Source organism: Apteryx rowi, unplaced genomic scaffold (assembly GCF_003343035.1).
Source record: "Apteryx rowi isolate R43461 unplaced genomic scaffold, aptRow1 scaffold_110, whole genome shotgun sequence".
Classification (NCBI taxonomy): Eukaryota; Metazoa; Chordata; class Aves; order Apterygiformes; family Apterygidae; genus Apteryx; species Apteryx rowi.
This window is the reverse complement of record NW_020447309.1, coordinates 177,428-249,516: the sequence shown is the minus strand read 5'-3', so window position 1 is coordinate 249,516 and position 72,089 is coordinate 177,428. Positions and strand designations below refer to the sequence as shown.

At 37.1% G+C, this 72,089-nt stretch overlaps 1 protein-coding gene across 2 annotated transcripts; it reads left to right on the top strand.

Annotated features, from left to right (window-relative positions):
- Positions 1 to 12,403: 12,403 nt before the first annotated feature.
- Positions 12,404 to 62,078, top strand: OSBPL6 (oxysterol binding protein like 6). Of its 2 annotated transcripts, XM_026075430.1 has the most exons (24): positions 12,404 to 12,508; positions 25,678 to 25,773; positions 28,648 to 28,770; positions 31,496 to 31,549; positions 33,278 to 33,391; positions 33,526 to 33,690; positions 34,217 to 34,349; positions 34,582 to 34,685; positions 35,601 to 35,693; positions 40,620 to 40,694; positions 44,968 to 45,133; positions 46,135 to 46,265; positions 48,537 to 48,644; positions 50,944 to 51,078; positions 53,612 to 53,699; positions 54,041 to 54,294; positions 55,511 to 55,648; positions 56,035 to 56,098; positions 56,737 to 56,815; positions 58,107 to 58,251; positions 59,214 to 59,358; positions 60,362 to 60,488; positions 61,057 to 61,179; positions 61,923 to 62,078. In XM_026075430.1, exons 1-24 carry the CDS (start codon positions 12,407 to 12,409, stop codon positions 62,029 to 62,031), a joined length of 2,871 nt encoding a protein of 956 aa, XP_025931215.1. In that variant the 5' UTR covers positions 12,404 to 12,406; the 3' UTR covers positions 62,032 to 62,078. The 2 variants fall into 2 exon arrangements, with proteins under 2 accessions (XP_025931215.1, XP_025931205.1); XM_026075420.1 differs by lacking the exon at positions 40,620 to 40,694 and having other exon boundaries at positions 12,407 to 12,508.
- Positions 62,079 to 72,089: the final 10,011 nt, after the last annotated feature.

Below are 72,089 nucleotides of genomic sequence, written 5' to 3'. Positions count from 1 at the left end.
TTTTTGGTACTTCATTGGCATGAACAGTAATCTGTCTTTCTTTTCTGTTTTTCTAATGAAACCATCACTCAGTGAGGTGCAAAGAATTTCAGGTAATAATGAGATAAGAATTGACTTTATGATAGCTCCTGCACTTCCATGGACTCTTAGGTTTTAAACTAGTGTCAGTAAGAGAGATTTCTTTAAAGCAGTAAGTGAAATGAATGTTAGCAGTAAGCAGAATACATATTTCTTTAGACTTTAAGAATATTTAATATCATTCCATACAAAAAATCAATGCTTAGTGACATATGAGGATAAAATTGGAATATTCAAAATGGAGAGATTAAAGCATGAGAGATCATGCATTAAAGATCAGGATAATCCATTATTTTATTTCTTTTAGTTTATCTATTCATTGTTTTGTTTTGKTTTTTTTCCTTAGGATTGTGGGAAGGGAGAGGGAAAGTCTGCATGATGCTGCAGCCTGACCTCTTACCACAGAATAGGCCATTGCACTTTGCTGAATGAATTCCCCTTCCACGTTAGTAGCTATGGCTGAGCTGTGGAACTTTTTTTTTTTTTAATCCAATCTTGATCTAAAAATGTCTTCTCATACCCCTGTAAACATCCATTGTGATCCTCAGTGTTTTATCAGTGTTTAACTATCTTCGCCATTATAAATGTTTGCCTTATTTCTAACTCGCTTATATTTAGCTGCGCTTTTCTGACCCATTAGATTTTGTTATACCTTTGAAAAGAAATCTGATACTAAATTCCTTTTCCTCCGTGTGACGTGTTATAGATTGTCATCCAATGACCTCTTAATCTTCTCTTTGACAAACTAAATAGATTGACCTCTAGAAATCTTTTATTAGTAGTGATGTTTTTCAATCCTGTCATCATGCTCATGGTTCTCTTTTTGAACCCATTTGTGAATGTCTTTTTGAAATGTAGGCAGCAGAATGGGACACAGTGATTTAGTAGCAGACACAGAGGTAATACAGCCTCCCTGTTCCTTCTTGATATTTCTCCGATTATATATAAATCATTCAGTAGATTATCCTTTGCAGCTGTGATCCACTGTGGCACTTAATGTTTGTCAAACTAATTGCTTCCAGGAATAAAATTCCCATCCTATAACTGTATCCTGCTTTTTGTTCCTAGCTATGACCTTCCATTCAGCACCCCCAAAGATTGTTTCCAGGGAATGTCTGACTAGTGCTGCAGTTTTGTGCCTCCCCTCTCCTTTCTTTGTGATCTGGGCAAACACCATAAACAGCCATCTTACATTTGCTTCCAGTACATATATTGAACAGTGATTGAATTTATTTTGAGACAGCAATGAACTTTGTGACATCCTCCCTACAAGCATTTGATGATATGCAAAATTCAAGATCAATAAAATAGGCAGTTTTTAATTTGCTCTGAGACACATAAATCAAAATTTTACTTGGTAGTTTTGAAGCTTATAGCAAAAATGTAATGTACATGAAACAGTGGAAATACAAAATGCTGAGAGACAAGAGATAGGTTAATAAAAGAAGGACAGTAAAATGCAGCCAGATATGGATTTCAAGGGCCACATGCACCTTTTAGACTCCTGTGCTCTTGAGGCTTAGTATATTTTTCTGAATATATTTTGCAGCCCTTTTATAAGGGAAATCAGGTTCTCTGTTTTAGATCACTGCCCAATTGAGATTCTTATTAAAAAACAATTTAAGAGTCTTTAGGATTTTATCTTCCTCTTCTTTTGTCCAAATTGCCCAATGGTAAAAAATTCCGTTACTAAAATAAGGTAAAGAGAGGAGTTTTTTTTAAAGAGCAGATCAAAAATCGTTTCATTCTTTGCCATGAAAAATTTCAGGATATGTGAAACTTGCTCACTTTTTTTCTTCTTTAAGACATTTTCTGAAGTTTTGATTAAAATTTTCAATCTCTTTATGGTTTATTTTCAAAAAATGAAAAATTTCTTTCTTTGAAAAATTTTGATGGAAACAAATTCCCCAACAATGTTTCTGGCTTAAAAAGGGACGGAGGGATGGAACAGTTTTTTTATTTTATTTATTTTTTATTATTTTTAAAGGTGCTTTAGACTTACGTTAGCTCATAAAGGCTAGTAATGTCCACAAGATAATTTTTCCTGTTTATATTTAACTGGGAAATAATGCATATTTGTATTTATGTATGTATAAGCATGTATACATGCTTAACTTCTTGCTTGCATCAAAATGCTGGAAATGCATATAACACAGGTCTATATGCTGCCTCTACAGCACATGAAAAATTTCCTCACCATGCAAATCAATAAAATTCTAAAATGGTGACAGCTGGTTCCTGGGGAAGGAGGAACAACAAAGAAATCCTAATAAAAATCCCAGGGTCACTTCAGCTGTTGGTGCAGTCCTCAGAGACTGAAAATGAGCTGAGGGCTCATTTTGAAGTTATCAGTTAAGCTGGAGGTTTGGGCCTGCTGGAACGCTGCTAATTACCACGTACGCTTCAGGGATTCTGGAAGGGCACAAAGCGATGCTTAATCGGGAAGGCGAGCGGAAAATAGGAATGGCAGATGTTGTGCTGACCTCGTCTCGTCTGAATGTGATTATCTGTTGTTTGACCTCGTCCATCCATTTGATAAAGCCTGTCGTAGTTGTGTATTTGTTGTGCATGAGCCAGGTATGCTCATGCAAGTAACTTACTTTTTATATTATTGAGACATACCTCCACTAGCCACCCGATAAAGAAATTATATATCATTGTTGAAGATATTGTACCAAATGTGAACCACCAAGTTACGTTGGAGGATGACATTAAAACAAGAAGGTCTCAGTGATGTTTGCTGATACTGCGATCTTCTGTGGAGCATGGGCTATATGAAGTAGAGAGTATGTGAACAAGCAGACCTTCTTGAAAAGAAAAGAAAAAAAAAAAGCCAACTGCATTTCATAAGCTAAGTCACTGTTTTAGGAAATCCCATGTTAATTCATTTTAATTTCTATGATAATTCTTTCAATAAATGCACGTGGCACATTTGACAGACATCAAAATACTTTTCCTTTTGGACTTTGGTCTTAGAGGTATGAGGTGTTTGTTGAGATTTGAAAATCCTTCCGGTTGTGGGAGATTGTCAAATGTAGGGCTGTAAAATGTGACTGCTATGAAATTAGTAATTTTTTCTGTTACTTTTGTGGCATTGTTGAATATCAGTCAAGAAGAGGGGGTAGCCCAACTAAGGAAAAAGAATAGTGATATAGGTTTAAACCTTGCTCTTACTGGCATAAACATTGTGTCTTACCCAATTAATATTCTGGTCGTGGAAGAATTTACAAAAAAATTGCACTAGTAAAATGGGTACGTGTTGCTTTTGTCTGTCATTGTATGAAATAAGAAATAAAATAGCAAGGCATTTTTTGTGTTGCTTGAGTTTAGTGGTTAAATTGCTACAACATGTGGCTAATTTTACCTTTAGGTAAACTAACAAACAAGGTAGTCGGTTAGGTGGCGATGAGTGCCTGCGTCTGTCCCTGCAGCAAGCCGTTGGAGTGCTGTCATGCCTGGGCGCCGGAGGGGAGCGGGAGGGAGGCCGCGTGCCGCCCGGGTCCCCCGCCGCGCGAGGCTGCCCGGCCGGGGGGCTGCCGGTCCCCGGGGCTCTCAGGCACGTCCCGGCACATGGGCTGGAAGGCCTGCATCAGCACCTGTCTTCAGGGGTAACTCTGGACTTCACTCATTCCCTGTCTAAAGTCAGTTTTTAGATATTTTTTGACTGTAGGATAAAGAGTGATTCATGGAAGTGTTTAGGCACTGTGTGTATTGGTGTCCGCAGTACCAGAATGTGTATTTGTACGTTAGCATCGTTATGAGTGCCTACAATTGGATGTGAACATTTCCAATATTCAAACCTTGAATATGCAGCTTTTAAAATACTTTCAAGAGGCAATGGTAATGCAGGTACATGAATTTTAATATCTTGTATCTTAAAAGCCATTTAGTGCTAGAAAGATTTCCCAGCTTTCCTGTAGCACCTCATTTATTCCTGCTTGTAAGTATTGGGCTCAAAAGTCATCAGTGGTCCCCTTAGATCTATCGTGTTGTTTTAGTACCTATGTGGGATTTAAAATGCACTGGTCAGAGGTCTAGACATGCTATTTTTGATGACTGTTTTGAATTTTAGCCTGGAACGTTATTACTGGAGCCATTGTGCTATTAAATCTTTGCCAGCAAGTTTGGGAAATTGATTTTCATGATAGGAGTTACAAAATTTGAGGATTGAAAAAGAAAAGGTTGTGAAAATTTTTCCATAATGTAAACATGCCAAACATGATAATTCTCCTGAATCCTGAATTGGACTTCTTTTATTTCTTACAGGACCTGTGAACAAAACAAATTCTTAAAATAAATTGATTAGAACCTTTCTCTAAAAAGTTGATTATCTGCTAAAATGATAAATCTATTTGAAAAGAGGAGTTTTTTTAAAGTAGTTTTTATAATGCTAATGAGTCATTTTTAGCAAGACTTAGAAATGCAGGAAACCTTGAATTCTCCATGTGTGGATAAAATTCAAAAAAAGCTGCTACTTATTTTATCAGAAACAGGAGTATCTCTAGAGTAATGATAATGTGGTTGCAGTCATTTCCTGGGGAGCAGATGGGTGGATGGAGCTGCAGGATTCAACAAAGGTTCTTGCTTTAGTGTTGGGCTAAAAATGGTTTGAGAATACAAGGAAAGAAGTTTAGCATTTTGGTTTAACAAATTAGGCAGTTAGTTATCAAATCCAGCTGTTAAATTGTTGAATTGTTGAATTGTTTGACTGCTAGATTATTTACATGTTCTCTGTTTGCTCATCTTTTAACTTTTTTGGGGTTTAACTGTCAACTAGACTTCATGTTGTTTTTTAATGCTTTGTGTCACTGTACACCTAGAGCATGTTACACAGATTGTCCCACCCAGCTGAAACTAAAATGCTGATGTTTCTGATTCTGAAATAGTGGCTATAAAGTGATTGTTTATCTGTTTTATTAAAAAAAAAAGAAGAAGACAAATTGTTCATTTGCCATAAGGAGGTTGTTAAATCATCAGTGCATCACTGCAGCGTTGAGATTTGTTGTTTCTATTGTATTCTTGTGTTTACAACATTTGTGTAACAAAAGCATGGTTATGATTTTTGTGCCTGGAAGGAGGTCAGCATTAGACAGGGGAACGTGTAGTTATATACTCCGCAAAACCAGGACAGAGGTTGGACTCCACTGAATGCTTGACTGTAGCGTGACTGTACGGTATAACAGCAAAGGACCACGTAAAACCTTTTTCTTCCCAAATGAAAGACAACCTTACATTAGATCAGTGTGAAGATGCTTTGGTTGAAATAATGCCAATCACAGTGGTAGTCACATATATTTAGTTTGTTTATGTCTAGAGACTCGATTCTGCGCCCTAACTTGTCTTCCCAAATTATTCCGATATTGCATAAAATATTAAACAGACTATAAAGTATTCTGGGAATTTTTGCAGAAAAGAATCAATCAGAGAAAACAAAAAGCTAGTGAGAACATTTATCACAGAAGTCTGTTATTTGAATCTAGGTTTCAATTGGACTTATCCATTGAAAACTTCCACTTATCAGTTATAGGAGATACAGGTTTATTTATAAGTCTGAATTTATGTGAGTCATGTATTTGTACATTTTCCTCACTTCTACTAATAGCTTTTTTTTACAAATCAGTCACTTTCACAAGCTGCTTAACCCCAAACTACAGTAGATTGGCCAGACTCTGTGGAACATCTTTCATTTTTGGGAGAGGGCAGAGATTCCCTAGCCAGTGTCAATGAAGTGTTTGTACAGTGGTGGCACCTAGAGTGAGATATCTCTAATATCCATATCTCTGGTTCTCTAATACATATTTCCATGGGCTGCTTCACTACTGTGTCCTCCATTTATTCTGTGCAGGTTATATAGCTTGTTTTTCCCAAGTTTCTTCCCTTGGTGTATTGTCTCATTTCACTCCTTGTCTGACCTCTGACCTTTAAACCCTACGAACCTTATTTCTTTCCAATAAAAACAACCGTTCTCCATTCAAAAAATTTTTTTTAAATTTCAGCCTGTAACATCAGAATATACTCAACATAATTTTAAAATGAAATTTCAAATCATAGCATTTTGTGCAACTCTAGAAACAACTTTTTTTTTTTTTGCTGAACTAACCATAGAGTAGAAAATTTGTGTATGGAGAGAAATTGTTTATGGAGAGTCAGTGCCGCCTTCAGTATTTTTATACTTTGAATAGTCTGGTCTACAGAATTCCCAGGAAATTCTTGTAAGAGATACTGAATCATGTGTATTATTTTAACATGGCAAAAGTGGAAGAAAAAACAGTAAATAGCTCTCAGTACTCCCCTGTCTTCCAAACTACAGCAGAACCTTCTCACTTGCCCAAATTAAGAATAAATGGGAAACGTAGTTCTTAGTAAAATATGTTAAAATCTGAGATTGAATTAGAGGAAGAGTGGGGAATCCCCAGTTTCCACTTGGTTTCTCATCCTTGAGAGAACTGTAATGGATGAGAACAAGTGCAAAAACATTACTGAAAAGGAAAAGCTGTATTAAAAGGCTAGCTTTAGCTTAAAAAATAAACAGTTAAACACAGTGAGCTGTGATCTTCACTGTATGGTAGAATATTTCTCATTTATTAAAATGTTCAAGGTGCAGTGTTTAAAAGAGTAATTTCTTAACTACTCAATAAAGAAACTTTAATATATTTCTTAAATTGTTTCTTATTGTAATTTGGATACAGTGTACAGCAATTCTTGTATTCATTTATCTATGAATAAAATTAGATAGATATACATGTTTTATCTTATGTGGTGGATGTTACAGTCATGGCATATGATACTTTTCCTCACACATGAGAATTAAAACATCTCACCGCATGTTCTGCTTACAAGATTTGCTCTCTCCATGACTTTGAGCAGAGCATTTTACCTTTCTGTATCTGTTGCTTGACATGGAAAAAGAGTAAATAATTGAGAAGAGAATGTGCTGTAGAACTAGTACAAAATTTTTATCATTCCTGTTATAAATGATTATTTAAATTCAAAATAGTTTAGATGCCAATGGAAAATGGTGAAGACAACTCCCAGCTGGGTGACTGCTCCTTGAGATGACCAGAATCTCTCCACAGGGTCTGTTTTTCTGCTTTCCAGGAACTGTATCTCTACTTGTACTCCAGAAGCAATTAATTTATTTGCAGCTTACCTGCTCAGGGAACTCATGGCAAAGCAACTTTGAAATGAGCCAAAGTGTGCTCACCTATGATGTACTGAATCAATTGATGCTCCTAAATTGATAGGTGGTTTTGTGCATTCATGAGGGATTTAGCTGGTGTGGTGCAAAATGCAGCCTGTAGGTCAATGATATCTGTATAAGCAGCATTTAATAACTAATGGCCAGTTCTATTACCCTTATTTATGCTAAGTATTGCCATTCTTTTTGAGTTGCCCAACTGAAATCAATAAGAATACTCTGAAGTTGAACTCTTGCTTGTTGTGAAGTAAAGGGATGATAAAATTGGCTTCCCATAACCAGTGAGACATTCTGGTCCTTGCCAGGAAATTATATGCACAGTTATTAGAAATTAAAAAAAGAGAGAAGAAAAAAGATGAGATGTTCTTACATCTCATATTTTGAATGTTCATATTTTCAGGTTTCCTCGTATTTTATAGAAATATTCTACCATGGTATATGGCATGCTTCTGTTTCCCCTGAAGCCAACAGCAAAACTGCCAGTGACTCTTATGGAAAAGGCTCATGAAAAATGTCTCAAAAGCGTTGGTTTCATTTTGGTAAATTTAATAGGTTAGCCAAAAAATTAGATTTATAATTGGTTGCTTCAATCTTAGTTACAGATAGCCTGAAGGCTCTTTAAATCAAATTACTACATTTATTCTTTATAACATGCTCTAAAAAAGATGTATTATGCAGATTTTAAGCCAAAATTGGAAGATAAAAGCCATATAGAGGAATAGAATCCAAATTCAACATGCAAGAACAATAACAAAAAGCTCAATGCTAGCTTTTACTGGTTTGCAGTAATAATTTCATTTTGCGTACAATGCTTACCTTTTCTCAAATGTCCTGCTTGCCTTTTTTGACTGAACTGTTGCTATATCAGAAATTTCTATGTATGAGTAATACTGACTGTGTGTTAAAATTATTGTTGCTGTTAACTAGGTAAGAAGCAATGTTTTAGTATGAAGGGGGTTGGTATAGTTTTATACTTTTTGACTTTTTCTGAGTGACTGCTAAGGATAAATCACTTGCGGTTTGAGCAAGTTGTTAGTTAGATACAGGCTTTTAGTGCTTGAGGTATAACGCAGAACCACTTGAGTTTGGCTCAGGTGTGAGCCACTGTTTTGTTTTAAATACCTTTCAAAAGAAAAAGCACGTACTTCACAGAATCTCAAACCTAGAGACTTTCTGTCAAAACTGGAGACAGAACTACTTTTCTTGTGTACAGCTTGCTGGCATTTGTGTTTGTTGCATTTCTAACAGCACTTACCAATCCCGAGAGCTTTAAAAACACACCTGATGCGTCAGATCGCCGTCCTCCTGTGCCGATACTAAACATACATTTTTCCACATGAGTCAACTGAAAAAAGATCAGATATTTTAAAAAATATTTGATTTTTATTTGCCCAAAGGCTGCTCTGCTAAAATTTTTCAGTGACCTATAGCTGAAAATGGCTGCAAACTTGTCCATTTAGCTCTTAAATGACTGGAGTGATCTGTACAGCATTGTGAACTGGGATTATCATTTTTGCATTGTGATTTCTAAATTTTGTAATTTGATTCTCTTTTTGTATGAAAATTGCGTAGATCTTGAGATACCAATGTTGGTGCACATCTTTGGCTAAAATTTGCCTAATAGCTTTGTAGGGTGTGAAAATAATGTTAAAGTACCTAGTAGTCCCTGGAATGCCAGCAGGAAAATCCTCTCTTTGAGTGCAATTTCATTATGTTTTCCCTCTGAAGTTGTGAAACAAATGTGCTGTGCAATTTGTTTCTATTAAAAATGGTACTACTGGTTAATGCCCCCCCCAAAACACTGTTTGTTTGTTCCTTAAAGCAGAATGTATGCTTTCTCCAGCAGATTTGTGCTGTAAAAGATGAAGTTCAGCACTTTGAGCTATTTTCTTATCAGAGATAAATTTGACCTGATATTGGATGTCTTTACAATCTTGAGTATTTTTCTTACTTGCTACAAGTGGTGTAAAAATATTAGATTCACGGTGGTGCTGTTGTGTGCGTCTTTAAACAAATGCAAACCTTGTATGTAAACAAACCTTGTCTTTAAACAAATGCAAACAGGAGTGACTAACCAAAAAATAGAGTAGCTCTGGAAGGTGTAGAAATCCTGTTTTTGAGGCTGCAGGTGGCGGAGCAGAGTGGAGAAGGTGGCTCACACGGAGGGAGAGCAATTCACAGCACAGGGGGTGAGCACATTGCTGAGTCCAGGGGGCTTGGCTAGAAGGCCACACTGAACGTCTCTGAGACAGCTCTTGGCTGGATCTCCGTGCCCACATCCTGAGCAGGGATACTGCTATCAGAATAACAAATAATTTCATGTTATTATTCAGGCCCCAGAACCAAGTGATGTGGGCTGGCTTGTAGCCATTCTGCACAGACTGGCTGCAGCCATGCTACCTGAGCCTGCCCTGGGCTCCTGGCAGGCAGAGGCCCCTTACCACTGGGGCCCTAAGACATAATCGCTATTTTGTGTGGTGAGGTTATTTTGATGGTTTGTATTTTGTTTTTTTGAARACTTCTCACTCACTTCTGCGATAGTGAGAGGCCTGTGCTGCAGGGAGGGGTCCCTGGGGGAGCAGTCCCTGCAGCCGCCTTGGGCACATCCTGCTCACAGCGAGCCCACTGAGCAACCGCCGCAGAAATGGGGAATGAACTCTCAGGTCAGCGTGGAGGCTCAGGGGTCTAGTGTGCAAGCGTTTCTCCCGGGTCTCTCTTATTCATCAGTGTTGGACATCGCTGCTGTGTCTCCGTAGCTGAAAGGAAGGACTTCTAGATCATGTGCTCAGAGCAATAAAATTAAATAAAAGATAGAAATGTTTTCTGATACTAGTAATACTTTGGCATCTAATAAGCCAACTAAGTTGTTAGTCTCAGTAGCTTCCTGCAACCCTTTACTAGTTGTTGCTGACTGGAGCAACTGCAGCACGACTGATCTTGCAAGGTTTTTTAGCAGGAACATTTCCCAATCAAAAGAACAAGGAAGTTGCCGAGATGCTTAGCATGTATGGACAGCTTTTGCTTCTGTTGTGGAACCCATGTCCTCCCAGTCATGCCACTGGATCCTGCAGCTATTATATGAGCTCTGTAATTCCCCTGGGGACTCCTTGACAGAGAAGGAAGTTCATCCACAAGATAYGGATGAGACTGATACTTGCAAAAGTGCTGATAACTAATAAAGTGAAGTTACTTCATTTTTCTTAGTACAGTAAACAGAAAAGGTGTATATATATATATATTCATTTAAAACTGACTTGCTCATTAAAGCTGTTTCTGGCGAAGGCATGCAAAGGACCTGGGATGCCACCCACATTCTGCTCTGGAATAAAGTGGCTTTGTCAGTGCTGCCAAAAGCCAGATAACCCCATGGTGTGTCTTACTTATGAGTCATCACAGATCTCCGCTTCAGCAGAAGGTTGTTTGTTAGGGTGCAGGATTCAGAAGCTGGTGGCTGCAAGGCACCATGTAATTAATTATTTAGTCGCCTCTGAGTGTCTGGGTTCAGGATGATGGTTTTGCATGGACATCTGTTGTGATTGGGGAGGCTAGAGCTCTATCCTCAGTATTTCCTAATTTCTTGAGCCAGCAGTCATGCCTGAATGTTAGTTAATATATTTTTGTCGCGATCACATGATGCAGGACAGTACCTTTCTCTACAGCCATCTACATCTACAGTCAGCTGGCTGTGCTGTGCTGACCCTTGGTGTCCTGTCATCACAGTGTACATGAAAGGGCACAGTATTTCAGAGTAGGAGAAGATTGGTGGAGAAAACAGATGCTAGCTTCAAGCAGAGAAGATCACTCAGGGTATGGTTTCATCCAAGGTTAATGGAAGAACAGACACAATATCAGTGGAAGCAAGTTCAAAGCAATCAATTATGCACAGAGCTGTAACTCCAGTCCTGAACAGTCATGATGTACTAGTGATGTTCTTGCAGCATTTTGGCAGTGTTTGTAATTGACAAATATCCTCTGTACTGCTATGATTATCTAATTTTCTGTTCTTGGATGAAGCCAAAAGGTTTGGGTGGAGAGGAGTAAGTGAGAGAAAACTTCTCACACACAGCAGAGCACTACTCATGCAGAGGAAATACATGTAGCAGTTGTGGAGGCAACAGGAGAGAGTGGCCTGTGTAGCCTAGGGTGAATTGGGCCCTGGGTAGCTCCTGCCTTCATCCGTACAGCTTTTGTTCTCCCAACTCAGCAAATATATTGAGATCTTAGTCCAGATAAAAAGATTAATACTCCAGTCTTGTGGCCAAAAGCGCTTTCTGTTCATAACACTCTATATTTTCTTTCAGTTGTCTGTAAGAGCAAGATGTGAGACCTGTAGTTCGGCACAATCTGGAAAGGTACTGAGTCTTGAAACTGGGTTATTCAGTGATGCCAGTTCCTGCTTTTAAGAACCAACTTGCACACCCACTCTCAGAGTCCTTACTCTAATAGCAGGATTTTTAAGAGGTGCTGAGTATAATGGGATGTTCAGTGGTGATTGTGTTATACTGAAAGTCCTAAGGAGTTACTTGATAGTGTTAGAATATTAGCAGAATTAAGTTTAGTTGGGTCATAAGGGGAATGCTCACTGTTGTGTGGTCATAAAGCAGAGCTAAAAACTCAGGCTTTATCTGGTGCTGCCTGGAATCCTGGAGGCGGAGGTGGGCACAGCTAGTGCCTGCGGACAAGGCTGCATCTGCTGCGGAGGTTGTGCAAGATGGGATAACAACCCTTTGTAACGGGTTTGTAAACTCTGCTTGGGAATTCCCTAAGCCTTTTCTTAGAAGGTTTTGGAATATCTTAATATCAGTTCTACCTTCTGTGAGAATATGGAGCAATATACTTATATTGGTATTGGGTAATGTTAGGAAAGGAGGTAAAAAACTGGGAGATCTATTGGATTAAATATTGACTGTTAACTGAGTTCTTTGCTACAGAACAGTATTTTAGAATGAAGGTATATTCATTCTTTGTCTTTTTCTCTCATTTTTTCTTTAATAAAGTGCACTTCAGCTGTTTGAACTCTTCTTCGCTTCTCCATAAGCTGTGAAACAGAAGATGTGGAAAAGTATGCCCTTCCCTTTTTCTACATGAATGATAAGAGCACAAGATTATTACTACAAGTTTTCTGCAAAGATGAGTTCTGAGGAGAAGAGTATATCTCCTGCTCACAAAACATCCACTCCATCACATAGAAGTGCCTCCTCTTCATCATCATCTCAGAGGGATAGGAAGCAGGTAAGGAAAAGATCTAGATATTTGTAGCATCAGATGAGATGATTAATTTATTCTTATAGCATGGCAATTAGTTCTCAGTAGTTCTAAATGCCTTTGCTGAGAGCACTGAATGTTATTGCTATCACTAAGATCTGTTGTTTTTTTCACTTAAGTGAAAAAAAAACTCAGATTCAGGAGCAATTGGGTACTAAGCGTAGTGCTGTAGCAGGAAGGATATGATGTGTGCAAGAGTAGTAAACATTCTCTGAAGTCTTTGGTGAAGTGTTTTTTTCAGCAGCATGAAACTACAGTCATTTCTAACTGTTGTTTGTCCTATGTGAATATTGCTTTGTAAATCTAACTGCTGAGATGTATCATCATTTTACAAGATGATATTTCCAACTAACAAAATTCAGTTTCAATGGTATATTGTAAATCCTTTATGGAAGCACCTAATATTTTAAATACTAATTTCTTTTACTATAAATTTACACAGTGTCCCACATCATATAGTATCAGTCCAATTACGTTAGACTTCCATTACTGATAGACTCCTGTCCATGTAGGCATAATATGTCTTTTTGCCAGACAAGGGCTATACTATTTCCCTTGAGAACAACTTATGTGTTTCTGTGCTTTTTTGAAGGCTGGCATATAATATGGCCTCCAGGATCAGTGGGGGCACTTCAGAAAATATCAGAGCTAACTACTAGATTTCAGATAAGGTGTTATGTGTACATTTACAAATGCAAAGGCTGATACTGCAAATTTAATTAGAACGGAAACGTGGTTTAAAAATGCCGATCCACAGATAACTTGAACACTAAGTTAGCTTCTGTGTTAGTTTAGCATCATAATGTTTAAAAAAAGAAATGCATCTAATGGTAAGAATGTAATAACTGTTTATTATGTACAATATTATGAATATGTTTTAATTAATGCAATACTGGCTTCTTTTCAGCTTGACAAGGAAAAAGTGGCAGGCAGTGAACTTAAAAAAAATTGTTATTTGGGGCATACATTTACTTGAATGCCAGTAACTTAACGTTTTCCCTGCTACCTGTATGTCAGCTGTGACACTATTTTCTTAGCTGCTACTGGAACAGTTTCTTACCTGATTTATAAAAACTTGAAAATAGAGAATTTTGATGAAAATGTAACATTTAGAGTTTTGAATGTAAATAATCTTACCATAAAGGCTGTTTAAAATATTAAACCAGGAAAAGAATGCTGATGTGTGTTAGATAACAGGCAGGAAATGTGTCTGGAATATTTTTGTTTTCATCTCCATTGCCCTTCACTGAAGGCAAAAATGGTCTTCTCACAGGTGGTAAATATTTTCCCTTTCATGTCATACAGGATTTGGGGTAGCTGTACTCAGTTAAGGTCCTGGTTAGCATATGATCCCCTCTGATTTTTCAGGACTTCCATCTGGAGTAAGAATTTTGACATCTTTAGTTGAAAGCATCTGTGTATTTTATCCTTCCACAGTTAAACCYGATGAGGGCTAATGCAGGACATGGGGAAGTGCTTAGCTCAGCTGACAGCATATCCTCTGAATTCTCTGTGTAATTAGGTAGTTTGGTAGGATCATGAGAGTCAGAGTGAAAAACATTACCTTTTGGGAATACATTTTACCATAAGTCTAGTGGCTACCATGTCAGTTACCATGGCAACAAGGAAAGTGAATTTGTCAYCATCATAAAATGGATGCTTAACTTTAAGTCCATATTTGGTCACTGAAACATGAAGCAAGATTTTAAAATAAAGATGAAGAGGACAATAGTGTGATGCATCTAGAGCTCTCGTGGATCTGATAAATGTCTGATGGTACTGAACACGTATATTTAGGCACATAAATGTGGACTAGAAAGCCTGCTGCTAGGCATTCATTTTTTGACTTAGCGCTTTGCTTTACTTTCAGTGTTATAGGCAGAGAAATATCCAAGAGTATGAATGGATTCTGTGGGCTATTTCTTCTGCAGTGAGACTGAGCTATGGCATGTAATGCAGCCTGAGATGTGATAGTCGTATATCCAAGGAAATAAGCATAAGAATGTCTCCTGTTGTGCATGTTCTTATGTGTTTTGGTTTTTGTAAACTTTCCCCAAAACATAATGATAGCTAAGGGCTTGGGGGGTTTCGTCTGTGAACTGTTGGTTTTTACTTTGAAAAGGCTTGAAAATTCTGTCTTGCTCCCTCCTTAGACTCTTTATAGCAGCTGGGTAAATAGCAGCCTTCTTGAAGGGATAATCTGTATGGCATAAGGAATGTGATGTGGTTGGATAAAGTGTCAATGTAGCTTTCGTTGTCATATATGAGGATAACACTTGGTATTTCTGGATGGTTAATGACTGAAATCTTCTCATCATATAATTCTTGTCAAAGTCATACCAGCAATTATGGAACAATTTTCCAATAAATTATGGTGCAGGAGGCTGAATGAGAGAGAACATGACTATGATAAATCATTTTAGGGTAAGTGGAAAATCTTGTTCTGTATATAGTACTGGCATTTTAATGTAGGTTTCTTTTTTTGTGCCATATACATCACCTAAGAGAATTAGCAGTCAGCAAAAGCTTTGACATTGTCAGTTTGTAGGCTTCATAACTAAGTGATTGATAAACCAGCGGAGTCTACTAAAGCCAATAATAACTGAAAAACTGGGTTTAGATATTTGAGACATCATAGGAACTTCAGCATCATTCATTTTCATAAAAATTTTTGTTAATTTGCAAGATAGAAGGCTCAGGACCAAGCAGTGATATTTAACCACTGAGCTGAGCAGGGCTGCAGTGCAATTACAGTAGCCCACCAGGAATACTTTGGAATGGTGCAGCAGCTGTTTGTCCTACTATGAGAGCTGTTGCAGAGCCAAGACCCCCTGTTTTTTCCACTGTCGGGGGCACTGGATCATTCTAGGAAGACTAAGAGTCCCTGTGCAAAAGTGAGTGTGAAAACTGCAATTGTAACAGGCGTTTCTGTGGGCCATGCAAGAAGGGGAAGTTCTCATCTTCCTTCCCTTGTGAAACTCCAAAAAGGCTAATCATATTCTGTTGCTTAACAAATAGGAGTAAAACTAGCAGTGTTTTTAGAAACTATAGCTGAATATCATAAAAGCATATGTTCTGCATTTAATCTGATTGCTGTAAATTCCTTATAAATATTCCATATTTTAGTGATCAACTAAATATGCAAGTCATACTGCAAATTGTAATGTTACATATTCTGTGCGATGCATGGGTAGTAATATTGTGCTGAGAAGGCCGAAAGAAGTAAACTGTTATACTGTTAACCTCATGCAGTTGCATAAATTGGGGCCTGACCCCAGGCTGTTAAACCTGCAGTTGCAGAACAATGAGGAAGTAATACAGGAGGAGAGTGATAATGATGAGATTGTGAACAAAGCAGAGAGCTTGACTTTTCTGACCAGCATCGAAAGGGTAGCTAATATATGATGTAAAGTGGATTTAGCAGTGTCTGATATTTTAAATGCAAGGATTTCTCTTCTAATGTCTTTATTTTTTCTTTTTGCTCTTCCTAGGGAGGAGAGATGATCAGCTGTTATCTCCTTTTTTCTCTGTTTCTGTCTGCCGGATTGCTATTTCAACAAATCCTTGGTTCTTTTCCCACATAAACACAAAAGGAGAAAAACTTTTAGTCCTAGTGCATTTAGCCTTGTATGATCACCTTCTCTACTAGGAGGGCTTTCATATTCCAAAGGAATATTCCGTTTCAGCCACATGTGAAGACTGAAAGATAGGAGCTTTGAAAGAAAAAGAGAAAAGATTTTATAGAGCAGCAATCATTTGCTTTTCAGATTTAATCTTTTGCTTTCTATAAGAGAGATATTGACTAATAGGAGGAGGGGTGTACCTAAGGGATGGAGAAAGGGCTGAGCTTGAGCTGAAGATGTTAACCTGGCCTTGAAATAAAGAGGCAGAGCGTGATTTCAAAGTCACGACACTGATCCTGCCTAAGGCTTTTCTGTACTGAAAAAGTTAGCTTTTTTTGTAAATAGTATATTTTAATTGACAAGGTAGTCTACTGAAAGCATTTTTTTTCCCAAGGCAAACATCCCCGTTCCATGGGTATAAAGGCTTTAATAACAATGGACAATGGAAGAATAGTGTCATTTGTCTGCAGTGATCTTAAACCTTAGTTTATAGAGTAACGGGAAGACTATAAAAAGAGGTTCTTGCAATAAATGAGTCTGGAAGTGTATCGTATTGGTACCTGAAAGAAAGAACTAATGGTCATTATTTGGATTTAGGGATGCAGTAGAAATACAGGCCCCACAGTGCTAGGCATTGTATTAAGCACATAATGAAAGGGAGTTGCTAGCATAAAATGCTGATTAGGTGAGACAGTCATGGATAGGGAACAGAGAAAGAGAGAAGTGACTTGACTGTCAGTTTCTTTAATGATCAAACATAATGAGAAAAGATCACAGAAAAACAGAGTGGTTGAGGTTGGAAGCGACCTCTGGAGATCGTCTAGTCCAACACCCCTGCTCAAGCAGGGTCACCTGGAGCACGTTGCCCAGGATTGTGTCCAGACGGCTTTTGAGTGTCTCCTAGGATGGAGACTCCACAACCTCTCTGGGCAGCCTGTTGCAGTGCTCAGTCACCATCACAGTAAAGAAGTTTTTCCTCATGTTCAGACAGAACTTCCTGTGTTTCAGTTTGTGCCCGTTGCCTCTCGTCTTATTGCTGGGCACCACTGAAAAGAGTCTGGCCCCACTGATAAGATTCTCCCCGCCTCAGTCTTCTCTTCTCCAGGCTGAACAGTCCCAGCTCTCTCAGCCTTTCCTCATAAGAGAGATGCTCCAGTCCCCTAATCATCTTAGTAGCCCTTCACTGGACCCGCTCCAGTAGCTCCATCTCTCTCTTGTACTGGGGAGCCCAGAACTGGACGCAGTACTCCAGATGTGGCCTCACCAGGGCTGAGTAGAGGGGGAGGATCACCTCCCTCGACCTGCTGGCAACACTCTTCCTRATGCACCCCAGGATACCATTGGCCTTCTTGGCCACAAGGGCACATTGCTGCCTCATGGTCAACTTGGTGTCCACCAGCACTCCCAGGTCCTTCTCAGCAGAGCTGCTTTCCAGCAGGTCAACCCCCAGGCTGTACTGGTGCATGGGGTTATTCCTCCCTATGTGCAGGACCCTGCACTTGCCTTTGTTGAACTTCATGAGGTTCCTCTCTACCCAGTTCTTCAGCTTGTCGAGGTCCCTCTAAATGGCAGCACAACCTTCTGGTGTATCAGCCACTCCTCCCAGTTTTGTATCATCGGCAAACTTGCTGAGGGTGCACTCTGTCCCTTCATCCAGGTCATTGATGAAGTTCCAGTATTGACCCCTGGGGGGCGCCACTAGCTACAGGCCTCCAACTAGACTTTGCTCCACTGATCACAACCCTCTGAGCTCTGCCAGTCAGCTAGTTCTCAATCCACCTCACTGTCCACTCATGTAGCCCACACTTCCTGAGCTTGCCTATGAGGGTGTTATGGGAGACAGTGTCAAAAGCCTTGCTGAAGTCAAGGTAGACAACATCCACTGCTCTTTCTTCATCTCCCCAGCCAGTCATCCTATCAAAGAAGATTATCAGATTGCTTAAGCATGATTTCCCCTTTGTGAATCCATGCTGGCTACTCCTGATCACAAGACGAATGTATTAGGAAAAATATTGTAGGTTCTGTGTTAATTCTAGAGTTTCATCCATCTGGCTAATTTTAAGAAGAGTAAAAGTAGAATTAGAATGAGAATTATGAAGTGAAGTCTCTTGGCTAAGAAAACTGACTTCAGGTTTCTGGAAGAAAGGGTGCTGTATCTAGTTTTAGTTTCATAGGTAAGCTTAGTAACCAGTAACCCAGTAGCAGTGCCATAGAAATTGTTTCAGTGAACTGCAGTATACTTGCTGCTCATGAGCTTAAAAATCTCCATAATTTTCCATGAAACTGAGGACTTCAAAGGGAAAAGAAGAGGGAGCCAGAATATGGCAGTTAAGTAAAATGAAAAAAAACAGTTCTCTTTGTGGATCCTTGAAGTTTGATGGAAGAGGAGAGAGCTCACCAGTTGTAAGTGGGTTACTGGACAAAGAGCTGTTGGGATTAAAGATCAGAATGGTTCATGTGTCATTTTATTTAGCTGAAGGCCACATGGTGCTTATGGAAGCAAGTAAGGAGAGAGGTTTTTTTCTTTCTTTCTTTTTTTCAACCAGGAGTATCTGGAAGAGCTTGCTGATGTATAGCAGATGTAGAATAAAAGCTTGTTTGTGACTCATTTTTCTAATTACTTGATGTTTAAGAAGCTCTTTTTGTGTGATTATTCTAAGCAATAGCAGATTCACATTTATCTGTCCCAGAGAAAAAAAATGGTCTGGTATTCAATTGCCTCTTAGACTGAAGTTTAGTACAAAATGCTAGATGAGATATCTGCTGTGCTAGATGAGATATCTGCTGTTGCTATTGCCTTGTCTCTGGTGCTGCCAGCCTTCCCTGGCAGCTCAGTGTCAAGCAGAGAAGCAGTGGCAGTGAAGGGTCATGGCGGGAGCAGCCATGGTGGCTGTGGCTATGGGATTTCAACCACTGGTATTTTTCCCTTGGTAGCCTAGCTGGGCAGAGTAAGGCCCACACAGATCCATCCTGCCTGTTGGGAAAATAAAGGCCTTTGAAAGAATCTTTCTTTTCTATTTTCTTATTTAATTTAGCTTTTTTGATGTTTTTTCTGGAGAGGCTTGGTGAAGGTGTAGGAGGGAAGGTGTGTATTCATATAGTATGATTTTTAATATATCAAGACCTGTCAAACCCTCAACTTTCTCTTTAGTTTATGACCCATCAGTGAGACAGTATCAAGGACATTTCTGTGGCTCCACTATAGATTTCTGCCTCAAACGATGACAGTATAATCGATTGACCCTGCCTGCCTATCTATTTAGTGTGCCTTTAGGCAGTGTTGCCCATACAGGATTGCAGTGCAATGTAAGATACTATATTCTGTGTGGAAGGGAAATCTGAGGACGTTTATATCCCTTGTTTCTTCTTAAAAGGAGTGGAAACCTGCACCATTCACTTACTGCGACAGCCTGATGTGATATCTGGAAAACAATTCTTGATGGTTTCCTATACATTTCATTTGTTGTTGTCTCTCTGTGACTTTAAAGGAAAGGAAGGTGAAGGAGGACAGTTGTCTGATAGTTAAGATACGGACTTGAGGACTTGAAGCTGTATTCCTAGCTTTGCCTTGTGACAAAACAGATTTTGAAGAGCCTTTTTGCCTCTCAGTGGCTTGTAAGGGTTGCCTAACTATTAATTGTTAATCTCTTTGAGAGTTTCAGATTGGAGATGCTACTAAATGCCAAGTACTCTTATTACTGTTACTCTCTTCTGCTGTGTCTTCTTCCTCATTAGCTCCCTTCAAATAATACAGATGAAGCATCATTAGAGCAGGAAGTGTTAAATAAATACTTTAAATGGCAACAAGTCACTGGAGCAAGCAAAAGTTCTGAGGGAGCCAAAGAATTAAGTGGCAAAATCAGTTTAAAAAAATGCAGTTGTTTTTAAATCAGTTAAATGCTGCTATTATACAGGCTTTTTGATAATTTGTTTTCAAGACACCCATGTGAGTGTGGAGGACCCAGATTCAAGATATGCAAATGCATTAGGCAGAAGAAATATGTGCCTTAGCAAAGCTATTAGTTGTTCTGGTTTCTCTCTTTTTCTGTTTTTATTAAATATTTTATCTTTGAGTTGAAAATGAAGCTGTAATATAAAAACTGGGTCATTTTTGCAGTAAAATGAGATTGTTTGTCAAAATTTTTCTAAGTTTTTTTTTTAAATAACTGCCTATATTTTTGTATTGCATATATGAAGGTTTAAAGGATATTGAGAGAGTCTAAGTGACTAGCTTACATGAGGATGTGAAAGAGAGCCCCAGGAAGAAAAGGTTTCCTTTTTTTAACCTAAACGCTTTTTTTTAGGTGAAGTTCCAACTTTTTGGCCTATGATTTATACTAACCTAGATTCCTTGGCAACCATATTAATGTGAAAACTGCATATATTTTCTGAAATAGACCATTCAACATGTCTAGAATGCTTTTATTAGTTAACAAATTAAAACATGAAGGAATAATTTTATGTGTAGAATTTTATTTTCCCTCCCTTTCTTCTGCTGCATCAGCATTAATAAAATGTATTGCTAGCTTGGCACTATTTAGAAAATTATCCCTTTAATTGTGAATATTCAATAGATAGAGTAAAGCTTTGTGTCATGTGCTAATGTTTGAATTCTCTCCGTCAGTTATTATCAATTTATCTGTCTGCTATGTTTTCAGATAAACATGCCAAAATCTAAAGTAAGGAAGAAGGAAATTGTTGTTAAAGGCTCATACTGTTATTTGGAAATTATTCCAAACCAACTATCATTCTGGCTAAGAGACGACTGCTGTAACTGATGAAAGTTCTTTTTTGCTTTAGCCAGTTCTGCTCATGCTGCCCTCCAGGAAGCTCTTCAGAGGAGCAAGAGCTTATTTCTCTTTAGAGCTTGTCAAAAAGTACCTTTAAAAGCAGAAGATTCTTTGCTTCCAGAGCCTAAAAGTGAAGTGCTACATGTGATACAAACCTGGAGTTCCAGAAAGAGCTGGTAGAGGGCTCTTGAACTAACAAATCCTTGACATATTCATAATACAAGAAATGTGTATTTTACTTATCCTGGGAAAGAAGCAAAGAAATACCTGTGTAGTATTACACTACAGAAATGCTGCTTAGATATATTTGTCTTGCAGTAAAAGGTGACAAAGAGAAAATGCTTAAGGGTGGCAATTTTGCTCTTCAGTGCATTTCTATACAAGATCAGCATATGCTACAAAAAGAAAAAAAAGGCTAAGGTAAATACATGTGCTATTCAGAAAAGTGTTGGTAGGCTCCTTTGTTGGTTGATAGCACAGACTGTGGAAAACAGGTATGGAACAGGGTCAGTAGAAGGGACTGTGGGTAAGAATAGGACCATGGTTGCTTTATACAAAGAGAAAAAAACTGTTAGAAGAAAGGAAGGAGAAAAAACATTGATAGAGACGTGGTTGTTTTGCTTTGTACTCACCCTTCCCTCACAGTGGTACTCAAGACTATCTTTATTCCAATATCAGCATAAAGAAGGCCAGAGCGGATTGAGAAGCAGCCTAAGATAAAAGCAAATTTCAAGGTTTATTCCATTTGCGAATAATATTGCAGATGAACTCTGCATATATCACAGCTCTATTTAAAACTGGTATATCTGCAGGTGTATCTATATATTCATATCTTCTCTATTATTGCTGCTGTATTTCAGATAACAGGAAAACTATGTTTTTAGAGAATGGAACTGGTTAAGCATTACACTTTGTGCTAAACAGTTCAAATAAAGAACACAGATGCATGCGGGGGTAACTAGACTGTAAAAAGAATGCCAATGAATAGCAGATAATGAAAAATGTCTTTTGAATAAAAAGGAAAAAAGAAAAAAAGCTCTCTTATTCTATACTGCTGAGGCAGAATAGTGTATGTCTAGGTCCTGTGATTACAGGTGTTGAAGACAGCAATACTGCGAGCAAAGTGACTTGTCAGTCCTTTTTCATTAATTAACTGAGTGGAATCTTGTGCATATTTCTGAACTAAAATACAAGTATCTTAGTCCATGATGAGTGACAAATTCTTCACCAACTTTTTTTTCTTGAAAATCAATAATTTATGAATTAAGAGAACTCACTGCATTAAATAAAATTAATTCAATTAAGTAATTAAGCTGCAAAGCAGAAAGGGAGGCGTGAGTGCCAGGCTTGTCCTCTGGATTTCCTATTTCTACTTACCCAACACTTCTTTTCTTTCTTTCCCTTTGAAAAAGCTTGTAAGTCTTTTCTGTGAATGGGAACTCTCGTTCATTTAAGAAATGTTCAGTTCTTCTGCCTCTGTGGCTGAAGATGCTCCATGTGCTAGCATTTGTTCTGGTGGATGAGGCGAATAGGTCAGTGAACTCGTAACAGAGGAACAAAGTTGGGAAGATATATGGACAGATACTATGAAATATTTTCTGTTCTTGCTCTCCAGAGAAGATGAGAATATGAAACATCATACCGTTATTCCCTCCATCAGCTTTCTTCTCCCTTGCACCTCTTTTGAAAGCAACGGGGAAAAAACACAGGAGAGATTCAGGATTTGTATTTCATGTTATGGGGCATTTTGGAGCCCTCTTTGTGGTCACATATATAATGTTTGTTGTGAATAATCTCAAAGTCGAAGGAAGGATTGCAGTTAGGATTATGATTTAGTAATGGGATTACTAAGCAATTTTAGTTAAACTCGGTCTTGTTGAATTAATTTCCAAGAGAAATTAGCATAGAATTCAGTGTTGCCTGAGTTTTTCACCAGGACTATAAGTCTGTGATAGCACACAGATGTTACTGAAGCATGAGAAGGTCTGGAACTGAGCAATGCACGAGTGAAATCCTCCTCCTGTGTTCTTGGGAGGAAATGAATGAGTTCCAGGCTGATCGATACTCCTAGATTCATGGATTATTCATTCTTCTGTTCATGTAAACAAAACTCAGGAGCTATATTGATCTTCTGCTTTGAATAGCCTCTTTCTTCCTTTTCTTCATATCAGCTTTTTTTAACTGCTTCCTTTACTGGCTATATTTTTGTTGCTAAAACCAAAAAAATTTCTAGATCCAAATCCTTCTCTTTCTGTGACACTAAATAATTAAACAAACTCCTGAATTGTAAAAATTGCTGTTTTTCAGAATGTCAAGTAATTGTGTAATTTCTAGCTGTAATTTTGCAGAAATCTAACATGCATTAAAGGAAAATATTCTGCACCAAATAATGTCCCTTGAATACTAGGCTATAAACATGTCACAAATTTAAAGCAATTACTTTGCATCAGTGTAATGCTCATGACAGAAAAGAACAGGAAAGCAGACATTTACAGAAAATCAGACAACACTTTTGGAAATAATGAATGTAAAGGGAAGTAATTTTATTTGAAAAGTGTTCATTTTCTTGTTTCCAAACAAATAGTAGTATAAATCAGCATTCATTATAGTGCTGTTAGAGAATAATGTATTTCTGAAATGAAGTGGAACTGCAGTGACTGAGGGCTGCCCAAAATAATTTACTTGCCTTAAAACTGTGCAATTGAAAATGTCACTGGAAATCTGGCAAGCCAGGGACTGCTGGGTTACTTCACTCTAAATATTTTACAAAATGAGATTGCAGTTATGTAACAACAAACTGCATTGGCTGCTACATATGAGACCTTCCGAACATCTGTGTTGGGCATTGCTCCATCTTGAGATGGAAGGATTCCTGCCTGCCAGACAAAACTGGCAAGAAAGTTGGGAATCATCCTGATTATAATAATCTTGCTTTGAAGAATAGATTTAGGATTTACAGTATATTGTTTAAATCTGATATCATGTGCAAATGTAGCATTTCATCTGTTCAACTAGAAAACTTTATCGTAGCTCGTTTCTAGTAACTTTGTGGTGCTGAGCTCAAATAGGCATATTAAACTACTCTCTGTGCAATGTTTGTACTCATTAAACACAAGTTCCTACATTTTTTTCTCATCTGGCTAGTCCTGGACATCAGGTTAATGAGATTTGCCTCTCTTTTATAAAGCAGAAGGTTTCAAAGCACAGGTGACGAAGATACTGGTGGTTGGCTCTGAGGAATGCAACAAGTAATACAGTGCTGCTGCTTTTCCTTATTCTTCACTGTAAAATCAAATTAAAAGCAACCGAAAATAAATGATAATTGTTGTGTTGTGGCAGGGATGCTTAGTCTTCTCCACTGGCAACAGTGGCAGTCCCCGTATTTTCCTTTTGATTCACAGCTGCAAATTCAAAGAGAACAATAAAGATCTGTTAGCCGCTCTCTGCAGCAAGATGTGGTCTGTGCATTATATGAAGATTTATATGAATAGCTGTGTTTAATTATTTTGGTTATGGTCCTTATATACTTAGTTACTTGTATAAACAATAATATTTACTCTGCTATTTGTATATATTTTTATATTCTCTGATTGTTTCTGCTGTCACTTGTTGCCTGTGTAATCTCTTCTTCAGTGGACATAACGAAACTTAACTGTCCTCAAAATTTAATTGGTGTTTTTCATTGAGGAAGAACTCACCCTTCTCACAGAACTACAATTGCAATTGATTGTTACTGTGCTACATGTGGAAATGAAATAGTTTATTTCATGCCAAAGAGATACCGTTGATGTGTTGTGGCAGAATTCGCACAAAATGATAATGTGGGAAATAGCAACATTTCAACGGGGAACAAAATGCAAGTCTAAACAGGCAAAATGTGGTTATCTTTGCTCAAGCCCATAGTAAAAATGCTTATTATTTTACAAAATATGAATAAAACTTCTCCGGAAAATAGGAAGACATTTTTAGATATACTTTGCTTAAAAATGGCATTTCCTTCAAGATCACTTCTGAGATTATGTAGTTTGTATTTGTACCAGACTTTAGAGATACAAAGTTTTACAGTATGATCATATGTAAAAACAGCTATAGTGGTTTAGGATGGTTTTGCTCCATAAATGTTCATTAGCAAGCCCATTAGCTGAGACCCAGTAACTGATCTTGTGAACAGTTATAGTTTATTACAAGCACTCATGTAATAACTTACTTCACCTCACTTGAGAAGCTAGTTACAAAAAGCTAAGGTGTGATAATGAATATGTTAGGAACAGTAATCTCTTATGTGTAATGGTTTGCTTCAGAAGTAAATGTATGACAGTGCCTATGTCATGATATATATACTCAGTGTCTCTTATCTTGGTAGAAAATGTAATCTGGTTAGGAACACTTTGAATCTCTATAGGTAAAAACTGTATTAGCACCTTTTCTTTCCTGGCTTTTTATAGTTCCCAGTCATTTCTAGGTTGAACAGAGAAATTAGTCTACAAACCAGTAATAAGAAAAGGAAGAGAGGAGGGAAAGGAAGAGAGGTGTACTGGCCCAGAAGACAAACTTCTTATGCACTTCTGTTATGCTTGGTAGTACTTGATGCACTTTGAGCCAACTGAAGCATGATGCTGATATTTTATATAACCAGTTTAACGATTAATCATTCTTTGCTTAATGTGTATTTTAAAAAGTAATGTTGAATAATAAGTGCTCACCTTCTTTATTTTTTCTTCAGAGTGTTCATATTTTGGAGCGGAAGGCTTCTTCGGGAAGTACAGACCTTTCTTTAAGCAAGCAGTTCCTTGAAACGGACCCTATTTCTCTATCTAAGGTAAGCAAAAGCATCGACAGTCCTCTTAGAATTTTACGAAACTACCCACAAGAAAAGTCACTAAGACTTAAAAACTGTCGCCGAGACCTTCAGAGATCACCTTTCACTGTATTTTTATATGACCAGAAGAAACTTCTTAGCAAATAAGTGTAATTTCACATAAAGAAGACTTCATTTTAAAATACATCAAATAAAAAAGTAAGACTGTTACTGAAAAGGTGAGGATGCTGTGGTGGAATATTTGGCAGAAAAGAAAAAATACTGAAGTATCTTTAAGTTCTGGTTTGCAGGATTTAACACTGAAACAAAACTGGAAAACAAATTCAGCATGAAACATTATGTTCACCAGGTAAAATGAAATGGTTTATTCTGTTTTCTTAGGAAAAAATTTGCAGAAAAAAGACTATGTTCACAAACCTGTTGGTGGTGACTCCATTATTCCCAGTACCTGGCATGTATGCAGAACCTGGGGTTGTGAGTTATGCGTGTGTTCCCCTGGTCATGCTGCTTCATGTAGATCTGTTTCTCACGTAATATGTAGTTATTTACAGAAGTCCTAAAGTACTAAAGCCTTGCTTGACAATTGTCATTGGATGAGGACTCTTAAGGCACTTCACTTTCATTCTGGTACTCTGCTGTTTCTGGCTGCCCTTGCAGTAGAAGTGTAGTGGCATAAGATTACATTTGCGCAGCGTATCTCACCACACCATTTTTGGAGTGGAGCGAACTGCAGTAAGATTGCTAGGTGGTTTGAATACAGCTTGTCACACTCGTGCGGCAGAAAACCGGTATCCATATTGCACTGAATAATTACTCATTTTGTCCTCTTGTATCTGGTCATTTGTTTAAATGAATAGCTGTATGAGACTGTGATTTCTGGTTGAAAAGTAATCGATACTGGTGCAAGCTTGTAGATAAAAGACTTAATGCTTGTAGCTGATCTTCTAAAGGAGAAATCAGTGTGGTGAGGAATCAGTTGGTGTAGTTAAGGAGAGAGTTTCTCTGCTTGCCCCAGGGGGCTCATAGTTTAATTTCGCCCCCTCAAGTGCCAAGTGCTGCTTCTCAGAGAAAAAATCATGTATAAGTGCTTCCCTCTACACTAATGGAAATAAAATATCCAAGCGAACCACAGCGAAATCAGAACATGTTTCAAAGAGCATGGCTTTTACAGGCAACAAGAGAAAGCACTGTAAAAGTTCCAGTTTACACTAATGCAGGGAAAACTAAATTGGGTAAACATTTTTATCAGAATTCACTGCGGTATGTATTAGCTGGACTAGTGCTTTTCATCTTTGTCAGATTAGCAACTCCTTACTGAGATTTATAAACAAATTTAAAATGTGCTGTTACTTTTAAAATCTCATTTTTACAATATTAATGTTAACATTATCACAGCTGTGTAATTTTTTTGGAAGTGTGTTATGACAGGCTGACAGTGCTTGGCTTTGAACAGTGTTGTGGGGGATGGAGGAAGACAGTTTTTCTGCCTCTTAAAGTGTTTGATGCTTTATGACTTTGTTCCTCCCCCAATGGCTTTTTGTAACATCTCTGAGAGTTGTGACAGTCCAGCTGAGAAAATGCAAWTTTAGAGCTGTGTAGGATACTATTAGTACTACCTTAATACTATGTTAATGAGCAAGCAATATGTGATTCTTAAATTAGTACTGAATGTTGCTGATTACAGTAATAGCAAGAGGACATAAAGTAACAACTCTCATGGTTTTCATTTTTAAAAATTTTGTTCTGTAGATGTTCACTATGGTGTAGTGTAAGTCTGGCTTGGGTCATACAAGTCATCTTGCATAATAAGCGGTATGTACATGGAACATGCTTTAATTGGCTCTTGGACAGGCTTACAACTGGTTGTATCTGAAATGATATATTTGATATCTCTAGAGAGAAAATTATTTAGCTTTCCTATATACATTTCTCTTAATACAGTGAAGCTTAATGATAGGAAAGTTAAAAGAAGATGCATTTCCTTTTACAGATTTCTAAAAGCACAATTAGCCTGGGAAACTCTGTGTCATAAAATGCCATTGAAGACAAGTGCTGGCTGTTCTTTTGTTCATCTGTCTTTTTTTTAAAACAGACCTCTTAAAACAAAAGACCTCTTTTGTTTGTCTATTTTTAAGGAAAAATTAGAATATCCAGAATCTGTGTAGATTATACTCTAAAGATCAGGAAAGTTTCAAAGATGCACAAGTTTCTATGATCAGGGAATGCCACAAAGTGCACTGTTAATGCATACTCACATATTTAGCAGTAAGGTGTCTTTCTCATTTCATCTCACAATCCCATTTTTTTTCTAAGGAATACTCTGTATAAAGGTACATTTTTAACGTGCAGATTCTACCTCTACCTCATTTGCAATGTCTCTTCAGTCTTTTTAGTTCTTATGATAAGGAACTTCTAGATAGATTGTACAAGTGGTCAGAATCAGAGCAGCAGTTTGCATTTTTACCACCAGTTGCAGATCTGAGCCTTTTGTGTGCTGAGCTCAGCCAGAATTTGATCCAATTTTTGCATATTTGGATATATTAATTTCATTGGAACACAGTCCTTGTTCTGAGCAAAATGTACAAGCCTTCAGATTGTCATCCAACTATATAGCCGCACTTTCCTAAAGACTTCAGCTTTGGTATAGTTACCTAATAGGGGTTAGGTTTCCAAAAATGCTCATATTCATTAGGTATCAGTGAGATAGAGCCAGACATAATACAACGACCCTTTGGTACCTCTCAACAGGCTAATTTAAAAGTCTAGCCTTCCCTTACTCTTCCTTTTGCACTGGAGAATTTGTGCTACATAAAATGCAATTTTGTATCATATGTATGCAGAATTAATCAATGTGTTTTCATGCTTTTTCATCAGGAACCTGACAGCTGGGAAATCATAGAGGGCCTGAAAATAGGCCAGACCAATGTCCAGAAGCCAGACAAACATGAAGGTTTCATGCTGAAAAAGAGAAAATGGCCTTTAAAAGGTTGGCACAAGGTAAATGTCTCATAAAACAGTCAAAGTATTATGACTGTTTTATGAGTTTGGAATTTTTGTGTAGGGCAAATTAGAATGACTGTCAAAATAATGCCCAGGATTTCTGTGTATGACTTTTTCTTTGAATTGCATAAAGAATTAGTTTGCACACACAGCTTTATAGCTTCTAAATTTCAGTGCCTTCTGCATAATGTTATATTCAAAGTTCTGTTGGAGGAGGTAGATAATGCAGCAGATGCATCATGGCTTGAAAGGTTTAACCAATATCTCTTTTCCTTTAATTCTTTTCAATATATTTGTTGTAACAAGATGTAGCTGTGTAGTATAAGGCTGAATTGAGTTTACATTAAAGTGAACCATGCTTCATGATAAAAGAGAAGAACTAAGGGGCTTTAACATGGAAACCATGTATTCTCACTGGAGGGCTTCTTCTCTGAAATTATTTTCCCTTTTAGGTGTGCTTTTGGAGCAATTTTGCTCAGCTTTATTCCTGTATTTGGTTTATCTTTCTGTTTGTAATCCTTTGTGTGGACACTGCAGTGGGACCATGCACGAGATAAATAACAGCTTTGCTGTTATTAAATTAGATGTCTTAGTGAAAAAACAACCCCAAATCTCCTGTTTCTATTCAGTTAGTTTGAAGACATTTCTCCTTGCAGCTACCTTTTAGCAACTCTAAAACTGGTGTCCATCAATTCTTTTCTCTGTATTTTATACCATAGTAATTACAGGGTATTTTTTTTCTTTTAGCAACAAGATGTGGTACTGATGGTGATCCATTTTTTTGCGGCTCAGGGTACTTGAAGCAGGATCATTTTCTTGGACAAAATGCATTTTGCTACAAAGAGTGGTTATATAGTTGTATAACATGGCTTTTTTTCTGGGAAAGCATTAACTTTCTTTTTTTGCTAAACACTGTGGGACTTAGGTCTGAGTCCAATTGCAGTCCATATTAGTGTAAATTATATATTTTTTCTAATTCCTCTCTCCTTTGTGAATGTTATACTAACTGGTTAGCAGTGTATAATTTTCTCCCACCTGTCACCCTGTTTCTGCACCCTTTGTCTACCATAGGTGTTTTTGTTTTACTGAAATACAATTTATTGTCTCAGCAACCACATACATACACACTACTAGTTTTTAATATGAATAAAAGATTCACAATTCAGCCTCTGTCTCTGTCCTGCCTTACAGGATTTATAAATCTAAGGATTTGTGCTGAACTTGGGTTCAGAAACTGTGGATCTATTAATGTTTTCCAGGTACTGCCTACATATGCTGCAGTTTCTGTAACAATGCTTGATGCTGAGAGCTCTAGTGAAGAATTCCAGAAGCAGTAATTGTAGCACATGCCATATTAGTAATCTGCTAGCAAAGCCTTAACATCTTCTGTCTATTGAAAGTTGCATGTTATATTCTGAAGGTTCTGAAAGTGCTTTAATAGCATACCATTTATCATGTGTACCACTTACAGATCAGTTTACCATTTTCTGAAATGCAGTATGCTTTGGAATGAAATGCTTCAGCCATTTCTCTGCAGCATTCAATGTCACATAGTAATTAGAATGGGAAATGTGGAAACAGTATTTTCTCATGTGTGAGAAATTTAGAGAGGAAGAGCAATGTGAAATTAATATCATGCTCTTATGAGGTCATTAATGACCATACCTAGTCAAAAACTCCTGTTGTTTTGACATCTTATTCAAGAAGTTATGTCTCCAGCAAAGCACTGTTTTCTCACTCTGTGTGAGATATTGGTGCCATCTGTTGTGTCACTGACATCATTTCCAAAAGCATCTCCAAGAGGTATTTTCAGAGATCTGCCATCTGAATATTGACTCTGCTCATTATGTCGATTTAACAAGGTCACACCATGGGAACATTGTCATTCCCTTCCATGTCAGATAGCTTAGAGTTTAGGATAATATTTCGTTGTCTGTGTTCTAGAGTCTTAACATATATTAGTGCTTTAGGTAATATCCTAAAAGTATGACCCAGCCTATACCACTGGCTAGCAGCCAAGACATAAGCCCTCCAGTGACCTGGGTATCTTGCTGGGAATGCTATATTATTTGCATTTGTACTAATATCTGTATTGGCTAGATTAAAGCCAGAAGAAAAAGTATAATCAGCATGAATTACAGTCTCTCCTTTACTTCACTGTGCAGATGTCTGCTGTGAGGCACAAAGTTTTGGATGGTAGCACAATGTCTCACAGCCTGCATCTCTTTCCATCTGGGGATCAAGGAGACCACAAGAAAGGTCCATGTGGGTCTTCCTTTTGGGATGTGGAACTTACACTAGTAAAAACATTTCAGTTTCTGAATAAGGAAGGTAAGATATTAGTTTGAAGTGTGACCGACTTGTGTGTCAAGAAAAACAAAAAGAAAATGAAGAAACAGACATAACTCTTTCAGCCTATAGTGTCATTCCTACAGACCTTACTGGACTGTCTAGAAAGCGGAAAAGTACCTTCAATACTGAGGTTTAAGTCAAACCTGGAATATAATGGTGGAAAAGGAGGATCTAGTTTCTCTTGCTTAGAAGATAATTGTTGTCAAAAAAGAAGAAAGAAAATTATTCAGTACTGTGTTTATGCACTCTTTCTCGCCCACAAACATTCCTTAATTGCTGTGGAGTAATTATTGTCTTTTGCAGATTAATTATTGTACACAGTTTAAATTACATCTGCTCATTAAGAAAGAAATCCTTCTTTTTCTTTCAGAGGTTTTTTGTCCTGGATAATGGAATGTTAAAGTATTCAAAGTCACCAATTGATGTAAGTAAAGCTGAAGGCCATTTTAAAATTTGTATTGGAAGTCAGCCTGCCAGGGTGATTAAATCTCATTCTCACACTATGCATGCTTACGACAGCACATGTGAAAGTTGTTGATGAATTCAGAACAGGGAGTGCTACTTCTTGGGCAGATCCTTTTATATACCATCATGAATTGAGCCTTATAAATGAGGGCAGTGGCTAGCTAAGGATGGCTGGGACACCTGCCTACCTTTTAATCATCCTTTCATCAGCTTATGCTGATGAGGTTAGTTTTGATTTGTGCAGGATCCTACATTATTCACTGACATCCCCAAGCAAAAAGCTATGGAGAAAAGTAGGCTTATAGTTGATGCATGAAGGCTTGCAAAAGATGCCATGCAAGCAAACCCAGCCTTCCTTAATTCATTTCAAGCTAGGAGTTCTAGGCCTGAACCTCTCCTGAACACAAAAGAAACTGCTGAGTGAAAATTTGAAGTTACTGAGAAAAATGCAGGCTCAGAAACCTGCATTTAGTTATAAGGCATTATATTAAGACTGTGGAAGAACTGGCATTATTAAGTCTCTAAGGAGAAAATCCTGCTCACATGATTCATACCAGTGTCTCCATTTAAATCAGCCATGAAGAAACTATAATTACAGTTATCAGGACATTGCCCTGTGTTTATTAGTTATCTATCTGCCACAGGAGATATATTTAACTTTTTGAGCATGTTTTTTGGTTGACTGTTCTAGTAGATCTAAAACTAAAGCATAATGGCTGATAAGTTAGTCCTAAAGTTGTGCTTATGGTGTTGAGACTTCCTCCTAAAACCCCTCTTTAATTAAGATTCAACAAACTTATGTTTTTGCAAACTTATGCATTTGTATATAAACATTTATTTTGCATGTGTTTTGTATATATACACATGCATTTACAGGTMCTCACATATATGTATATATTTATATTATACAAATAATTTTAAGTTCATTTTACATGTTAATGAAGCCTGTATCTTGCTTTTTTTTTCAGTTTGATATAGAGAAGACAGACTCCCGCTTCTGAGTTAACCAATATAGTTGTTATTAGGCAAAATTCTGCTTTCAGATTAACTTTGTATTTCTGTTATGACTATCTTCTGTCATTGAGAGATTTGTGTGTGGAAAGCATGTAAGGTTTTGGTTTAGTTATATCCTCAGGAATTCTACTTTTTCTCACTTCTATGCAAATTAAAAACTACATTAATTTTACTTAATTTAGGTGCTTAGGTTTACTTAATTAAGGTGCTTGACAGATTGGCTTGACTCTGTATTTTACCTCATCAATTCTGGTGTCAGTCAAAGCCGATCATTCTAAGGTAGGTGGATAGGATAGAGAAGTGATTACAATATACTGAAGAGATAGATATAAAGGGTAGCATTAAATTGGTTAGATTAGATAACACTAATCATGGAGCTGTAGCAGCAGAGAGCTGAGTATCACCTAATTTTCCATGCTTCTCACTTACCTGTAGTTCTGTGGTGGTGTGAGCCACACGCTTTTTCTTTGGAGATGGTTCTGGAGCGAACACTTCTTGCAAGAGATTTTCTCTGTCTATAAACAAGTCTTTAGTCTTACTACAGTTTTTTATCTGGCTTTGTGTTAAAATGTTCCTAAAATGGGAAACCATTTCAACACCAAGTATTCTTCTGTTAAAAATAAGGAAGAAGTGCATGATATTACCAATCTCTTACCCAGCTTTTTGATTTCAGATTCAGAAGGGCAAAGTACATGGGAGCATCGATGTTGGTTTATCGGTTATGTCTATTAAAAAGAAGGCTCGTAGGATAGATCTTGACACAGAAGAGCACATCTATCATCTGAAGGTAAAATTGGTGCAAATATTTATTCTTCTCTCTTCAGCTATAGTGGAAATAAATAAATAAAAAAAAAGCTGTAAAAGATGTGGGGAAAAATAGTATTTTTATGAGTGCCTTCTTGATGTCGAATTTCTTTTTAGGTGAAGTCCCAGGATTCATTTGATGCCTGGGTTTCAAAACTACGCCACCACCGGTTGTACCGTCAAAATGAGATTGTGAGATCTCCAAGAGATGCCAGCTTTCATATATTTCCTTCAGCCTCTACTACGGAGTCTTCACCAGCTGCCAATGCGTTAGATGGAAAGGTAGGTAGGGTCCCTTCTTTGGCAACTCATGCCCAGCAACTGTTCTCGTGGGCAGTTCTGGGGGGTGGTTCTTGTAATGCCAAGAGGGAAAAGTTTCCGCTGTGGAAACCAGTGGTCAGCAAAAATCTGGGGGTATGCAGCTCAAAGACTCTAATTCAGCCTGACTGCAGCCTTCATTAATGGGCTGCTGTAGAGATCCTGCAAAGAATTCACCATCTCTGGAATGATTTGCACTTCCTTTTGCCATCAGGGATTAATCTGGCTCTTTACTGTTTGATAATACTCTTCCTCCTAACAACAGCTTTTCTAACTGATGGTTAGCAGATACAGTTTCTCTGAGATCCCTGGTTTGGTTCTCCAACACGCTGTTCAGGAAAACCTGCATCTTGGGGACTATACAGTCAAGTTCACTGATGTCACTGAAGTCACAATGCATAATACTTTTTTTTATTCCAAAGTAGCATGATAATTACACTGACTGAGCAAAACATGGAACAGTAAATTTAAACATTTTATTATGCCTTAGGTACAACAAAATAGCTACCCATGGCAGTCTCCTATACCATGCAGTAATAGCCTTCCTGCAACCTGCACTACTGGTCAGAGTAAAGTAGCGGCTTGGTTGCAGGACTCTGAAGAAATGGACAGATGTGCAGAAGGTTAGTCTTCACCTTTTCATGCCTTGCTCTTTCAGCAACATTTCTTGTTGATAGAAAATAAGAAGCAGCCAGTAAAGTGGTTAAATTACATCTTGACACGTACATGCAGTAGCAGCTTGGGTAATTAGATGGTAACATCTAAAATTATACATTTTGCAAATGTAACAAAAAAAAAAAAAGCAAAAAAGTCTGAACTGAAGCATCTAGTGTATTTTTGTTTTATATCTTCTAGATCTTGCTCACTGTCAGTCAAACCTTGTGGAACTCAGTAAACTTCTTCAAAATTTAGAAATACTACAGAGAACTCAGTCAGCACCAAACTTCACAGACATGCAGGTAAATATGCTTGACTATAAATAATCACCTTGAAACATTTGCTCTTTGTGTTAAAGGAAATACAGAGGTGTTGTCTCTTAAGTCAGAATGATTTTCTAAAATCTTAGTCATTCTTAGATGAAAGGTTTAATTTGATAAATAATAAAGAAATTGTGTTAATTAAAGATTACTTATTTGAATTAAATAGGACTACTCACATGATTGTCATTTGCAAAAGCAGGACTAAGAACTGTTAAAAACAAATACATGTACACATTGAAATTTTATTTAAGATGTTTGTATTGTGCTGAGTAAGATACCATTTTAAGTTTTCAAGGAATGGAGACCCAAACACTCAAAAATGAAGCACCTTGCATATTATTAAAAAAAAAAAAAAAAAAGAAGAAGCACAGTCACAAATGTCCCAAGGCTTGGACTGTTTCCCAAGTCAGGGTAAGTTTTGTTGCTGACCACAGGAAAAGCAATAGCAAATCCTAAATGCTTTCTTCCTTTTTCACTCAGCCGTTGGGTGTGCAGATCTCCCAGTGGTGTTGATGTATTTGAAAGCTTGATTCCAATGAAGTAGTGAGATCTATCATTGATTTCAGGAAGAGGTGAACATTACATTTCTCTGAGTAATAACAGAATAGAAATCTATGAAGATTTCAAGATCTATTCCTAAATATTTTTCACTCATAAAAAAAAATATACAATAGCTTTGTTAAATAGGTTAAATATACCATCAGGTTATATAAATGTATGGATAGCTACAGCCAGTGATTGTTGTAGTCATGGGCACTGGCAATGGCATTCTCTTCCTTACTGTCTAATTTGTAAATGTCTAACACTACAATTCTTTACTAACTTGGTGTACTGTCTGTGTTGCTTGTGTCAACTTAATAGTACTTGTCGCTTTTAACTATTTGTGTAATGTAGGCTAACTGTGTAGATATTTCAAAGAAAGACAAGCGGGTCACAAGACGATGGAGAACAAAAAGTGTCAGCAAAGATGCAAAAATTCAACTTCAGGTACTGAACGCACGATGTTTTCCTTTTCACTGTACTTTTAGATTAACTTTTAAGCATGAACCAATATGTTAGCTGAAAGCAGGAAGTCACTGTGCTGTCCCTTGTGTTCCTGATGATGTGAATTAAATCCCAGCTGGCTGTTTAAAACCTAGATGAGATAGTGAGAAATGTATTGATTTTACTTTCATTCATATGAAAACATTGCCATCTAGGGAAAGGAGAGGCTGAATACTAGTCAATTAAGGTGCAAGGAAGGCAATATGCATGCAGCACACACACCATCTTAAACTTGCCAAGAAGAGCAGTTGAGCAGGTGACATCAAGCTAAACATAGAAAACATGAACGAAATACTAAACTTACCAGTCGTCTTTATCAAGATCTATACATAGGAATTTTGCCCATGAGAAGTTTTGTCAAAAGCCTTCTCTTATGGAAAAGGCCTTTGTGGGAACAAACTGAATAAACCAAAGAATAATTTCTCCCATCTTGCCTTATAGTTGAGAAGTAAAATCACAATAATAAACATACTATACTTGCAGCACTGCTAGATCCAGTGTGTCTTATTGTGTTTTGTCAGAAGTAATTGTGTGTTTTGAGACGTAATCCAAAAAATAACGTCCCCCTTTCTTTTTCTAATCGAGAAACTGATAATGAAGACTATATTCAACAGATTTCAGGAGCTAACAATTGCAAAAACACTGACTGCTGCAGAATAAATAAATGTCAGCAACTTTTGATCTGTTTAAATTCCTTGAAATTCATGTGAACTTTCAAAGCCTTTAATATGTTCCTTAGAGACACAATAAGGAGTTTCTGTGACTCATTTAAGATTGACAGTCTTAAGGAAAGCAGAAATCGTAGTTGCATTAGCTTTCTCGTTGCAGCTGTTGAAGGTGATTTTTCTTTCTACCAGTTATACTAGATAAATGACAACAGGTTGAACAATGAAGCATCTGTTAGGATTAAAAAGCTTATTAACAATGGAATTTTGGTGATTGATGTCATGTCCTATTACCTGCGTTTGAAGGATCACTGTGTTTCCGTGCTGCTGAATAGCACAGGGGAATAAAAATATCAGGAAAATGGATGCAAGTACTCTGTGTCTGTGAAGAGACACAATCAGCACTGCATGTTCTTTCATACATGGTGGTCTCAGGGAAACTCTTCTCCAAAAAATTGTGTAGAATTGTTGGGTTCTGGGACATGAAGAAGAATCATGAAAGCAGTCAGTATATGATTGTTTAGGGTGGGTTATGAGGAATTATAAGTGGTTTCTGTGTCGCCTGCGCCTTGCCAGAGTGAGGATGATCTGTGCTTCCTGTGAGAGACTTTGTGTCTGATTCTGGCACCTGATCCTTATACTGCAGTTTGCAGGTTAGCAGGCGCTGTGCCCCAGCTCCCAAAATTCTCAAGTATGGTCTGGTTTACAGGTTCCCCTGAGACAGTTTGTGCACATAGCACTGCTTTATATGGGTCTGTTACTTCTGGGGAGATAATGAACTCTGCTTGACCTGGGCAAGCATTGACTCCCGACAAGCTTAAAGCTGGAAATGTAAAAGCTTATCTTATTAGAGCAAAGCATTAAATTATTAATGACCAATTTAGAAATTAATTTGCAGGGGAAGAACAGAAACAGTAAAATTATTCTAAATCATACAGAAGACTAAGACTGCTTTTTGGCGGCTTACCAGATGTCTTACCTGGTTTGATGGGCTTAACACACTGTTTCTTCTTCCAAGGGCTGTCTTGTCCTGAGAATGTGCTAAAGCTATGATCTGTGGAAGATAGCTTCACTCTGACTCATTAGTTTACTCTTAACTTGCTCATGTTGCTGTTGCACTAAAATGTGGATTACCTCCCATTCCTACATGCTTTTCTACACTTACAATCCCATTTTATTCTTATATTAGCCATTCGTTCTAGCTTCATTGGTCTTCGTTATAGGACATTGTTTTCAAGACTATTCCAACTCTTTACAAATTACATACCACGACGTTCACTGCTGGGAATCACTTTTTCTAATTTGTCTTTGTTTCTTCATGGAGACTACACATGATTTACTATTAAATGGTTGACAGATTTGGTACCAAGAGAACTTCCACTGTACTTTTCCTTTCTGCCTGCCTCCACACATCTTACAAGTTTTAGGGGATAATGCTGTCATACTAACATTAACTTCCAGCTAGTTGCACTATTATTTCCATTTGAAATGCACTTGCATCTTTTTTTTTTTAAGAAAGTGCAATGGTTAACTACCATCAGGGGAGCTTCTAATAGTATGACTTTGAAAGCCATCCTTCCAGAAAGCATGAAAACCAGGGAGCTGTATACCCTGTTCATGGGTAATGGGGAAAGATGCTGTAATTTTTGCTAGCTCTGTACCCCACTGCAAAGATGCAAGGAGAGAGTTCTCCCATCTGTACTGTAATCATTACCTCTTTTTGTTTATAACATTGCTTTTGTTGCATTCTTGCTAACACATTTCTGGAATATGAATGCTAGGTGTGTAATGTATTAAAATATACTTTTTTTTTTTTCATGCGAGGACAAGTCTGGCTTCTTGATTTGTTTCGTACAAGTGCATGTTTACCCAGGAGGTATCCGTTCTGTATGCACTTAACTTTGCTCACACAACTAATCCCAGTGACTAGAATGCAGTTAGTCCCCTGAGTAAAATAAAGCCTGTGCATATGTGTTTGCAGGTCTTGGTGTTTGGTATTGCAGAATTAACAGCTTAATTTTCAGACCTTTACTCAAGAGAATACTACTCAGACTGCTTCTCTGAACAAGGATTACTTTTATGAAGGAGGTTTATTTTGTTTTTATAAGGCCTATTTAAAGTCTTATGAAAATGGTCTGCAACAACAGGTTAGTTGACCTGTATTATTTCATTTTACTAAAGATACTTTTGTACAAAAACTGAGAAGGGGTGTTTTTTTTTTTTTTTTTTTTTACTTTGGGTAAAAGATGGATTTGTCATTCTTCTGATAGTCTAAAGATCTTCAGAAGAAGAAAAAATTAAAATACTTAATAGCAACAAAATGAAGTAACATTGATTTGGTTTCCCTCAAAGTGCAGAGCAGTGAAGTTGAGACTGATTGAAAGAAAGAATAAAAAAGAACTTGTTTAATAGGAGAACTGCTCAAAACAGAGCAACCTGAAACGTCAGCTTGTTCTACTGAGGCATTTCGCTCAGAATGAAACCAGACCGAAAGACTGCTTTATCACCCTTGCCCTTAAATTACTGTTTCTATATTTATATATTACTAATCAGAACTCATAGGTTATTACTTCACTTTATATTATGGTTTTGGGGTTCTGCGGAGCTTGTTGTTCCAATTTCAGTAGTATGTATACCTGCATTCAGAATCTTATACATTATGAATGACACATGCGAGAGCGCGCACACACATAAATGCACGCGTGTGTGCTTATCTCTCTTTCTGTGTAAGTATATATATATATATCTCCCCATTAATTAAAGTATATTTCTCCAGACTTATTCACAGGATAGACATACTTCCGTAGAGTATAAAGAGCTTTACATTGATCATATGATGCAGTCTCTGTTTCAACAGAGTTTGTAATGTCTGTGTTAAAGGCTATATGCATGTTTTTAATGTGAGGATTTTACAAAACCATTACAAAGCAAGGCTTCTATTACTGTGATCATCAGACACCCTTCCATGGTCTTTAGCACTGCCAGTAGCATCAAGCAGAGGGTGGAAGGTATGGCCATGCTCAGATTCATGCACCCTGCCAGCTGGCATGTTAGAGGCTCAGGGAGCACGAGACTTTGGTTAATTACTGGACTACAATATCCCATTGGAGCATGGTGGTCATGTCTCCAGTCTATCCCATTGTTATTTATATAGTGCCCAGGCTGCTTTTAGAATAAGTACAAATGTATGTGAATTTAAAAGCACTGAAGTGGCTAAGAATGAAGGTATATAAGGGAAGAAAAATGTAAAGGAATGGAAAACAGTTTTCTGTAAGCAGAAATATAGCTTTACTAGTCTTACARAAATCTTTAAATGGCTTTCAAATAATGACATTTTGGTCAGACATTACATAGAAGGATTTTGTGATAGGTGTGGAGCTCCTCTGCATTAGAAAGTACTTGCTTGACTTTGATGTACCACGATGAATTTTCTTAAAAGTAAAATAAAAGTTAAATTGAGCAAGATCTGGCCACAGGTGAGGCATGCCAAAATGGAAGCATTTGTTGGAATACTTGGTCTTCGTTTCTGCTGCTTTACCTGAGTTTTTGCATTGCTTTGGAAGCCAAGCATTCAATAATATAGAAAGGGAGTAATTGGATCCTATGGAACTCAAAAGACTGGTATGCAGAGAAAATGGGCAAATAAGCCCAGAAATGGACTTCAAATTGCTAGAGTTCAAATTGCACAGAAATGTTTACATAAGCAAGCTCCCTGTAACATACCCACTGAAAAGTTTTACCATGGAGATGCATAAATCTTTCATAACCGCAGTTCAAGCACTTCCACTAATGCGATGCAATCTCTTTCAGAATTCCTATTCTAGATGGTCAAGTGACCCCCAAAATGAGCTTTGATTTTGTGTTTTCTGCCATGCCCATAGCATCCTTTTGTTTTTATATTCCATAATTGCCTTATGACTCTGAACAGCAATGTTAATAGATTGGTTGTTTTGTTTTGTTTTGTTTTTAGCCTTAGTGAGTGCATCGCAGTCCAAGTCATCTGGAGATAATTTTAGCGAAGTAACTAGCTATTTAAATCTCTGGCATACACAGATGAGAACATGTGATATATTCTCAGAATGTGTAGGCCATAACACTGAAAGACTCTCCCTCTCCCTTTTCTGATCACCTTTCATCCTCCTATGTCCCATCACCCCTTCCCTTCTCTTTTTCTACTTCCTTTTCTTCTTGCATTCACTGTCAGGAAGGGCCGGCGCCGAAGGGCCAGTTCAGCACAACACGACGCCGGCAGAGACTAGCAGCTGCAGTGGCTACAACAGTGAGTGGATTTAAAATCAAGGGATAGCTCTAAAGATGGGAAGCTTTTTAACTTGAGTGTGTAATAAGTTACTGAAAATGCTACTTGCACTTTATGGAGGTGTCCATGTTACCCACTTTCATCTGAGTTAATTAGAAGTGATGTGGTCAGCCCTGACCCAAATGAACCTCACAGATTTGGGTCTGAGCTTGTTTACATGGTACATGTCCCTCCTCCTTTATGCAAGTGGAAGTGACATTAGACTCAGGCCCTGCACTATTTCAAAGCATCTTTGGTATACTCTGTGTACTACACAAAATAAAATAAACCACCAAATTCTGTTAAAAGATTSTCATGACAGTCTATAGCAAGACAGCAGAACCAAGGAGGTTTGTTACAAATCCATCACGAAATTTCCTGATTTCCTTTTAGTAATATAAGGTTAGCTTCTTCATTTAAAACACCTTCTGTTTACATTCCATAATCCCAAAAAGTCATATTACTACCACTAGTATCTATATTTCATTTTGTTAGTTCTCAGAGTCCTTGACACAAAATCTGGAGCTACAGAATCGTGCTAAATGGGAGGGGGGAGCATTGTCTGTGAAATCAAATTTGCATTATTAGGGTATCTTCTGCTGAAGCTTTTCATGAAAGCACATCTTAGCAATGCAAAATATGGACATCAGTATTAATCTATCAACTGACTAGTACAACAGCTAGATAGAGAAGACAAAAACATATAGGGAAAAAAAGAACTCTGTGCAGCTAAAGATTAAAGTGAGCTTTACCCATACCCGGGCCTACCCAGCCCAAGCAGTGAACATCTTCACCAGACAAAAGTGTTCCAGGGTCTCAGAACATGCTGCACCAGCTCATAGCTAAAATCCCCTAGATCAGACATAGCTGCTGCCTAAGCCTGAGTATCGTGACCTCCTGCTAGCTGAACCACAAGCCTCAGTTGCTGTTAGGGTCTCTGAAAAAGCATGAGAGAAATCAATGCTTCTCCCATTCCCAAATTAACTCATCTAAACCTAATCCCCCATAATCAGTTCATGCTGAATGCTGTGCTCGATAATTAATTGATATTCTGACCTCATCAATTTGCCTGGCTTGCAGAGAAGTCAGCCCGCTGCTCAGTTTACATGGCTGAGCAGTGTCCGTGGGAGACTCTAATCAGAAGTTTCAGCAGTAGTGAAACAGCACTGGCAAGAGCTGCAGCAAGGGGCAGTAAAGCAGAGCAAATATGCCTGACCTTGGATGGCAAAGCAGCCAGTATAGAAGAGAAATGGGAGATGCCCAGGGATTAGCTGAGTTGTCCCCTTCAGCTGAAAAAAGCTGCTAGGGTGTGTGAGGACCAGAGGAGTGGGGTCCTGGAGGAGGGCTGGAAGGAGTGCAGGAGGGACTGGAGGTACCAAAATGACTCTCTGTACTACAGCAGTAGCCGGTTCTTCCTGGCTGATTTAGCAAAGTGCTTGTCTCTCCTAAACAGTGAACCTGTATGTACAGACTGAGGAATACAGAATTACACCAGGTACATGCACAGCAGAAAGAGGAGATTCTCCTTACAACCCACTGCACTGGGAATGTTCTGTTCCTAAATGAAACTTAATTCTGAAGAAGCTAATGGATGAGTGGGTATTTCAGCCCCTGAAGTAAAACAGAAAGAACAAGGTACATCTAAAGTAATGTCTAGAAGAGTGAGAGGTGGGGGGAAAAAAAACAAAGCTAAACAAAAAAAAACCATTAAGGGATGAATCAAGAAGCTAATGATTTAAAAAATCAGTTAAGTAATAAAGTCAGTATCAAGTCACCATGGGTATAGAGAAAAAGCACAGCAGTGAAAGGAACTAAAGGGGAAGAAAACTGGAGGTTGTGTTTCTTAGACTATTGGTTATTCCAGTGAATGAAAGAGGTTGTTCAATGTGGATTTTTTTCATCTGTTGTGGAAAGTAATGTGGAGATTTTCTTAAAAGATGCAGATGGGGAGAGTTCATGTCCATCAATATTTTCGGTTCTTGTGTAGCTCTCTAAAGCAATCAGTAAAGCAGCTACTTCTCTCTGTCATGTGAATATATATTTCTTGCGATCAGTGTGACAGTATTTGTAGAACATACAAACACTGTTTCTAGGACATACTTTAAAATGTTATTTTTCCAATAACCTCACTGCAGAAACATTACATGGTTTTAAGGGAAGTGTCTCTCTGCATTGCTTTTCAGCCTGGCCAGCTGAGGTACAAGGCAGAAATGATAGATTTAGACCAGGTCTCTCCAGCTAGGTTCCTCGAGAAGTACCTTTAGCAGCCCATGCGTGGGCAGCCTGCCCGCAGCACTGCCAGCCCTGCCCCTCGCCATCCAGCCTGCGCGTGGCATAGTGCTGGAGGGCAGGTGTCTTTCCTGCCTTCCAGGTGGACTTGAGGATTGGGGGGGGTGCTGGATGGCAAAGCCTAGGAAAACGGGGTCTTTTATGTTCTGAGTTGATAGTCACCTGGAGCAGTTGTGCCTTTGTAGAGCTCTGAATCAGAAAAAGCTGGGAACTTGCTCTCTGATTTAAAGAATTGAAAGGTTTTGTAAAAGAAACTTGAAATTAACCTAATTAAAAATATAAGTTTTTTTTTTTTTTTTTTTGTGGGGGGGGCGGGTGGCAGTTGAGAGAGACAGTCTGATACCACCAAAGAACCCAACAGGACAAATGTCCAGTATGAATGGAAAGGATTTATTCTATACCCCTGTTAATAAAGTCGTCTTGATATGAATCTAAAATGAGGTCCAGTGAAAAAATATCTATTTTGTTGGCATATTTATAAATCAAAACACATGAGAGAAAAGAATAAATGTTGCAATGGATAGGTGCCATAAAGCTATTAATTTATGTGCTATACATATCTGGAAGTTGAGGAAGAAGAGGGTGGAAAAGGCTGCTTTAGAGAGTGTGCTGAAGAGTGGAATGAGATGTGATGAACTGATCAAAGAGGTTTTTGAGGATTCCATCAGAGAGTCAGAAACCTAAAACGTATACTGATGAGAGAAATTTTACAGGGAGTGATTGACAGAACCATTCCCTGATGCAATGAAATAACAAGGGATCAATTTATAATAGTGGCAGTAACGTCTGTTATCTTACCTGTTGATAAAATTCTTAGTAATATGACTTTTTATATTATCTGCTGCTTTTTGTCTTGCCTCAGAAAATCTATATTTTGGCCCCATTTTTCATATTTGGATAATTTACATTGGGCTGCAGTGTGAAAATTTTTATCATGAGATAAACTAGATTGAATAAGTTCAATGTGTTTAGCCGTGTTTCATATATAAGTACCAAAATACAGTTCTGCATGCCTTACCTTTGCATTTAGTTTTGAAAATTGGGTTCTTGGCCTAATTTTTATACAAATGTGTGTAAATGGTAAAATGAAAATAAAATATATGCAAATGCATGCGCAAATGCATGCAAACACGCACACAGATGCGCTCACACACTAGCATATATCGTGTATATAAAAGCGGTATCCGTGCATTGCATATAGGTAATTTTTCAATGCACATTATATATATAAATTATAAATATTCATGTATATTTTTACTGTATGTGAAAAGTGTAGGAGAAGGAAGTGGAAATAGTAATAAATACTGTATTTTATTAAGTTATATCATTTTGCATTAATTTATGGTTCATGTAACCTTAAATGAAAATAAAGCAGAGGTTTTCTTTTTGTTTAGTTAAAAAGAATATATGAAGCATGTATGCTTTTTCCCTCTTACATAGTTGCCAGTAGTGAATTTTAAGTCAAGGTTTATCAGTAGTTTTGAAACTCTTCAGTAATATCTTTGGGAATATTGTATCCTATTTCCAGATCTGTGGAGGAACTTACATATTTCAAATGTTGATATTGTAACAAATGAATCGTAGTGTATGTACTCTCTAATGTCAAAGTATAAAGTAGTATGTGTCATGGTTCAATTTTCCAGCCTTCTTTTAAGCATTAGGCAATGCTACATTTTTGTTTATGTTAGAATTGAAATGCTCTCATTAGCTCTTAGCCCTGTTTTTAGGCCTTTTTTTGTCTGTTTCAGTGTAAATTTTCAGGAAGCACAAGGAACTCTGCATCAATGGTGCTGAGATTCAGGAGAGTAAAAAGTTACATGTTCTTTCTTACTGTTTTTTTCACATTGTGAAGCAGGCTTTTATTTTTTTTCTATTTTCAGAAGAAATTTGTATTTTGTTTCCACAGGGTATACTGTCAAAGGCTGGTTGCAAGTTATACATTATTATTTTTTGCTTCTCACTGTAGGTCCCTTTCAGTGCTACAATGTCACCCGTTCGGCTGCATTCATCCAACCCCAACCTTTGTGCAGACATTGAATTTCAGACGCCCCCAAGTCATGTAACTGACCCCCTGGAGTGCTCTACTGAGTACATCAAGCTGCAAGAAGAATTTTGCCTGATGGCACAAAAAGGTAATTGTGAATGTCCAATCTTTCCTTCATTGGGCTTCTCTGTTATGCTTCTTTATTGCTTTCACTTAGTTATGGCCAGGACGTTTTTCTGGACAATATTGTATGAGAATTTTTAACTGTTTGAGTGGTTTACATAAAGACCACATATGCATCATCCTTGATATATTTTCTATGGATGTGGTGAATATAAAGAAATAGGTAAACTCTGTTCCATAAGAGTTTTGGTTTTGGTTTTGGTTTTTTTTTTTTTACAAATCTTCTGAACTTCTTCTTGCATCTTGTAAGAATTTGGTTGAATTTGCAAACCTTTTATTTCTTAATAGAATGTTTTTATTACTCCCCAAAGATAAATCAGAACGTCACTGCAGTGTATAGTCTTGTACAATTTTTTGTGCAATTTGTTTTCCACACTAGTGGAAAGAACAGAAGGAGTGCTTACTACTAGAATGTGCTTCAGAACTGTCATCGTATTGCCATCAAATGAATGGTCCTATAGACTGAAAAATGCTATTTTAAGTGTTTGTTAACAGTTTGCTATCTGTTATGTAATATGGGAAGAAACATGCCACTCGCCTATTTCTTACAAATCACCCAAAAGCCTGTTTAAAGATCAAAGTAATCCTCTCTATTAGTGCAATATTAAGTCTTAGAAAAATGGATGTATTTATTACTCTGTTTGAAGAGAAAAAAACAATGAACAAATGAATTTGATTTATAAGGAAGAAGACAACTTTGAACACGGGTTTTCCAAATATGTACCTTTCCATATGATCAGTGCATGCAAACACTGAATATACCGTATGCACATTACAAACTCAAGCAGTACATGTTTGTACTGGATTTGGGCACAGATTACCTGAAGTTCAGATCTTTGTTTCAAATTTCTGTAATTGTAGGATGGAAATCTCACTCTCAGTCTTTACTGCTCAAATATTGCAATAGATGTAACTCTGCAGTCCTGTTGCTGAGAAAATACCTTTTTTCTTTTTCTTTTTGCCTAGTGCATTCTCTTTTGAAGTCTGCCTTTAACAGCATAGCTATAGAGAAGGAGAAGCTTAAGCAGATTGTTTCAGAACAAGATCTTACAGGCCACAATGCACAGATAGCACACCTCAGACAATCCCTCTCTCAGGTATGTTCTTGCTTTGATTTTAAGCACATTTGGAACTGCCTAGCTTGCCGGGTGCAGTTCCTTTTGTATTTTGGCCATTTCCTGAGGTGGAAAAGCCAAGAAAAAGCCAAATTCTGCAACCAGAACTACCCTGACGTATGTTTCATTATGGATATGAGAGCATGTGTCTAACTTCAGTGCCTGCAGAGGTGAAGGATATCATTTGTTTGTGTAAGTGTATATTCATTATGGTTATCCAGGGTAAAGCAAAGTTATGAAACATTTTTATACAAATGATAGAAACCTTTCTTGAAGCTATTTCCGGCACAATCAAGGAATTGTTCTCATTTTCTTAATGAAGTTTTAAATTTTGAATGAATATTTTGAGATTTGTTTTATATATTCATGCCTCTGACTGCAAAAGGATTCATGGGTTACAGGGTAATCATGGGTAAATTGCATTTTCAAAAGCACACCTGTTACTGGTCAGAGTCTCTCCCACTTATGCCAAAGGAAAAGTTATCATTGGATTAAGTGAGGAAGAAGAGATTCATCAACAGTAAGTGTTTCGGTAAAATGCTGCTCTAGACCACTCCATGGGATATATCCTCAGGTTGCAAAATAACTCCAGTTACTGAATTCATTGTCAAGAAAAAATGAGAGCTTTCACTCTGAAGAGTGGACTGGTATGGAGCACTGCATCTGCAAGAAATGAGTACACAGGTTTAAAGGAAAACAGAACTTTACCCAAATGTATATATGATTTTATAAATTATTATTTTTATTGRGTTGGGGGGGATTGCTATTAAAATTGATGCATAAAGTTTTTAGAGACATTGATTAATAGGTATGCCATGCAGGATGATTACTGCATTTTGTAATAAAGGGTAGGGGACAAGAGATAAGGAGTAGTTCCCATCCTGGTTACTGATAGAAATATAATGAAGACCAGTGGAAACTCTTAATACCAACTTGTGTAAAATAGGTAATCATGTGTTTTTCTCATTTCTGGCCTCCAGGTGTCAATCTAAAAGTCATTGTCACACTATCACACATTTGTTCATAGTCTCAATGGGGAAGAAGTGGAACTTTAGTGAGATGGACTAAATTTAGTGGAAATTTAATCAGATGGAACATAGTCAGATGGCTGGCTTTGACCAGTCTCATGGCCAGCTTCGAGCAGTTTAAGAAATTGCTGCGTGTCTGCTGTTAGTGGTCACTTTCCCTTCCTGATATATGGCTGTGAACATGCCTAGACCATTTTAGAGTGAAGTAAAGATGCATCCTTTAAATCATCTTCAGTAACAGTTTAATCTAACCTATTTTACTTTGGTCTTTGTTTCAGTACAATCATGCAATCAATTCCTGAGTCTGCACTAGGGGGAGGGAGAGGAAGGTTGTTACCTTATTATAACAATTACTTTCCCCTAAAAAAGTATGTCTTTCTGTTGTTTACTTCTATAGCCCCAGTGGAGGGGATACATTAGGTTTAAAACAGCTAGTAGTTCATGTTCTAGCTATGTAATATACTGTGTTCTTCTGAACTTCACCAATCTTGCACACGTGTTGCTACATAACAGACTGTATGTGTGTATGCACCCAAATATATAACATAGGTTGGGCTTTAAAAAAGGATAAAAAATAGCAAATATGAGACACCAGTTGAATTCTATGGGTATCAGTATATTTTGTGAAGCTATAGTAGATCTGTAGTATGAAATGAACACACATATGTAAATACATTACTTGATCTGAAGTGAGCAGTGTCCTTTTGCTGGGTCTAAGTATTATAACCTTGGTATAGTTGTAAGCTAAGCATTACCTCTTTGGGCGTTTTGGGGGTATTTCATGTTATGTGATTTCATTCGTTCTCCCTTCATTCATTCCCCATTTCCATAATATACATAACCCACTGGTATTTCTGACAAAGAGCTGTCTGAAGAATTAGGGTAGCATGCCACTCTTACTCTGTGGAAGCATATCAGTCTCCCTGACTCCTGAAAATCATTGAAAACAAACCAACCAAAAGTATAAATCATATACTGCTGGTTAGAGAAGATTTCAAAATGGGTATTTCTCTAAAAATGGAACAAGGGAGGTTCTGTGATTTTTTTAGGAAATTTCTGGGAAGAGTGAATTCAGACTTTTTTTTTTTTTTATTTGAGTATAAAAACTTCATAGAAGATCTTAGGCCAGGGTTTTTTTTAGCATATAAAACAATGCATTTTTTTTTTTTTTTTTTTTTGCAATTTAATGTTTCCTTTTTAATAAATGTGCAATTTTTGTTTTAAGGCTCTCAACCAGAATGCTGAACTAAGGAGTCGCTTGAACAGAATACATTCAGAATCTGTTATTTGTGATCAGGTTGTCAGTGTAAATATTATCCCTAGTCCTGATGAGGTAAGAGTTTAATCTTTATTGGATTTAGAGTACAATCAAACCTTGCTAATTTTCACTAGTATCTGAAACACTCCTGGCAAATTTCTCAATCTTTCAAATTGGCAAGTGATCGTTTATTGAAAATGTCAGATTATATATTCTCTAATAAAATGATTTTTTTTGTTTTGTCAATGTCAGATCTCACTGAAGAACTTTGCTGTTTGATCTCTGCAGAGAAATAGGGAAAGGCTGCAGTTTTTGAATATGAATTGTTGGGTGTGGGAATCAGTGATGTTCTACTATATTTGAACATAACGCCCAGTAGCTAACCATTGCTCTATCTTAGTTTCTTGCAAAATCAATGGAGCAGTTTAGTTTTTGATGGCCTAATCCTGCAAGTGCTTAAAGTGGTGTTTAATATCTTGAGTGGAATTGCTGAAGTCAAGAGGTTCATTCTTTGAACCAGGCATGAAACTAATAGCGTGTTTGCAAGATCTAGTCTTTCTTGTTTTCCTTTCCTCAGTCACCAGATTATTCTGTGCAGAGCATTTGTATTAATAGCAATTCAGTTTCCCTCATGAGAGGGCAAATCTGAATTTGGGAGCTATAATATGTTACAATTAAAGTCACTTTGACAACCATTCTGCTGGCATTTTACCAATGTTTTTTCTACTTGTCATTTCCACTCATTTTTTTTTTCCTTTCCATTAGCCATTTCCATTAATGTGCTGTAACTTCCTCATTTTTTCTCCCAGCAAGAAAGGAAGGTGAATATCTGTTTCAAGTTACTTTTGTTTATTTGTTTTGGAAAATGTGCAAACAAATTTTCCAGGAGTCTGGCATGTTGGAGACTAGCAGTAGAAGATATGAGTGAAGCAGCCACAGCATAGCAGTCTGCAGTCAGAGCAATCTGCAGTTCAGACCTTGGCAATGACTGTCTCTTCTTTTTTTTCATTGTTGTTGGTTAACATTGTTGAGCTGTTCCTTTTTAATCTGTATATACTTATCTTGGTACAGAAGTGTCTGATTACAGGATTTTTTCGAAGAGGATCCCAGGTCTCTCTTTCACTACTTTTAATCACTTTATAAAAATAATCTTACAGTGTGTAGATACATGCATGTGTGAGTGATTTTTTGGGATAGGAGTATACTTATTTTTCCAAGTCCTTCTACAAAAACTTAAAATTTTAATCACTTCTTATAAATTTATACACACACTGAAATGAGTTTCTGTTTCCATTATAATTTATCAAACTTCATAAGCCATCAGCAAGCTCACAAACTTCCAGTTCCCAGTGAAAAAAGAATGATRTTTGACCTCTTGCCTCGTATTTTCATGATCTTTTTGTTAGTTCCTTTTGAGGCAACTTTATAAAACAATTCTACAGGATTAAGATGTTAACAAAACCATCTGCAGGACTTCTGTAGTAAGATTAGTGGGGATGGAGTTGAAATCTGAACGTTAGCTTTTTAGAACGGCTTCAGTAGTGCTGTCTGTATTGTTATATATATATATAGGCTTTTTTCCCCTTCTTAAACTTGATAGCCTGTAGTGTAACATTTTGAAACCGGGTGTTCCTCCCCTGAACAGCAGGAAGAGGAAGATACTGAATTAACTTGTGCCCTGTACTGATAGAGCCATAGCACAATTTGGGAACCCTTGTCTTTGCTGTTAAATTCTTATTCTAATAAGCCATGGAGAGTTTATTCCCAGTAGTAGTATTGATTCAGTGTTAATGGCATAATTCAAATATGATTTGGAGTACAAACATGGAGTAAAAATATATGTTTTAGCCATTGTCCTGAATATTCAAACATTTCAAACATTTGTTGCTACAACAGTTAAAAAATACATTCATTTTCAAAGTAGTTTAAAATAACTCCCTGGCCTTACAAAGCTTTATAATTGAATTCTGGATGTATCAAAGCTGGCTCCAGTGATGTCCAACGTGACCAGGTGTCTTTTCATCTGAATTTCATGGTTGAACTTGTCTGGCACAATCCAGCTGTTGTTCACAAATTCATTCCTCTTGATACAGAACTAGATCTATGATTATTCACGCTGCTAAAGCTTAGCAGTTGACACTAAGCAAGCCTCAAATGAAGAGATCCATAGCTCACTGCTCAAAACGTGCTTTATTTTGTAATTGTCCAAGTCTCATCTGTTACATATACACAAAGCCCTATGAAAAGGCTGTTCTTGCTATCTATGCTTATATTTGGCGTAGAAAAACTGTTCAGGTGATTTACCCCTTACCTTTTATGCACATTTCTTTTAGATTAGAAATCATACTTCTGTTTTTCTGTGCTTTATTTACAGACGGGTGAACAAATGCATGTCAATTCATTGTCCCAGCAAGTTTCTAACGAGAGCAGGCTCTCGATGTCTGAATCCGTTTCGGAGTTCTTTGACGCGCAGGAAGTGCTACTGTCTGCCAGCTCATCAGAAAACGAGGTAGGCTGTGACAGCGTGCTCTGATTTTGCTGTCGGATGGAATTAGGTATTACTACCACTGGTGAATGTGCTTTTTCATGCTATTTAGAGTAAAAAGATGTTAGAAAGCATAAGGTGTAGATAAATTAACCCCACACTCCCTGGTAATGCGGTGCAGATGTTCCCTGAAGTGTAAAACTGAAAGTGCTGTGCATCAGTAACGTATGTTCAGTACACGTCCTTGCTGGACTATGGCAGTTTCAGATAAGGGTGACAGGAACAGGAGCATTTATATCTGACTATGTAGTCAGCTAATTTAGTTCTAAAAGTATTTAATAAAAAAATTCTTCTAGCATACACATAAAGTTGTTTTCTGTAACCAGAGAAGTAGACAGCAGCCTAAAAATTCAGCTCATTCAAGATCAAAATTGAGGAAGGCAGCTACTGTTCTGGCCATAGAATCGTGTTGCTGTCCACAGCTTTCCTGAGCTTTCCTGAGTTGTGTTAAATGGCATTTCAGAATCCCATTAGAGTTGTGTACCAGACAATGAAGATTACTTTATTGTTTTTTTCTATTGTTCACACTATATATTTTTTTTTCAGGTTCCCTCATTGGAGGCTTGGATAATCATTCATGATTAATTATAGCCATTTAAGAGAGCTGTTTACAGAATTGCTGAACTAAATCACTTACCTTTCCAAATAACGTGATTATTGTCTCCAGAACACTTACTATTATAGTTTGCATCCACCTTCGTTAGGGACATTGATCTATTTGCCTTGCTGGCTGATAAAGCTCTGAGAAGATTTTATAGCTTTGCAGTTTCTCCAGCTTTGTTTTCCTAACCTTACAAAGTAAAAACAAGCAGTGGTTTGGCATGAGGGAACAACATCCTATTTTTAAATTGTCACTGTCCAATGTGAATTGTTCAGCAACAAATGGTAGGATTTTTTTGTTCTGAATATCCAGTTTCCTCTTGCAAATTGCTGGTTCAGCTGGCTTCTGAAGATTGTAGACCAATTCAGAAAGCGAGCTCCCCAAAGCAGTAGTTTCCATAGCTGCTGCCTTGAATTGGAAATCAAATGCAGCATTGAATTCATTTATATTAAATGAAGAGTGCTGTTGCCTATTGGCAGACAAATAAGACCTCAGAGTGTCTACTTGAAGCTGACAGTCTCAGCTTCAATTTAAGCTTCAGTCATAGCTTTAGATCAGAAGAGCCTTTGACTTTAACAGTACAGAGAAGGAAGCAATACTGAGAAGAGACACAGAACACTTAAGAGTTTCGTCTAAGGCTGAATGCAGTTGACAGTAAAAGTATCCTTTCAAAAATAAACAAGCAAATAAAATGGGAATATCCTCAGTCCTGCTAGATTATGGAGAGCCCATATTTTTATTTTCTACTTTTTAGCTTTTTTTTTTTTTTAAACAAAAATATTTTTTCAGAAATACTGCTTTCAAAATACTACACAATATTACCTACAGAGTGCTTGTTGTAAGGCCTATACCATTTTCGGGTGATTATACAAAGTTTACATTTTATTTATACCATACAGACACTTCTTTCTTTTCCAGGCTGACATATATACATCATTACCTCTATATTCTGGGTTATCTAACATATATAACCTGTCAGAATCAGTAACATAACTATCCACCCCATGCATCAGATGAAGAACTCTGGCTTTGGCCATAGTGCTTTGGCACATGAGCTCTCCTTGTCAAAGAGACAATATGTTGGCACACTATTATTTGCTTTTAGAGAAATAGCAGTCTTGTGGTAGACCACAGCACTAATGTGGCTTTAAAATCTTTTTATTTATTTTTTTCCCCCTTAGGATTCTTTACCAGTGCTCTGTTGACGCTCTTAAAATCCCAATATTGTAGGATAAATAGAAACATTTAAAAGTAATCTTATAGAAACGGGGAAGAAAAATTTAGGGGTTTTATTATTACAAACAGAGAACATTTAAGCATATTCTTTAGTAGAGGTGAGTAATCTAATCTAAACAGTATTTATAGATACCAGCAATTCTTTTTGGACATCCTCTTTGATATGAATCATTTAAGAGTATCTTTCATCTTCCAGAGTACTGAACTGCTGCTCTTAACTTGCTCATATTGTTTCCCTGGAACCTCAGAAGAGCTCAGATTTGCTGAAACATGGGCTGCATTTTAATGTTTGGCTCCATATAAAGAGCCCAAGTCTGTTGACCATCCTTTCTCACCTTCCATCCCCAGTGTGTTATGCTGCTGTTCTTTCTGTTTATCCCTGACTTCATTTGAAGTCACACTTTAGATGAATTTAATCTCTGTATTTGACTTCATAATAAGGAATTCAGAAACATATAGAGAGCATAGCATTTGTCTTGACATTGTTAGTGCATTGACAGTATGGGTTGATTGAAACATCCTGTTGATTTAGTTAAAAGCTCTAATAGGCTAGAAATTATTTCTTTGAATATTTATTTTCCAAGTAATTATTTTTACCTAATTTGTCAGAGTATTTTGTATATATTTGAATTACTGATATTTCTTTTGTTTATATTTTAGGCTTCTGATGATGAATCTTACATCAGTGATGTGAGTGATAATATATCTGAGGACAACACCAGTGTTGCAGACAACATTTCTCGGCAAAGTATACTGTTATGTTTTAAACTTTGGGAACTTAAGTTGGTTTTGTTCATGTACCAGATTTACTGCATGTCTACGCAAACCAACTAAGCTGAAATCAGTGAAACTGGGTTGCTTGTTCTGGTGGTGAATTTGGTTCCATGAATAAGTCTTTCTTTCTCTCTCTCTCTTTCTCTTTCTCTCTTTCTCTTTTTTTTTTTTGCCATATAGCACTGGAGTAAAATAAATTTTAGGTGATTTTAAACTTTTTTTAAACTATACTACTGTGAAGATTTGTCAGGGATCTTAAAAGTCTCTTTTTTTTTTTTGGTGCTTTCTTACAATAATAGTTTTTTCCCTTCCCAGTTCTTAATGGTGAGCTAACAGGAGGTGCATTCAGGAACGGACGACGAACTTGTCTCCCAGCTCCCAGCCCTGACACTAGTAACATCAATCTGTGGAATATTTTGAGAAACAACATTGGCAAAGATCTTTCCAAAGTGTCCATGCCAGTTGAGCTGAACGAACCTCTGAATACTTTGCAACATCTCTGTGAAGAGCTGGAATACAGCGAACTCTTGGACAAGGCTGCTGAAACTGATGATCCCTATGAACGCATGGTAATAAATGTAGCATAGCACTTCTTATGTGTATATTAGAAGAGGAGCTGTTGCTTGGAGGTCTGTGCAGGAATCCTCCCTCACTCTTCCTGTTCACAAGCAACAGACCTCCCTGTTGGGTTAGATCAGTTCTGTGTATAATTACAGATGTTAGGTTTGATCTGAACAAAGCTGAGGGGCTTTTCTTTTCCTCAAACCAAGTACTGCAATTATGATTTGTTGATGTGAAGACTAATCATGCTCTCTAGGACTGAATAGGTAGGCAAGAAAAAGCCATGGTGCAACTGAGAACGTCCTTGCAAACCTGGATTCTGACCCTGTATCTGCTACAGAGATCTCATGCAACACTGGGCAGGTGATATAAGACAAACTTTTAATGGGCAGTTTAAAAGCATAAATTGTATGCCTAAACTGAAACATGTGGGACTAATTGATAGAAGTGCTGAATACCCAAAACATCAATGGTAGCTGTGCTTTGCATATTTTACCCACTTCTGCTCTGTTCCCTGAAAAATCAGGACTTTGCTATCATCTGAAGTAAACATCCAGAAGTAGTGGACACTTTTTTTCCACTGCTCCTGATTGTTCTGACCTCTACTAAATGGAGCTGCAATCTGAATGCAAGTGGCATACCACTCAGCTTATTTTTCCCACCTGGGCCTGGTTCAGAGATTACTAAATTTGGCTTTGCATGTAGATAAAAGGTGGCTGATGGGCAGCGCACACAGAATATCCTGATGTAACGTTGCATTAAGAGTATGCTAAGTGAGAGCTGTTTATGTTCAACACTGAATAAAACAGAGATCCCAGAGGAAAACAGTATGTAATCTTGTCAGTAAAAATTGTCATATAATATTTATTTGCAAGGAGCAGGGACGAGAGGTGAATCTCACTGAAGATGAAACACTTCTTTGTATTAGGTTGTTCATGAAAAGCCTGATCAAAACTGGAACAGCAGTATCTTCTAAGATTGTTATTTTAGAAAAATATTAGAGGAGACTGACAGAAGCCATGAAGAAGACCACGTGACATCAACAGAAGAAATACAATTTGTACTGGTTTTGGCTGGGATATATGGCTTCCCTCTGAGGCATGCTTCATTAATGCAAATTTCACCATGAATTGTATGATAGCATATAATGATGGCATATATGCAAGAATCTCCAGCTATTTATTACTCCAACTTTGTCTTACATTCTTGTCTCTATTTTAACAGGTTCTCATAGCTGCTTTTGCAGCATCAGGCTATGCCTCTACATACTTTAGAGCAGGAAGCAAGCCATTTAACCCAGTGCTTGGTGAAACTTATGAATGTATTAGAGAGGACAAAGGATTTCGATTTTTCTCAGAGCAGGTAAAGCCTGTTTCTAGATAGACACTTCAGTTTAGATTTTGGTTCCTTTGTTCAATAGAGTAACCTTAATTTTTCTTTGTAGTTTTTCTTTGTATCATTAAGAAGTTTTTTTTTCTTTGTAGTTTTTCTTAATGATAAAGAAAGCTTGTTAGCATGAGTGAACCTCATTAAATGCTAGAAGGCTTATGTTTTTATAGCAATCACTTCAGTAGTAAAGTCATTTTAAGTACACAGTGTAAAAAAGGAATCTTAAGTTACATTAGTTTTCCCAGTAACATAAACTAATAAATTTAATGGGCTATTTGGTATTTTTAACTTGCAGTAACAGTTGCAATGTCTTAGAAATGAAAATTAATTGCTTTTAACTCAACCTAACTGTGTTCCAGGTTAGCCACCATCCTCCCATTTCTGCCTGTCACTGTGAATCGAAGAACTTTGTATTTTGGCAAGGTATACCTTTTTAATTCAAAAGCAGGAAAACTATTTAATTAACAAGTAAAAACTCTGTCTGTCCTTACAGATTTATCTTTGCATTTGGAACTTGCACAAAATTTTTATATTTATTATTGTAGTTGCGTATTGCAAACTGATGTGTTGAATTATTTCACTCTACATTTTCATTCTTATGAGTGAGCAGACATATTATAGCTTTCCTTGTCACTTGTAGTCTGTTTATAAATATTTTTCTGCTTAAGCTTTTTACCAAGCAAATTGTTATTTCTCTTAAGCACAACCAGTTTGGGGTTTGGTGGTGGTGGTGGGTGGGGTTTTTTTTTCCCCCACTGTTCAACAAGCAGCTGTTTCTTGCCTTGACTATAGTGGCATATGCATTTAATTTATACTGAATGTTTTCATGCAAGATTTGACAGTGATGTAGCATGGGGCAACTTCTATGAGAAAATTAAAATTTATTTAGTTTTTCTGGAACCTAATGCCAATTTCCATTATATATGTTTTTATTTTCATGGCAAGCTTATATTGTCCTGTTCTAAGCTGGATGGTCTGTCATAGATCATCTCATATGCTTCAGTTGATTGCAAGTGAGAGATTTTGGTCTTTTCAATTTTGTCTTTCACTACTGTATTCAGATATCAGATGGAAAAACAAATTCTGGGGGAAATCAATGGAAATTCTGCCAGTTGGAACATTGAATGCAACTCTTCCAAAGTAAGCTACTGTCTTATTTCCTTTTGTTTAATTTTTGGTCTTTGCTGTAATCTAATAATACACCCTGCCTTGTGAATGGATTGGGTGAAGTGTATACAGACATCATGTGAAGAGTACTGGTGCGACTGTTAGCGCCTAGCTCACATCTCTCCTGACAGTACAGGCTGGGTTACTGAGGCACTGCTGTAGCCTGAGGATCCATTTGTTTTCTTGGAGGAAAAATGTACGGACTCTCTGGAAACTGGTAGACCAAGGGGAAGAGAAATGTTTTAGGAGGAGAACACCCTTTCTGTGTGCTGTAATAATCAACTGTTTAGAACACCACTGTGAAATACAGCACTGTCCCCAGCTACCTTACTAGGGCTCTCAGTACTGCTAATGGTGCCTCAGAAAAACCAGCAGTAATAATGCAAGGGCATTTTTCAAAATGTTTTACATTCTGGACAAGCCAAAACATTTCCTCCAGGTATTGCCAGAGTAGTGAGAGGAAGGAGTTTCACCACAGATAAAACAAGGTGTAAACTCAGAATATGCAAAGAAAGGATATTTAAATGTGTCTGCTGCTTTTGCAGTACTATTTCTGCAGAAATACTATAAATGGCAGCCAAGTTTTCTTTCTGCCTTTAACAGTACAGCATCCTCAGGGGCTTCATCTCTTCATCCATCTCATAAAATTGAGGGAAATGCACTCAGGAGCAGCTTTGCCTTCTGTCTCCATGTGTACTCCACAGTTCTGCAGGAGAATTTGCTTTGCGCAGTATCATTCCCTCATTCTGTTCTCTTGCTTGACAATGGAGATGCTCTTATTCTGGATCATTGTTATACAGAAAAAGGATGGTGTCCCAGTGAGCTCCGGCTCCTTACCTCCTTCCTGTTCTGTCCTTTCCGTATGTATTTTGTTCTACTTGCTTTGTCTACCTATAGCCTCAATCCAGCCTGTGCTTTTAGGACATGTTGATCTTTGGGTCTCTGTCCAGCCCCACTGAAATTGTGGCCAAAGCAGTTAATGCTCTGAGGACAATGAATATTCCCTGCAGGGCTTCAGTGGTTCACAGCGTCTTGCTTTTGTGGCTCTTAGCAGCATTCTTTAGCTCTCTGCAATGGAGTGAGCTTCTCTGCAGAGGATTAGTGATGTGCCCAGAAGCTATGCTTTTAATAAAATAAGCTATTGTTTCAAAGTTTTTCAGGAATATGGTCTTGTATATATGCTAATGGAGCTATGTTTTACTTTTTTTGTCAATGATGATCATGATTAATTTACATTGCCAATTACTTGTTGATCTGTTCTTAGGTATGGAGATTACTATGTCTGGAACAAAGTCACTACCTGCATACATAATATCCTTAGTGGAAGGAGGTGGATAGAACATTATGGAGAGATAACTATCAGAAACACAAAAAGCAGTGTTTGTATTTGTAAACTCACATTTGTCAAGGTAACTTATATATTCTGATACTTACAATATGTTCATAAAACTGCACAGTTTTACTTTTAGCTGTTCCTTCAGTATTCGTGAAATTCACAGTCCCTATTTTGTCTTATCAACACTGTTTTTAACAAATAACAAATCCCTATGCAAATTGTCAGTTGAGAGTGCTGTCATAAGTAGTGTGTCTATTCCATTGAACCAGTCCATTTGATATCAATGTGTTATATTTCTGAATATTTTTGTTGTTTTTAGGTTAAAATAAAATATCAAAATTTCTGCTTTGGTATCACAGTGAGAATGTGAAGTCACTGCATGGACTTCTGTGCATACTATTTCAACTTTCATTAGAATTTGGCCCTGAATTTTTTATCGCTTTAGATTCAATAATGCTGCTTTTCTTCATTATTTTAATATTTAGACAAGGACTACATATAAAAACAGATCACTGTATAACTCTGTTAGTATTGATTATTTTCCCTAAAAATAACTTTTTCTTCATTTTGCCACAAAATGTATCAGTACCATTGCAATGTTAGCAGTGGTGCATTGTTGGATATCTGAAAGTCGTGACTTGATGGATGTTCTGAAAATGGGCAACCGGTTCAGTAGGTGAAGGTGTAACAAATAGATGTGTCTAAGAAAAGCACAACAGAGAAGAGAAACAGAAAACAAATACCAAGTAGTACTGGCTGAAAGTCCTCACTGTGCAGAACCATCAAAGAATTCCCTTACATGTACAGGCATAGTCAGTATTTTCTCATACAGGAAGAAGAGATTTAGCTGGCTCTGATCCTGCAACTTTCAAAGTGTTTTTACTGCTGAATTATGTGGGATTTGGGTGAAGCAACAATATGCTCAGTTAGTGACACAAACTAAGTTATGCACAGTGTGTGTATGGCACAGTGGGGAAGTATAATGCACAGTGTGAAGGAGTGAACTAGTAATTCTTTGCTTTGTTAAATTTGCAGGTAAACTACTGGAATTCAAATGTAAATGAGGTCCAGGGTGTTGTGATGGATCAAGAAGGGAAGGTGGTACATCGCCTTTTTGGAAAGTGGCATGAAGGCCTTTATTGTGGGGTTGCACCTTCAGCCAAATGTATATGGAGGCCAGGTAAGAAGCTTGTAATAAATGCTAAACTATGGCAGCCACCTTAGTGTGACTCTAAACTATGTAAAGCTGTATTAGCTGTCATTTTAAATATACAAAATACTACTGGGAAAGTACCTGGCTAGACAGACAAACAAGAATTTACATGAGTTTATGATAATGGTAAATGGAAACATTCCTACAGGGCATAGTCTTCTACATCTCAGTCTGACTCCTGGTCAAATATACTGGGGGCTTGGGGACATTATGAAAACAAAATTAAGAAAATAGTTGGATGTCCAGGCATGACTTTCTTTTCACAGAGGGTAACTCAGTTGTATTCAACAGAAAGGAGGTGCTGGTTGATCGAGTTTGTTGTGTTAATATTTTATTAACCCAATGGATTGGTCTTCAGAGATGATGAACCTCTGGTGACTTCAGGAGCTGAAGTCAGCTTCCTTATTGCTAACTTAGAGACCTTAGGTTTGATTTACTATTGATTTGTATCTGTAGTATCTTGCATGCATGCACAGTGATTATCCAGGAATTGCCATTGTTGGTAACATTTTGCACCTGCTCTGCTCTGACTGAAACTAGGGCTAAAGGTTCAGGACAGTGCAGAATCAGTCTGTGAGTGAGCATATGTTCCAAAATTGGCATTAAAGATCAGCTAAGGTTAGCTTTTATACAGACATTTTATAAGTGCACTTTTCTGGGAAGAGAAAAGTATGTTTAACTCAAAAATCTTGAAAACAGTAATTTTTATTTAAAAAGGAAGAAAGATCATAAAAGTTTTAAATCTATTAGCATGTAATTACAACCTCTGCAGAAAAGTAGTTGAAATTAATATTTAGTGAAAGTTGTTCCACCTAGAGAATAGCTTTTTGATGCTTTTTAATTGTACATGAGAAAAGTAAAATATATTAATGTGTTTTGCTGTTATAATTTAATAAATATATGAGGCTTTGTTGCATATTTAGAGTAATAGTTTAAAAAGCATTTTTCTTTCTCATATGTATTCATACAGGCTCCATGCCAACCAATTATGAACGTTATTATGGCTTCACAAGGTTTGCTATTGAGCTCAATGAATTAGATCCTGTGCTGAAAGATCTTCTTCCTACAACAGATGCACGATTCAGGCCAGATCAAAGGCAAGAATGCTCATTTATACTTTTAGTATCTGATGGTTTTAAGGCTTGGTTTGGCTGAGTATTGAATTTTTTTTGAAGTCTTCACTACAGTCTGAACTAAGTTTTGAATCAGAAGATTCTACTGGAAGAGAAGGTCTTCAGTACTGTAGTCCAATTTCTGTTTTATCCAATTGAGAAAAAGGAGCGTAGAAAACGTTCTGTTGGTATAGTAGAGCTACATATAGAATAGGAAATTTTTTAGCAGAGACAGAACTCCTCGTGACAAACATGCTCTGAATGGAAGCAGCGTTAATTCCCTTGTTATACTCATTCATAATACCGTTGGTGATGTGYTGAAGTAGCTAAAGGAAGTGTGTGCTGTAGGCTGTGGGTCATGTAACTGGGGAGGCAAATGTTGGTTATTCCTGTGACTGATTTCTTATTTTGAAAAGGCAGGACTAGATCTTAAAGTAGGTACAACACGAAGAACAGGCATGGCTTCTGCTTGTCTTTTGTGATGACTGGTGCTAGAAAATCAGTTGCTCTAGGCACTGTATGATCACTATAGGACCTGCTGTTATTCATACAGGCTTCTGGAAGAAGGAAATGTAGAAGCAGCAGCAACAGAAAAACAAAGAATAGAGGAGCTCCAGAGAAGTCGGAGGCGATACATGGAAGAAAACAGCATCGAATATGTACCTAAATTTTTTAAGTGAGTCTTTTCATTTCAGTAATAAGTCTCTATTTGTTTTCTCTAGAGCACCTGGACAAAGTACTACATGAATTACCACCAGTGTAGTCTGTTCAGACATGAAAGCCTGGAAAATGGCAATTTTTGTGCATAAGTGTGTGTGTGTATATACATATATATATATATTTAATACCTAGTCATCAAAGATACGATGTTAATCAGTAGCCTGATGTTAGTGTGGGGAACCAAGAGTGAAAAGTGAAAACATTCAAAGTGCTTGATGCAGTTCTTTGGTGGAAGATGAGCAAAGTGTAGAGGAGACAAACAGTATAAATGGTAAAAGGCTTGTATTCTGCAAGCCAGATCTTTTGGGTGATCCACTAAACAAAACCAGAATCTGTTAAGGCCAAAATGGCTTCATGTGGCTGTAGGACCTGCTTACACAGCTCAGACAGTAGGTTTGCAAGTTTGGCTACTTTCTAGATCTTTCATTTAAGACAGAAGCCAGGGATTGATATTTATTTTTAAACCCCTGACTGTTCTTGTGTCCTTTAAAATATGAAATCAGATTCTGTGTTGGGCTTAGATCAGAGGCAAGGAATTTGATTTCATACTGTAAAAGTGCAGAGATCTAAGGTCAGAACTTCTTTCTCTCTCTCTCTTTTTTGTTTTTTTGGTTCTTTTTTGTTTTTTTGTGTGTTTTTGGTTTTGGGGTTTTTTTGTTTGTTTGTTTGGGGATTTTTTTTGTTTGTCTTTTCCTGCAGGAAAGTTATGGATGCTAATCAAAGAGAAGCCTGGGTTACCAATGACACCTACTGGGAACTGCGAAAGGATCCTGGCTTTAGTAAAGTAGAAATTCCCATACTCTGGTAAACTGACAATGTAGATCTAGTAAACATATCACACTCTGAAGAAAAAAATAACTATGCACAATATGTTTCTTATAGCTAAGCGTGGTTTGTGGGTCTACGGAAAAATCTATCATTTACATTTATATTCATCTTTATAAAGGACTTTTGAAAGTGCATTAGACCAGGCCCCTGACCACTTCTGGATCTTTTTAATTTTGCAGCAGCCATTAAAAAAAAAAAGAAAGAAAAGAGAGAAAAAGAAACAAATAAAAACCTTCTAAAGTTTCATACACTGAAAATTCAGAACAAAAGAAGCAAAAGAATTATCCAAAGTCACTTGGAAGAGGTGTTAAACGGAAAACTGCAACCGGTGCTTTAAACAGACATTAAGAGTAATGTAATTTAAATGAAAAAAAAAAAAAGGAAGAAAAAATGGAAAAAATCCATTTTGTTTCAACTATTTTTGTTAAAAGCTCTTGGGTTACAACACTGTCATTTCTGGCTTTAGGTTAGTCCTTTGGTGTGATGTGCTTGGACTGACCTTTGTCAAAAAGACATAAGACATGCTTTTCTGGAAGCTGTTCCCAGTCATATGCCATTGTTCATGCCTTAAACAAAATATGAAGAAGTATAGTAAGTCATTTTAAAATGTGTATGCTTGGGCTTGTGTGGAGGGCAGATTTTTAAAGCACTAGGATTTTATTGTATAAATATTGGAGAACCTGTATTATTTAAAATCAAAAGACAGCCAAGCATCTAACTGTATTTCAGAGGAAGGAGATCTACTGTACCTGCTTTAGCTTTGGGAAGCTGACTGTATAATCAGACTGAAAAGAAACTACTAACTGGTTAAATTTGAGACAATTTTGATAAATGCATTTGAATTGCTAGTCAGAAAGTTCATATTCTAAATGACTGAGGCTGAGATGTGATCATCATTTCACACTGATCTGACATAGCTTCACAGCATATCTCATTTCCCCCTGTTTATACAATTAGAATTCCCTGAAGCTTTGCAACAGTGTTAAAAGCACAGAAACATTTCATAGGAAAGTCTCTGGCTTCTCTCCAGAAGCTGGATAGTACTGTGAACACAACTAATAATTTCTGCCACACAGACCATATACTTTACTGGCTCTGTTTTCTCCTCGTCCACTTTTCTTGTCTAAATTTATATGTGAGAGTAGAGCAGAGGCTCCCATGCTTTGTAGCTAACAACTTCTTCTTGTGTTGCCAAAATAGCGTTTATGCAAAAGTATATTTTACATTTTTTTCATAAAGTGATTCTATATTTTTTGATTCAGAATCAAGTCTCTTATGTGTTGCTATGCCTCAATTAATATGTAAGGGAGGAGGCCTGGCACTTTCTATCTGATAATCTCTGAAGCACTAAACAGTAGGAGGGCAGATTTTACTAAAAGAAAAAAAAGTAGTTTTATTAGGAAAAAAATGCATTTCACATGGTATGATTCAGTTGTCCATTTATGCATATATTATACATTCAGGTACTGATGACGGGCTAGATTTCTTACATATATACTGTCTTTCATGTACATAGCATACGTAGTGCACTTAAATTTTTCTGTTTAAGATATATTCTAATACTGAGACTAAATAAAATAAAATAAAAATTCAGATAGATGTCTGATCCTGCCAGGAGAGCTGCTTGAACAATTCTCAGTGGAGTACCACACATACCCAGCTCTCTGCATGCCTGTTCATTTTGCAGAGTCAGGTCCTTACAGAGCTAAGATTACTGTGATTATTTTATATGCATTTAGTTCTCCCCCTTGCTTGTATAGGAGAGCGACTAGCTACCAATGAATTCCACTTTCTCCCCACAGTTATAAGGAAAAATATGAAAGCCTAAAGAAAATATTGGGTAGAACTTAGAGAATTTTGAATACTAAATATTGCTTATGAATACTTGATATAAAAACTTTATGCAGATTAACAGGATTTGTTCCAGAGAAAATCTTGAATTATTCAAAAAAAATCTCATTCTCTTTTCTAGTTGAACCAAATCTGATTTCTTTTAGAGTTCTTCAGTGGTTATTATAAGAAAATGAAAATATATCAATTTTGGTTTTTTAATCATATTAGGTTAACTTCATCCTACTTACTTCAGTGGCATTACACTATGAATCAAATCTACACATTGTGTGCAAAATGGCAATTAATTATTCTATCCATTTCCTTACATATATCATTATTAAACATTTGCGCCCCTCATGTTCCAGTCCCTCTGTGTGGGTTCACCGTGCCATTAAAAAGTGTTATTTGTGCATGACTGAGTGTACATTTGAGAGCCAGAAGCTGCATGTCCTCAATTTTTTTGAAAGTTGGATCTTAATTTAAATACAGAGATAAGGTATTAAGTTTTACAGTGTTCTGCTAGTGGTTTGTGAATGCCATTCTTTGCAGTGCAAACTGAAACTTGGTGAACCTAAAGATGCTATCACTGATTTAATTATTTTTTACAACTGTTTATCTGATACTCATTTAAAGAAGAATAGCATTAACATTTTTAGAATTAAAAAAATCTGTGGTATGATAAATCTTGCTATTGAAGGCGCTCTTTAAATTTACTGAATGTTAAATTAGTGAATTAATAACTAGAAGAAATACAAAACAATGCATCACAAAATGGTATTTTTCTTTGTCAGAATTCTAAATGTACTAACAAATATACCATAAAGCATTTTCTTTTAGTACAGAATTCTCTGGATTCTGTGCAAAATCTTCTATTAATTTTTTTCCTGCCACCTGCGGGGACATAATGGCATATTTTCTGACACATTTTTCTTAACAGAAGACAGGTCTGGGGGCTTCTAGCCAAACTGTAATTTTTGAACAACTTTGAAAGAGCACCTGCACTGTATCACGTGCAGGTGCAGAGCTTTGCGCTTCTCTGTACTGAACTTCATGAAGTGTCTTCTGGCCCAGTTCTCAAGTTTAGGAAGATTCTTCCGGTCAGAGCTCTGCCATTTGGCATATTGCCTGATCCTCCTAATTTAAGGTAATCTGTGAAGCTGTGAGGCTGCCATCTACGTCCTCGCGCAGGTCACAGGTGATGTTGAATGGCGTAGGGCCCGGAGTCGACCCTGTGGCACCGTCTCCGTTCCTGGTGCCAGCAGGGGTAAGGCAGCTGTCCCGCCCTTGGAGCACGGGGACTCGGGCAGTTTTCAGCCTGTCTCGCTCCATTCACCCACGCAGTATTTTCTTTTGAAAGGCATAAAAAATACTTCTCTGCTCTGTAGGTTTTATTGTTCTAGGTTTGGTAGGTGAGGAGAATGAGTGCAAACCATCTGACATTTAAAAAACCATCAGCTGTTAAAATTTCTAACTTGGACTACAAAAAGGTATCCTATGCTTTCAAATGCCTTTTTTCAAAATTCATTTCTATATGAAATACGTAAACCTTATGCTTTATCCACAATGGCAAATGGTGCTTTCTATTAATATTTTACCAGCATACCTTAGTTTGTTCCCTGTTCTGGTACTGAGGATATAATAGGATAATACTRGCTATTATCATCAAAGGTAATGTCTTAATAGAGACTTAAATAGCTTCATTCCTATTTTTAATCTCTGTTAACAAGATGGCAGATTTTTCTGCATATTAGAAGTTATCATTTCACTGAGAGATACAAATTGAATGAGTTTATTTTCATACAGTCTCACTGTGACTAAAAAGTCATCTAGCTACTCATTCTAGTRTAAGTTGCATGAAATAAATATGTTTGCATTTGGCTTTAGAAGTAAACTCCCAATATAGTACACTCTTCATCTTACAAATAATGTTTTGCATTTTCTCTCATTTTGAACTTTTGACTCTGAATTAGCTTTTATGGCATTTGTGGTTTTTATTTGAATAGCACATACTAGGCATATGTCAAGTATGCAGTAGGTACACACGATACAGTTTTAAAAGATGCCCTTGATTTCCTGCTGAACACTGTCAGAGCTTCACGGAAACAAATCATGCAAACCTTAAGGCATACTCTTCCCTAGAGCAGTATGCCCAGGAGCCAGTGCTGAGCCTGCTGCACCCGCACTGTGTGATGAGTTTGCTTCCAGGCTCTGCCCTTCTTTATCTGCTCTGAATGTAGCCTGTGGCACGGAGGCCAGGCATCTTGCACAGTTTGCCATAGAAATAACATGGGCTTTTCTCTTCCTCAAACCAGGGAGAGCGGGGCCCAGGGCAAAGCAGGCTCGCACATAGGATTTCTTGCCAGACTTGAATTTTTAGAAATGCTCTGGAAGGRTGGGGAGTTCCCGTGTGCTCACACAGTGCTTGAGAAGGCTGAACATGCTGATGGTCTCTTAGTYTTGCAAAATTTGTTTTTGCTAACAAGGTCTCTTAATTTAGGGAAGGTTTGTATTGTCTCCTTGTTTTAAAGGATTCTGGAGTTCTGCCTGGTGTTGAGATCAACATTAGCTGTTTAAAGTGCCATTGGCCACAGTGGTAATAGGAGGAATTAACTCTATTTCAGGTATTACTACTAACACTGGAGATGCATAATGAAAGCAAAAGGAGAATTTTTAAATTAAATCTACCTGAAATTAATAAGGCCTTTGAAGGAAAAAGGTATGTGTATTCATATACTAAAATGACAGGAGGTGTTAAGTTAAGGAGAGTTTGGCCCAGCTAAAGAAAAAAGATTAATATTGACAAAAATGTGTAAGAAATATTAGAATGCCCTGGCCAGTCAGGATGTGCTACACACAGACCTTGGAGAAAGCTAGCAAAACTAACTGTGTCTTAACTGCTTGTCTTAGCAGCTGAAAATATTGGGGCTGAAAATATTTTCTAGTTTTCTTGTTGTCTGTCATTAAGTAATAAACGTCAAAATTGTATAAAACTTGAATTTATTCTTTTAAGCGCATAGTGATAAAAATCATGGTGGTCAGGGATGCAGTTGCGACTAAATGTTCTTGTTAATCTGCTCAAAATTGCAGAAGTATGTTTAGTATAAAAAGTAGTTTAATTTTCTATTTTACCATACCTGCTTATTTTTGTTATAATTCCTCTATCACTCAGAAGATGAAGGTGAGTTTCATGGAGAGAGGTGTGTGGGGGGGAGGGGCTTATGGTTTTTGTTTTTGTTTTTTAACAGAAAAATCTAGACTAAATGTGCTAATAAAGATTTAATTATTCCCAGGGAGGCTATCTCCCTGCACTCCCTCAGAATACTGAATGGCATCCACAAGAATTTTACAAATCTGAGTAAACTCAAAGAAATGGATTATTTAAAGCAGTTTATTTTCTTTTTGTATTATATGCTGTAAGGGGTCTACTTACAAAAGGTAATGCATTCTTTACTCTTTAAACTAGAGAATGTGAAACAGCTTCGATGTTCATTAACTTTTGTGTAAATTACGTCTTCTAAATTGCAAAATGTCTTTATAAAACTTTCTTAAAAGGATTTTTTATATGGTGTCTTGCAGGTTTAAAAAGTGGGTTTAATACACATGTAGGTGTTTTACATGCCTATCTCCTTCTTTGTCAACTTTTGTTGTATTATAACCCGTCATGTTTTAAAAATGTTTTTCCCTCCCCTATGATCTTTGACAAACCTCAAAAAAGGAAAAGGAGAGAGAGACTACAATGGAGAGCCATGAAGCTAGATACAGCAGTTCTCAGTAGCATAAAGTTATTAAAAAATAGAGTTTTTTAGCCTTTATTAATTGGGATGTCAGAGCAGCTGTTAAACCAGTTTCAGGCTGGATATGTTAATACCCTTTTACTTTCCACTGATCAATGACAACACGGAAAAATGGAGGATTAGTGACATTTGCTCAGAATGAATTTTGAACGTGAAAGGAAGCTTTTATTCCTTTTATGAATAAAAATGTCTGTAGAGAGGGTTTGGCCGAAGGTATGGTGGTAATGTGAACAAATAGAATTACTTATTTTATAAATAAGGGAACCATAAAATTGGAATATATAATCAGCACTGTGTAATATAGTCTGTCTTGCATATTCTGGACATATGGTAAAACTGCCTATTTATACTCCCTGTGGAATGATCCAGATGTTGTCTCCTATGAAACACTAAAAGATATTTCCATGTTTATTGCTACTTGTAATGGTCTGCATTAGTGAAAGAGGATAATTGTGTTTGGGATATCTTATGTGAACTTCTAATCTTGCTGGCCCCAATCGTTAGGGATGCAAAAAGGAAAGAGTTGAGGAGATTCCTTCAAAAAGCAGGAGTGGGTAACATAATYTTTTATGCCCTGAGCATCCTAATGATGCAAGTGCTATGAAAGAGCAGTACTTACAGGGATAAGTGTTCAACTAGAATGATTCCTTGATTCCTTGAGGTACTTGCTCCTTGGGCCAGTCAATTTAGCCACATGCACARCGTCTTTCTTTTAAACTGAATTAATATGTAGCATTACACTTGTGGCAACTGTAGCCCAGGGTTGCCTTGTCAGGTCCTTGGAGGACAGACAGTGGCAGAGCCAGGAGTCTAAGTAAAGATTTCTTGTCTTGTAATCCTGTGTTGGATATTCTCTCTCTTCCTTTGTTAAATTTACCTGGGCAAGGAATGTGAAATTAATATTAACCAAGCTAATGTTAGTTTAATCCTCAGTTTTTGCCAGGTAAAGGAGAATTCTGGATAGGTTTTTTTAACTCTGTTGAATGAATTCAGATGAGATCTGCAATTATCTTTGCATTTGCTTAATATGTTATAAAAATGCTTTGAGACTACATTGTCAGTAATAAATTATACATAAGTATATTTAATCTGCATCAGTAATCTATCTTGAAGTCAAGACAATGAAAACTATCATTTCAATAGGAGGTTAGGAATTGGGTCTATTTAATTTTTGAAATAAGTGTTACTGGTATCTGTTAGTGCTTGAAATGTAGTAGAGCATATTCAGATCACTGTAGTAATTCTGCAGTAAATTTTATTTTCATCTGAGGCTCAAGCAAGACCTGACTATGAACTGAGAAATAAATGCTGGTGTGTGTATTTTGGTATGCAGGCATAAATTCAAAGATGGCAACTTCTAGCTTACTTAAGCTTTCACTCTAATTAGCAGAAGCACTGTTCTTGTTCCTTTAGAACTGTTTCTAAACTAATTATTTTCAAACGTTCATTCCTCACTAAGAACTAATTACGTGCCAAGTCTGAGTTTAAAAATAAAACAATGTTTAGAACTTCACAAACGTGAAGAATGGTTCCTTTGTTTTGCAGCTAATGCTCAGATCTTGCTAAATCTCCAGCTCTCAGAGCAAGGCAGACCTATAATGCTCATTCACTAAAATTTCATCCTTGGACCAAAAAGAGATATCAGTGGGCTTTTCTGGATGGAATTCTTTGCTTTCTTTGTATGTTGATTTGTGCCTACATTACGTACTGTAAAACCAGCAAGAAATCAAGCTGTTGGCATCTGATGTCACAAATCTTTTCCTTCACCAAAACACATGGCAAATTGCTTGCTCTTTAACTGTTACTACTAGATTGTCTGAAGAGGATGCTGTATTTAGCATTTAATTTTATGATGCTTAAATTATCATAAAATAAACTATTGGGACATCCAGAGATATCATTATGATAGTTCTATATTAGGAGATTAAGATATTTTCTTTTTTTAACCAGTATCAAGATTTCCTCTTAGAGCCTGTATCTACTTCCCTTTGTATAATTATGTTTGGTGKATTATGTTTTCTGAACATTTCAACAGCATAATATTTCATATTTTCTCTCTTTTTTGCACAGTTAACATGAATTTGGAATAATGTCACACTTTTTTGGTGAGATTAGATCCCATGCACACAGATGTAAAGTGTAGTAAATTCCAGTATTTGTACCCTGATCAAGTCTTTTAGAATGCCATATAAAAGCAAGGTTTAGATTAGTAGTCAACTTATATTGCCTTACTGGGCTTCATTAGTTTTAATGGCATTTAGTTATAGATGGTAAACAGCCCTTTAGCAGGCCAGAAAGTGAAAACAAATAGCAAAAAGAGCATTCTCTGGTGATTGTCCATGTCCCTGTGCTCAGTGAAACCCAAATCTATTGCTTTTTTGTACACCTCTTTGCATGGCATCCTTGTAAAAGGAGGTCTTCAGAATCTTTCCAATGGGGTTGTGCTGTAATACCATCTAGAAATATATACAGAAACTCGCTTCGCACTTTTTAAGATGAAATTTAAAGGCAGATAATGCAGTTTCTTTCTAGAAGGCTAACATGTAGAGTCTGCTGCTTTTAAATACCAGATAGGCAATGACTATTCTAGAGGGAAAAAATAGGCTGTAACTGCAAAGGGTCTGTGCGCCTTGATGCACCAGACAAGAATTTTTCTATTATTTGAAAGCAATAGAAAACTGTTACTTGAGGGAAAGAAAAGTATGTATCATTGCCCRACTATCCAGATGTTGCAAAAAACAATATTTTTTGAGTACTGTAGTATTAAACCTCACCTGTAGCACTTTTTGTGCTCAGAAGTTCATTGTGGACTTCCATAAGGACATGAAAAAGGAAAGGATACTAAAAAAAAAGTCAGTGCCATAATTTATAAGTAACTCAATAGAAAATACAGTTGATTTGCAAATCTGTGTTTTGAAAACTGTATAAACTATTTAAAGTATTGCAGTTTTTAAAAATGTAAATGTAATCTTTCATACTACATTCAGTAATTTAACATAAAAAAGAAAAGAAGATCCTGATCTTCACTGTGGGCCTGCAAATGCATGCAGTTGTGCTGGACAAGTTCGAGAGGACTTTCAGGATGATTCTTCTTTACATCTTACTAATTCTGTAGTTCAAAATACTGGCTATAATTGTGTCTGTAAAAGCACCTCTATGGCATACAGTTACTAAGCATCAACAGTTAAGAAATAACCTAGATAGATTTGCAAAATAGAAATTATAACCTTTAGGCTTTTATTTCAAATGCAAGAGTTAATCAGCAATGCACATCTCAAGATTTTTTCTTCTTCCTCTGCTTGGACTCTGATCTTGCACAGGCATCAATATGTACTTAAACATACACATTGCAAACAGTCTCACTGAATGCAGTTGAAAAGATGCTGATATTAATGTTAAATAAAAAGGCTCAAAACTGACATTCCTAAGAAGCCAAAACAATGGTTATACCAGGCTTTATAGTACTTAATTTTTAATCCTTACATCCTTAAACAAGTGAGCATCTATACAGATGAGGCTGAGCTCCTTTTGGGTCTCCACTGAAATCAGTGAGCTTCCATGTGAGTGGATGATCTAGTTGCCAAAATTGTATTTCAGCTTTAGGCCTGATAAAAACAGTCAGGCCTAGGTATTCAACTAGTTATGCTTACGCTTCATTTTAAAAGCTCACTGCCTCATGGAAGTTAAAAGCCTGACGTACGATAGGTTTGACTGCTTGCCAGTCAGAGCTAATATATTTGACTTTCCTTTGCCTCTCTTGCATTTTGGGACCTTGTTCTTGTAGTATTTAAAAGTCGGTTAACTTCACTTCTCTGTAAAGTTCAATTATGTATGATATTTGTAAGAAAGAACAGAAGATGACATCAATGACTGAATTTATGAGAACATGTCTTACTCTGGCAAGCTTAACTGTAATACCATTTGCAATTCCTATCTCTGTTTTCCCGAGCTTTCCCGCAGGATGGTGCCAGCCCAGAGTGAGGTTTGCTAGTGCTGTGTGCCAGTGAGAGAAGGAGACTCTGACTTGTCCTTCTGATTTGCCAAGAGGGGGGTGGCCAGCTAAGAGCATGCTCCTAATGTAAGCCCACAACAAGCATGAAAGTGAGAAAGTGCCTCCCCTCTCTCCCTTTAGGCTTTAGCACATGCAGAATTGATTTTTTTGGTATATCAAGTTCTCTGGCTACTGCAGAGATTGAGCCTGTCTGTTAGCCAGGAAGGAGCAGTACGAAAACAGTTTAAGTTCCCACATAATGCAGCTGCAGCACAAGCACTCTGTGTCTTTGCACTAGTGAGCTGGTTTTGAACATCCTGTTGTAGTAATGCTGAATGCAGATAAGGCCTCGCACTGACTACCTCCGAAGCAACAAATAACAAACTCATACGGTAGCGGATGTTGATTTCGGTCCTTTGG

What these genes read in the sequence shown, in the direction of transcription:
- OSBPL6 (XM_026075430.1), top strand. Translation starts at nt 12,407, where the DNA reads ATGAGTTCTGAGGAGAAGAGTATATCTCCTGCTCACAAAACATCCACT. An exon ending in AGCACATCTATCATCTGAAG is followed by an intron (nt 33,392 to 33,525) that starts GTAAAATTGGTG and finishes ATTTCTTTTTAG; the next exon opens with GTGAAGTCCCAGGATTCATT. An exon ending in TTGCCTGATGGCACAAAAAG is followed by an intron (nt 45,134 to 46,134) that starts GTAATTGTGAAT and finishes CTTTTTGCCTAG; the next exon opens with TGCATTCTCTTTTGAAGTCT.